Source organism: Haliotis asinina, chromosome 6, assembly GCF_037392515.1.
Source record: "Haliotis asinina isolate JCU_RB_2024 chromosome 6, JCU_Hal_asi_v2, whole genome shotgun sequence".
In the NCBI taxonomy this organism is placed as follows: Eukaryota; Metazoa; Mollusca; class Gastropoda; order Lepetellida; family Haliotidae; genus Haliotis; species Haliotis asinina.
The window spans coordinates 39,544,661-39,616,749 of record NC_090285.1 but is presented as its reverse complement, the minus strand read 5'-3'; the positions used below and the strand labels follow the sequence as shown (position 1 = coordinate 39,616,749).

Here is a 72,089-nt window from a genome sequence, read left to right as displayed (position 1 = left end):
TTGCTATTTGTTGGACCTGTTCGCGGCACAAAAATGCATGTTATCTCTAAATATTTTTTTTTTTAAGTGACAGATACACTCACTCACACACTCACACACTCACACACTCACTCACTCACCCCACCATTCATTCGGCCTTTCACTTACTCACCAATCAACGTCATTCGTCCAAACAGTCTCTAAATATGCCTAACGGTTAATGAACTGGCATGTGTAATAACTGAAGTTCCCAAGTAAACCTTTAAATGCAATATACTTCACAGCCAAACGATGGATGCTTATATTTTGTCCTCATATATACAACCGAGTAAGCATGTTAGCGAATAACATCTCTTTCTAGCGGATACCCCTTTACTGCTTTTTGAAAGAAAGCATGTTTCAATCAAAGTCATATGCTTAAGAAGACACATATCTTTCGGTTCTGAGCAAGAACAAAGTGGTGGAAACTAACTGGAAACAATCAATCGGACGCCCAACCTATGCCCACCCAGATGGCCACCGATTCACCTACTCGCCTTCACAACAGCATATATATCTCGATGAGCAATGTGGCTAACAAACAACTCGAGATTTCCAGACCCTCAAGAGCAAGACTATCAAGCTATAAACCGATCCATTTGTGTGTTCAAGTTCTGTCATTTGGACTCTCCCCTCAGTCTGTCCCTCAGTTACCCGGACTAAGTAGTATCTTTACATATATACAAACGTATATACGCAAGATGTACGTAGATTATTGTTGTTGGTGGTGGGGGTGATGCTGGAGGTGCTGGTATTGTGGATGTGAATGTAGATGTGGACGTGTGGACGTGTGGACGCCGTTATGGAGGTGTATATGTGTTTACGTGTGTCTATCTGTGTTTTTACATGAGTAGGATGTAAAGTGTGTATATGTGTATGAGACGTCCATCTGTTACTCGAGTTCTCTCTGAAAATATGAAAGACGTCCATCTGTTACTCGAGTTCTCTCTGAAAATATGAAAGACGTCCATCTGTTACTCGAGTTCTCTCTGAAAATATGAAAGACGTCCATCTGTTACTCGAGTTCTCTCTGAAAATACGAAAGACGTTCATCTGTTACTCGTGCTAAAGTGCATGTGTGTATATGTGCATATGTGTGTATGTGTATATGAGAAGTCCAATTGTTACTGACTCTAAAGTGTATGTCTAAAACCATCCAGTTACTTGCTCTGCTGTATCTGAAAGAAATCCATCTGTTATTGTTTTTAAAGTGTATGCCTGTGTAGGCAAAGTCAATCAGTTACTAGCCCTTCTGTGTACGAGAGACGTCCACCTGTGTGCTCTAAACTGTGTGTCTGTATGTGCAAAGTCCATCTATTACTGTCTCTAAACTGCGTGTCTGTATGTGCAAAGTCCATCATTTACTGGTTCTAAACTGTGTGTCTGTATGTGCAAAGTCCATCTATTACTGTCTCTAAACTGTGTGTCTGTATGTGCAACGTCCATCAGTTATTGGCTCTAAACTGTGTGTTTGTATGTGCAAAGTCCATCTATTACTGTCTCTAAACTGTGTGTCTGTATGTGCAAAGTCCATCTTTTACTGTCTTTAAACTGTGTGTCTGTATGTGCAAAGTCCATCTTTTACTGTTTCTAAACTGTGTGTCTGTATGTGCAAAGTCCATCAGTTATTGGCTCTAAACTGTGTGTCTGTATGTGCAAAGTCCATCAGTTATTGGCTCTAAACTGTGTGTTTGTATGTGCAAAGTCCATCTATTACTGTCTCTAAACTGTGTGTCTGTATGTGCAAAGTCCATCTTTTACTGTCTTTAAACTGTGTGTCTGTATGTGCAAAGTCCATCTTTTACTGTTTCTAAACTGTGTGTCTGTATGTGCAATGTCCATCTCTTACTGACTCCACAGTATATGATAGAAGTCTGTAACTTACTCGCTCTAAAGTGTGTACCTGTATATGAAATGTCTTTCATTTACTGTCACTGTATCTGTCCAAAGTCCATCGGTTACCCATCCCCTAAAAGTGTCAAATACACATTGAAAGTCAACCAGTTTCGAACGTCCCAAGTGAACATCTATAATTATGTACCTCAGTTATCTCCTCTCATGTATATCTTCCCATCAGCCTAATGGGCTCCAAGACTATACTCCCTCTCCGTGTGTGCGTCTAGAGTTTCCCCACCCCACCGGGGAAGACCCCTGTGTATATGTCTGCTGTCTCCTCCCTCCTGCCAACCCTACCAGCCACGAGGGTCAGGGATTCGTCCGTATTGTTCAAGTCAATGACAGTGACCTTGAGGTCACGACCCTCGCCCTAGGGGTCACGTGGATGCTCTTGTACCTGCTGATTGAACTCATTACCTGTTTTTCACAGTTTACAAAACCTGAAATCAAAATGAAGACTGGTGAAAAGCCTGAGAGCTGACCATTCCCTGGGGTGTTTAGATATTTACTGTTGGGGACCCGGGGTGGACAAATTGACCGTCTAGGGAGACCCTTATCTCACATCACGAGCTCAGGACAATCAATACCCATATAGGGGTCAGCCACGTAAATAGGATGTCCGCCCTGCTTGTCACAAGAGGGTGTTATGTAACACGGTGTCCAAACACCCTGAGTACCGCTATGTGACCTACATATAACGGTCAGCCGTAAAGGGGTACTACGACTGATAGTAGTGGTTGTGGTTGTTGTCCTTATAGTTGCAGTAGAAATGAACCATATACCGACTATATGACGGTGGTCTGAAACAGTCGAGTCTGGACCAGACAATTCAGTGATTGACAGCATGAACATCGATCTATGCGTTTGGGATACGATGACAGGTGTCGACCACGTCACCGAGCCTGACAACCCGATCCCGTTAGTCTCCTCTTACGACAAAGCGTGGACTGCTGAAGGTCAGCTTAACCCGGATCTTCACGGGCTTTACGTGGGAGAAACGTAATCAATGGTAATGGTGATCACAGGCCTCTGTCACTTTGTTGGGACCATGCAGTAGTAGTAGTAATAGCAGCAGCAGCAACAGCAGCAGCAGCAGCAGTAGTAGTAGTAGCAGCAGTAGTAGTAGTTGTTGTAGCAGTATAGACACAACAACAGTACCAGTACTGGTAGTGAAGAAGTGATCGTTGTAGTAGCAGTAGTAGTTGACTCATTACATCTAAAATAATTGGTAAGCTTCATTTATGAAATTATCCTGGTGAATTTTGCTCATGCACAAGAAAAGAAAGAAAAAGCATATAATTCTTTCAGATTTTCTTTTTCAAATTTCACATCTTTAACATAGTAGTAGATGTTGTTGTTGTTGGCGGTGTTGTTGTTGTTGTTGTTGCTGTTGGTGGTGGTGGTGGTGGTGATTGTGTTACTGTTGATGTTGCTGTCGATGGTGATGATGTTTTGTTATGTGAGCTCACAGAAGAACTGAAGCAGAATTACCCGCAGTTGTCTGTCTGTCTAGGTGAAAAAGGACCTGGTGCAGTGTGCACGTATCAGAAGTGGTTGCAACGCCTTCAGCATCTCTGTTACTCTGAAGGCTACTGACCATGCACAGACCGTTTTGATCACGAAAAACATGATGTTCCCACCCAGCGTGGAGCGAAACGTCACACACACCTGCAGGTATCAACTGCCTGACCCATATCTCATGCACAACACCTTTCGGGTGTAACAGTGAAAATTTTCAGAAATTTTATTCAACACAAGCATTGTCGTGAATTCATTCAACGGTAATCCTTCCACCCTGGTCATTTATATCTGATTACAACGTCACCAGACTTTACTGGACTTGAAATATAAATTAAAAACATTGACCAATGACCCAAAGACCCCAACTCGCATTTCTATCAGCATTGAAACTGATGGCGCTATCATCTGACCGATCTGTGTGGACAACAGGGGAATTGTCGGTCAGCGGGTAAAGGTCCGATGCTGCTGGACGGTGACACTGTGGACAGTCCAGTGCTGGTCGTCTCCAATGTGTGTGTGGCTGCAGGTCCGACCTGCAATCTCCCTGACATAGGGCATGTCGCACGGATAAGCTTCTGGTAATGTCCGAATTACTTTAGATGGGGCAGGATAACGAGGGTGTGAGAAGGAATGTCCGTCCGTCACCCACGGGTAAGATGGATGAGGGAAGAAGTGTGGGAAGGCAGGTTACCCCTTGATATTTATGGCAGGAAAAATTCTGTTTTCTCTTTGGAAGTCCTATTATAAACAAACGGTGATTCTGAGTCACATACACGATTAACGCGCTGTCAGGTTCAGCCCTGTGATTGATACAACTTTCTCCGTGAAGTGATTACTGTTATACTGAGAAGACCCCATATCTCCACGTGCGTCCTATTCCTGATTCTTTTGTTTATCTGCATTAATATGTAATAAATCATTTGCATACCTTTGGTCATGACGGTGAGAACAAACCTGAGATATTCATCCCACTCACATTTCGAAGATTGCCTGTGTGGAAGTATGCGCCTGACTATAAACTGTAAGAATTTATAGCTCTTTGAAGGGTGTCTAATAGCTTCAAGGCGAATTTGGTATCTAAACTGACAGGAAAGCGATCGAACTACTGGGCAAAACAGACCAAACACTTCAAAATGGGAACGTAAAAAGTTTACAACTGGAAAAAAAAACGCCTGTTGTTACGAAGATATCTGTATGTTGTGTTATTGCTAACGGCGATTTTGTATCCCTCATAAAACATAGGTGTGTGTCTTCATTTCCGTTTGAAACTGGCACGTCCTAAAAAGGATTAACATTATTTTATGTAAATATCCTTGAAACTCCGTGTTAAAATTGGCCTTCAGTAACCCATGCTTGTGGAAAGAGGCGACTAACGGGATCCGGTGGTCAGGCTCAATGACTTGATTGATGCCTGCACGAACATCGTGGGGTACATCGATGCTCGTGATGTCAGTACCTAGATTGTCTGGTCCAGACAAGATTATTTAGAGACCACCTTCGTCAAGCAGGAATATTACGAAGTGCGGCACTCGACAACATGCAACAACAACCATCATTTGTCGCCGTTTATGTTGTACTGTAATACGATTATTATTAAAACGATTAAATAAGTTTAAAATGCTTCGGAAGAAGCATGCACATTTCCATATAATACCTGTAGAATGGTGTCACGGATACTGTAACCTGTTGTGTTTCTGATATTATACTCTACATATAATTACACATTGATTGTTGCAATATGGCAGCAACGTCCTAAATAATGAGTGAGTGAGTTTAGTTTTACGCCGCTTTTAGCAATATTCCAGCAATATCACGGCGGGGGACACCAGAAAATGGGCTTCACTCATTGTACCCATGTGGGGAATCGAACCAGGGTCTTCGGGGTGACGAGCGAACGCTTTAACCACTAGGCTGCCTTACCGCAGCTGATGGAAGGAATCTCGAGCACCTGCAGCATGGACAGTATTCAAAAGCGGATACGGAGACTAGGGGACAAACATAGACTGGTGTGATCCTACTTCAACCTGATATCTACAGACAACGGCAAACACCTGTCCCGTCACAGATCTGTCTTCCTCCCAGATGTAGCCGACAGCACACCTGTATACGTAGCCTGGTGATTTGATACCTGATTTGTGGACAGTACATGACGATGCTGCTGCTGCTACTATTGCTGCTGCTTCTGATGACGACGATAGTGACAGATGATGATGATCATCACCATTACTGCTTTGTAGCTCGCCATGTCCAAGCCCTACAGCGTGATAATTATGATGATGATGATGATGGGGATTGTGATAACAATGATGATCATTGAGATGATGGCGATCATCATTATAAATATATATTGTCTTTCCTCTTGTCCAAGCCCAAAATCATACCCAAGGCGCTATATAAATATTACCCATCAATTGTGCATTTAAAGCACATTCTCAGCTCCCTGGGAAGTATACCGCCCAAGCTGCGTGATAACTCGGTAGCCAAACACAAATTTCTTGTATTGTTTAGACAAGAACACCGAGACTCGTGTCAGTCTCAAGCTTTACAGCTGGCAAGATCTTATTACTTCGTGTACTCTTAGACATTACACATCTACCATGAGCCACACACGATACACTCCCAACAAGGAAACTCTACCTGTCTAAATTACACAATCAACGATATCAGTATGTCTGCAATCATGTGACACAGTTTACCATATAAGGGAGTAAACACCAGTGACGTCATCCACAATCTCTCACTTCTCATCAATGTACATGTAAAAAGATAAAGCAATTAACAAAACGCATTCAAGCGACATTGAACAGGAATCCTTATGCCCTCTTCCTTCCCGTGGGAGGTGGTAAAGGAATACGTGATAGCGAGCATCTGATGCGATCCCTTGACAGATATGCGCCAACAGGGACCTCCACAAGCACTATGAACACCCGTTAAATACCTCACTTAAACCTAACAAGGGCTTCAAAGGAATTTAATGGAAGGAGAATGATACCAATACCACTACCCGGGGTGATATAACGTCCCAAATAGGAGCCTTGATACGGGTAGTGATACAAGGGGCATCAGTTAATTCAAGATTGGTCCACTTCATTAATGATGGGTCGACGGAGGAAGAAGTCTTTTTGCGAAACACTATACGCGTCGTCTAAGCCTTTCATCTCATTTCACAATTTGGGGGAACAAATTATCCCCTTCCGTCGCCTTGTGTTTCAGCTGTAGTGTAACTTGGATTTCTTTTAATGAGCATGGAGGTTTTCGAGCGGACGGAGTAGAGCGGATTTCATGTGAATCTCTACTCTGACTGACTGTAAACTGAGGTCATGTTACCCAGTGATTTCACAGACACTATTCTAATCAATTTAACCGGAAATATGTTCATCCTTTCTGTGGCATGTTTTGGTCCATGGAGAGAGGTTAGATCCAAATAAAGCCGGCCGGAAGTATACTGAATCGTCACATAATCATGAACGCGTTACCTTAAGTGTATACGTATTTAGTGTATTTTGTTATTTACGTAGTCCACGGGATATAGCTATATATGTTGGACAAGAAAATCATGCTCAGGTCAAACAACGAAGTGAGCATGTGAGTGAGTTTAGTTTTCCGACGATTGTATTAATATTCCAGCATTATAAGACATATTTTCCTTGTGTAAAGAAGACCAATGCAGCGTCGGTGACGTCTTATCTGATTCGCCTAGTCAGCTTGTTTCGTCCTTGCGTCGAGAAGTCTTCATGGTCAGAGAGAGACGATTGTTTTAAAGGAAGTCACGGCGTACTTGGACCTCCCTCCTAGACCTGGCTTAACGGAATGTAGGAACGTAGTAAGTGGAGACAGGATCAAAGGAACTTTGCTGGTGCGTTTACGTACGGATACCCGTAAATTGTGCGAGATTATGATCAAGCTAGACTTGCTGTGATTCTTCCTTGTGCAGGTTGAGTACCGACTGTAGTGAGCGAGTGAGTTGGGTTTTACGCCGTTTCTAGCAATATTCCAGCAATATCATGATGGGGGACACCATAAATGGGGATCACACATTGTACCCCTGGAGGGAATGGAGCCAAGGTCTCCAGCGTTTCTAGGTTACCTCTACTTGATGGTAGTCTGTAAAGTATCGAGTCTGGATCAGACAATCCAATGTTTGACACCATGAGCACCTGGTCTTGTGTGCTGCACGTCAGCACACAAGGACGTGTGGTCTACATATTTACCATACAGAGTTGTGTCGCTTTGGCGTGTCAGGATCTCGGTTGTTCCTTACTCGACTGCCATGGTAACTATGATACCTGTAATGTTTCTTGACGACACTTTAGGTCGTGTTTGAAACCGAGTATTTCCGCTGTTTCAAGTTACAAGGTTTCGTCGATTGACATTTCGAATTAAGAATCAAGCTCATTGTAGCGCTCCAACCTAATAAACATAAAGAATCGAAAGTGCAACGCAAATATGTCGAAATATAGAACTAGAATAGAGTTCAAATTGGCATTTAGCGCCATACCTACTTATCTATGCAGTCATGTCGAAATTATCGTATAATCTGCCACTCGTTTTCTATTTCAATTTACTTCTCTACCTTTTTATTTGACCTACAAAATCAGAGCTGAAGTCGGGCAATGAATACACAAACTGACGTATTGTGCGTACGTATCGTACGTACGTGTGTTACATATGTCCAATAATTCCTCGTATATGTCAATACAGAATTAGGTCATTACATTTACAGGTAGTCGCGTTACAACCCGTCCGTGTTTACTAATCGGTCAATTAATGACATACCTGTCACATTACTTTGGAATGAAAATATGTTGATATAAATATTCAGTGCACCGTGAAGACTGCTTTATGATGAAGTATGGTTCTGTCTCTTTAATATCACGCCTTGTGTTCACAAACCGGTTCACATATGTGCCATATCCTTGCTTTTATACTTGATGTAAGTAAGAGATAGTCAACAAAGTGTAGGAATAGTGTAGCTGACAACACCTGATATTAATAGCCTTGCCAGAGGCTGTACCGTCTCCCCTCCTGTCTCCTATCCTACCCTACCTTGTCTCTTCAACACATATGCATCATAACACGATCTGATTGGTAAATTTAATTAGTTTCCACAAGAACTGGGTCAATACCGCCCAAATAAACATTGCTGCGTCATCGCTATTTATCTGCTGAATTGTTTATATTGTTGTTTATAGACAACTTATTTGGAATGTGGGAACGTTAATGGGTTATATACATCAAAGACCGTGTTTTAAAATTTAGCTTTCATAAACTTTTTAAAATGTTACTTTTTTAAAATACGTACTCTCTGAAAAATGTTTAGAAAAAGAAAACAAAATCACACAGTTTTGCTAACGGAACCCAGTATGTATGGAATCAATGTATTTCTCAATAATTTACGTTTAAGTACTTTTGGGAAATTGTCAACATTTTGTAAAATCAACCATGCCACTGTATAAACCTATGACGTAAACTCTCTCCAAATTGAACGGTACATACATCGTTACCTTACTAAATCTATCTATCTATCTATCTATCTCTCGCCCTCTCTCTCTCTCCCTCTCTCTCTCTGCAAAGTCACGACCCCACGAAGGGCAGACAACTGCTTTAGCATAGTTTTATAACAGCTGGAAGGATAATGAGTTGGCGAAAAGGTAAGTCCATCCACCTTTCATGAGTTTACGTATCTAGTTTACCATTGTCAGAGCATGACTAGGTAAGTACATACTGAGCCCAAGCGAAGACCTTCAAACCACATAAATGTACCGTCAGTGTTCATGGGTACCCGACAGAACTATAAAACAAGGGGAACATGGGAACTGGTGTTAAGGCTGCATTGGCAATAATTCACTAATATCACGCGAATAAGATTCACATGCTGTACAAATGGAAGCGAACCTGACTATAACGAAGGAACACTTTAACCACTGAGCTACCCCTCCGTCCGAAACTTACCCAAATATGCGGCCTCCGGTCACCTACATCATACATCACAAGCGTTCTGTGTTATTTCAACAGTCGCAAACACATTTCTTAAGTAGAGAAAATATTAGCCAAGGGTTAAGTTAACAGGGAACCCGAGGAGATGTAGGTAAACACCTGACACACGTACAGGTGTTGAATCCCCAATGTATATCTCCCTATCTACGGCCCTTCATCAGCCAAGTATACTTACTGATGGCGACTATCAAGTTAGCTACCACAAGTGACAGAAATACCCCGCAAATTGTTTACTGTATCAGTAGGTCACAGACAAGGAATGTAAATGACACCTTGTGTATTATATATGCACTTACATCCTATTCAATAAACCGCAGAACCACACCCGGAACTCTCTGACCCAGAAATATCCACACATCTTCAGTTCATCACATCAACAATGGACTTGGGTCATCAGGCTGGTCCATTAGAGCTAAATGTAGACATTCCATCAGCTGATGTGTTGATGTAGACTACCTTCACATGGGAAGGTGTTTCACCTATATCATGTGTCTACAGAAGACATTACGGTGACCGGTATCCACTCATGTCATCACTCAGCTATGTGTTAATCCGACCTCCAGGTCAAGCCCGGTGAGAAATTCTGCAAAGTAACGAGTCGTTGTGGTTTTATTTCTGACTTGTACTGCTTACTCACACATATTTCAGCTGGAAATAGTCATAGCAGGTTCTTTATGACCCGAATCCTCAACTTGACGTCGCATGATACTGACCTGAAGAAGTTTTGAAACCTTCACTTGTAACTCTTAAACTCTTACTAGAAGCTCAGTCATCATCATCATCATCATCATCATCATCATCATCATCATCATCATCATCATCATCACTGCTATTATATTATTGTATGCTCATTGTATAATGGTAAGGGGCTGCTAACGTATTTTGAAATTAAATTAAATTTGAATAAATGTCACAGCGACAGTGCTTGGTCACTTTGTTTATTGATGTTTAGGGAGTCTTGTCGAAGGTCCGGGCTAGATTTCCCGCATGGGTACAATGTATGAAGCCCATTTGTGGTCTACCCTGCCCTCAGATTGCTTAAATATTGCTAAAAACGACATAACACTTACCTCACTCACTATTGTTGTTTTAACGCTGCACATATTATAGCTATTTGATCGGCGGTCTGTAAATAGTCAGTTCTGAACCAGACGATCCAGGGATCAATATCATGAACATCGATCTAGGCACGGGTGACTAAAGTACATGTCAACGTAACCAGAAGAGACGGGAACATAATTATGATATGCGTTGTCCTGTAATAACGACACAGTTCTGAGCATTCAATGATTACACTTACAATTTCGTTCAAATTTAAGGACAGGTGAATTATTATTGCAAAAGCGATAATGACAAAAACACTATAGATGTTACTTAAACCGGTGTCTCCAGTAAAATGTTATACATGTAGTTATGTAGCCAGTCCCATGCCATCAAACACCCACCTCTTGACACCCACAGTAATACGCAGTCTATGCAAGTCTGTGCGATTTGTCAAAGCTGGATTTATTAGCTCTTTTGTTATACGTTTTTATCAAAGTCAGACAAGATAATGTCTCCATTTCAGTAAGGTATGTTGAGATAAGGTACTCTTAAAATCAGCAAACGGAAAATCATAGAAGGGGATACATATTGTTTTGAGTGTATTTTTTTAAAACGTACAGAACTTTCAAGTATTTTGACATAGGACTCGTCCAACTCGCTAAGCAGGATGTTTCGCAAATCCCCGAAAGAAGCAGAGAGACACACGTAGTGTTTCTGTTTAGAATATGAATTAAAAACATCCTTTTCGCCGTAAATCACCGCAGGCAATGTGCATTGGTCAGAGGTAGCTGTGTTTTCACAGAAGGTGACGTGGTTATTATGATCGCGACAATGTATCATCTGTGTGTTATGTCATCTTTACTTCTCGCGAGGACAGACGTGAAGCTGATCCAGTGAATTTTCCGCCCAGTAACACGACAGCCCTCGACACTGACGGTAACAGAAACAGCCTTAATCTACCACGTCTCTCAAATGAACTAAAACATGGGAAGTTGAAAACACATTGTTCCTGAGTCGGACCGATCCCCATCGACATGTTGCACCGGATGTTACGGGGAGATAATGACATTGTTTACGTCATATGCGACCCGCTAGTGAAACATTATTCTTTACCCACCATGCAAATCTATATGTGATGAGACGGTTGCATATTTAATCGTATCTGTTATGACAGCATCATTGAGTCCCCACCCCATCCTGCAGACCCAACCAGCGGGATACGGCAGGTCACGGGGTGGCATGACGTAAGCGTTCACCACTTCAGAACAAAGACCGCATAATGACGTTTCCGGTTTTTAACTGTACGCCTTCCATTGTCCATGTGTCTTTTACTAATGACTCAGAAAACCGCTCGGGCAAACATGGAAATGCAACGAATTAAGGATGTGAATCAACTTTAAGCAGAGAATATTGTAACTAACATATGCTGCTGCATATATATCAAATTAATCCCCCGTATATTTCCAGGAATATTTGTATGCCAGGAATATTTCCAGGAATATGTAAACAGGTGTAAACGAGACCTGGTGCTTAATAACAGAAAACACCACAAACATTGCCGAGGTTTCGGTTTGACTGAATACGTAATTGATCGTGTGGGTTAGTATGAGGTTTATCCACTTGTTACCTAAATTCCTGCAATAAATGAATTGAAAACAGGAACATGATGTACACAATTTAATGATGAAAAGAATCAATCCCTGTCTTTCAGCATGCTGACACCACGACGCTGATGATGATGATGATGATGATGATGATGATGATGATGATGCAATGGGAACATGGTAGATCGTTAAAAACGAAAAAGGGCAAATGATTTTATTCTTCAACTATTGAATAATTATATTTAATTGCATTTTACTCATTGTGATAACGGCCAAAACGAAACATAGGATGTGTTAGCATTAAACTGAAATGTGACATTCCAGGATATTATGAATGTTAAGACATATTCAGTGTTGTGTTAAGACATATTCAGTGTTGTGTTAAGACATATTCAGTGTTGTGTTAAGACATATTCAGTGTTGTGTTAAGACATATTCAGTGTTGTGTTAAGACATATTCAGTGTTGTGTTAAGACATATTCAGTGTTGTGTTAAGACATATTCAGTGTTGTAGTAAGACTCAACAGTGTATAGGACAACTTAACACAGTTATGCAATAAGGCAACGTGACACAGTGGTGCAATAAGGCAACGTGACACAATGATACAACAAAACACAACGCGGGTGATATCCATCGACACTGAGCGGTAGTGGCTGCCAAACAGTTGAGCGTGTGTGATAAGGAGAATTCTGCATGGTTTGTCATTCTGCCTCTAATCTATTGTCATATTTTCCCTTCTATCCGTTTATACAGCCAATGGTCACATGAAGTATTTCCCACCGACACTAAGACACCCCCATGCGTTCACAACCATCGTGTCACCGATGCCATTTAACATGTCCGGATGTCTGGAGATTAAAAGGTGTAGTGAGCATGTCTCCTCTACGTCACAGAGACACACTTGATCAACAATCCTCCAAAAGTCTTCTTGCTAAGAGCAGACGACATTTGATGTTTTCATCTCAATCGGTCAAGCATCGTGTCACGATCCTCCCTGAAATGCTCAACATACATAAACCCGGACGAGAACATCGCGGGGTTTTGTGACGTCATATTTGCATTGCGTCACTGCAGGTCTGCACGTGTCAGACACAATGGAAGCCAGTGGGTCATTGGTATTTGTTGGATGGACTATTCCTTGTCTAAATGTTTGGTCCTTGACAGTTAAACATGCTCTGGTTGTCTCTGGCTGGAACTGAAGAAGGGTTATACAAGACTTGTGGGCATCGTGTAGAGACAGTGGGAAGAGGGGCTGCTCCATTGTGGTCGGGGATATTAATGAATTTTACAACACAACACACCCGTGAGATTGTCAGCTCGTCAAGGATTTAATCTTTTGAAGTTGTATCAAAGAGTGGAAGCGTCATTTGGACAACGTCCAGTATTTGGCTGACCAACATTATTGGAATTGGCCAGCATGGAAATTACAAAAGTCGGCGAACATCAGCTCCTTTGGTCCTTTTAGATGAAAACAGGTTCCCATTCATCAAACGACCTTCCGCAGGTGTCTAGCATGCTGAACGGAATGCGTTGCTGCTGAAGTAATATCCAAAACAAGAATCCAATGTATCTGCTTTGTCCGCAGTGCAAAAGAATACACATTTACAACAAGAAATCGTTTTCCTCATTCTGTTATATTACACATCAGATGGTATAACTAAATGAGTTGTGAATCAATCAGCTCTTATGTGAGTTGTTACGATTCCTATAACCTACAAATATGACTTCAGTGTCATTTCTAGTGCTTTAATATCTATGAGTAAATGAGTGTGTGAGTTTGGTGTTATGCCTCTTGCAGCAATATCCCAGCAATATCACGGCGGGGGACACAAGAAATGACTTTACACATTGCACCCAGCTTCAGTATCTGTGTTCACAGTAACTGCGAGCGGGATACTTATACCCCTGGCCCTGGGTTCAAAGCCCAGCTCACCATGGATGTTGCACATGGTTCTGTCAGCTCCATATGAGCGTGCTTTTGGGTTTGTAAATATCTAAGATGGAGAGCTGTGTGATTTCTAGCTTATCATCCACATCTAGCTCAAGTCAAAGAAGTGTCCATTTAACATGGTGTTTGTGGACAGACTGAAAATCAATCGAAAAAAGGGCAGTATACATTATGGGTAATTTTCAATCCCGTCAGAAAACTTTTTCATGTCTGTTGATACCCCATGTCAAATGTCAACTGAGTTCCTGTTCATCAGGACCAAAGTGACACATGGACCAAAACCAAAGAGGCTCATATACTGGTAACACAGTGGCACATATATCCGTACCACAGAGGAATAGGGATTAGGGGCACAAGTGTCAGCAATAAGGGGTACGTAGATCACGACCACAGGGGCACATGGATCACGACCAAAAGGGCACAAGGATTGCGCGCACGCACACGATAGAATGAAATGCAGCGACGGGTAACAGAGGGGAGACTTGGATACGGAAAACTGGATACAGCTATTTGGACACTTGGAACTGAACACAAGAAACAACACACTCAGACATGGGGACGTAAAGCCGACACGTAGATTTGGGGACACAGAGATGTGGTCTCAGCCACTCTGTCCATCGGTGGACAGAGATAAGTCACAAACAAATACCACAACATGAATTTGTTGGCATTAATATTACGCCTTAATATTTACCTGTAAGAAGAACAGTTTAAGCGCTCACATTACCCTGCTCAAAACAAAGTTTATGGATGGCAAACTATCAACTTAATTTTAATACTAATCTTCACAATCAGTTAGAAGTAGTGCATTGCGCATGTCTTCGGGCTTCGTCAGCGTAACACTTCCGTGTTGTTATTTTAATCACCGTCTGCCCAAGACGGGTCACAGGTCAAGGCTAAAGCGACCTCTGGTGGCAAGTGTCAGAGGCTACTAGGTCTGTTGTCTCAAAAAATATTGACACTGAGAGAGGTCACCTTTTTCTGCCGCCATTTTGCCCCATGTTTAGCTGATGGTACTTAATTGAAATATAACAGTCGAGTGCTACTGTACGATATGCAGATTCACTAGTGTTTTCAGTTAGTATGTTTTTTCTGAATCTTTTTCTCAACACGATGCCGTCATAATGAAGAGAGAGCTTTAAATAGGCACGGAGCAGATACCGTGCTGTGTTTTTTAAGTAAACACTAACAGCCAGTGTCAATTTAAAATGCAGAGACTTCTTCAAACAATTTGAAACACCAATTTCAGGCATGTTTATAAAATACAGTTTAATTGAGCTATTTTGAATCGAAATAGTAGTCTTATTTGTTTAGACTAAATACCAACAAGAACCGTTTTCCCATTAGCCTCATTCTGTGGTCATGTTCGTCTATATTTCTGCAGCTCTGATTGGCCAGATACACTTACTGACCCCAGCCCGTCTACACTGACCCTCATTCTCTGAATACATATGGTCTTCATAGAAACACATAATTGCATTCTAACTAAAGAACAGACTTAAATGTAATGGAAGGTTCGTGTCTTTCAGTTAGGAACTGCAGACAGGGCTAGGGAAAAGAGAAAATATCGAGGTTGAGGGAATATGAGACAAACTGCAGAAAAACAAGTCTACACTTTTCCTCATTTTCAGAATCTCAAGCCTCACTTAGTCTTCTGTCATTCGAAATGTCCTTTGTGTCTGTTACAAATATGCACATGTACATTCAGAGACTAAAGATAAGTCCATGAGTAACCTCAAATGAACAGATCTTGTAGACTGTTTGGGAGTGATTGTATTCATTAAGCTCTGTCTATCTCTAATGATGACAATGATTAAATGTTTTTCATGAGCAGTCAGCAAGACAGGTCTATTCTGGTAGTTAGGGTTACGTAAATCAGTTGTCGTCGTGCACGATGTCGTGATGCGATGCACGGCGTTGAGACCAGAGGCACAGTGTGACTATCCTCTCCCAATCACGTAGGGCGATTAAGCAAAAGGGCCCTTATTGTCGAAACGTTCGTAGCCCCAAGAATTCTTAACTTTGATCGTAGGCAATGTGTTAAGAATGGGCTTAAGAAGTTCGTAGGGCTACGAACGTTTCGAGAATAGCTAGCCAGGAGCGTACATATGAGATTCACCTTGTACATGCATTAATATGCAAATGAACTTTAGGTCACTTAACTAGACTTACGCATTGTTGGTGGTATGTTGATCTGGTAACGTACGCTGTGCGCTGATCTTGCGACCTACGTAAAGTTGACTTTAAGCTGATCATTTGACCTGCGAAACGCTGTATGCCGATCTTGGACTTTCGCAAATGTACGTTGTAAGCTGATGTGGTGACCTAGGCAACGTACACTACAAGCTGATCTAGTGATCTAGTGATCTACACAAGGTACGCTGTAAGCTGATCTATTGGATCCAGTGATCTAAAAAGTGTACTGATCAAGTAATCTGTACACTGCCCACCGATCTTGGACTTTCCCAAATGTACGCTGATCTTGTGATCAAAGCAGCATATATGTTGATCTTATTACTTTAGCAAATGTTGGCTGTACGCCGACCTTTTCTGTCCACAATGTGGGTGTACTCTGTTCTGCTGACCGCAAACTATGTTCATTTAATGTTTCTTTACATAATGCAAACTGACGGCAGAGGACACCCAGTAATCTTAGTCTCAGTATTATTCGCTACACTCCTAATCTGAGGAGGTCGCGTTGGGTAACCCTTGAGATTACAGAGCTTAAAGAGTGAATAAACGCTGGCTGAAAATAGCGTTTTCGTCAATATTCAAGGATGTCAGTTTGCGGAAATATTGGCTAATGGTAGCCAAGTCATCAGAAAGCCCTCAGCATATATACTGCAGGTCAAATATGCTTGTTTTATGCGGAGTTTCGTTTGTTGGGAGATCAGTGACTGGGGAATTTGTAAGTCCCGCCGAACCCTAAAGAGTAATTACGTTGTCTGATTGGTTAAATCCGCCAGGCCGTCTCACGTTTGATTGGACGGTCTTAGCTCGCCCACAGGATACCAAAGCGCCCTCCTACAGGGGTTTGTTAGACTCAGATTAGGAGTGTAGCGAATAATACTGAGGCTAAGTTTAGTTAGACTGGGTGTCCCGTCAATTTGCTGAAGCAGTACTAAAAGCGGCGTAAAACTTAACTCACTCAATCAGTTTCTACAGTAACGTCGAGCTGACTTTTCTTTGTACTACTGTTCTCTGCGCTGTTGTTCCCGTGTCGTGTTCGTCAGTGCTTTCACCAAGCCCATTCAACAAATGTCACCAGCTCAATAATCAACTACCTTCCTCTCACTCTATCTCTCCCTTACCCCGACTAATGGTGTTTAGTATAGATACCGCAACAACACAGATGGCCACTGTAAGGGTTCACGTTCTCACGCCTCTCCATCACCCGTCACTAGCCACCCACGACATTCCAGCGTTCCTACATGACCGGGTATCTTCCATATACACCCAGATACCTAAGATGCCGAACAGACACCAACTGTCATCGGCTCGATGCTCACTGCAGAAGAAAAATTGTCCCAATTTCCCGTTAACGTAAAGGAGGACATCAAGCGCTACCCAGAGGCTGGAAGACATAGCGAAAGACGTGATCGGATTATTTCACCGTGGTATTCCATTCATCCTTAGAAGATTAGTGCTCCACCTGTCAGTTAGGATTTATGTGTTAAAAGTCTTCGTGTACGTAACGCAACGTGATTCTGTATGTTCTGTTTATGGATTAAACAGTGCTTGAAATGAGCGCTCGATGACTATCCTTCATTAAAGTGAGTGAGTCAATAGGATCTGACACCGTAATCGAAATTCTATTTCGGCTCCGGAGCAGCCTTTCTCTCCGAATGTAGTCTTTAAAAATCATTCTCGACTTGATATTTAGATTTATTTCTAAATATACTCTCTGGGTCCTCGATACAGACTTGCTCTGAGGTCATGTGAAGATCGGGACAGAATTGATCTTCAGTAACCTTTGCTTGTCGTAACAGGAGCAGATCGATGCTCATGCAGTTGATCACTGGGTCAGTCCGCCGCCATGTAGCTGGAATACTGCTGCGTGCGGCGTAAAACAGCAAGACAAAAACACTTCTCCGAATCTGTGCTTTACAAATCATTCTTGACTTGGATTCCTGTCTTAATATATTCTCTGGGTATTTGATACAGAGGAGCCCTGGGCTTGCCAGGCCTGTCGATAGTGAGCAACCATCCATGCAGTTAGAGGCTGAAATACGTGTCATACAGACACACTACTACCACCTGGGTCTGTTCTGTCCAAACACCTAGGGGTAGCCCAGTGGTTAAAGTGCTCGCTCGTCAAGAATAAGGCCCGGCTTAGATTTCCCACACACGTAGAACGTGTGCAGCCCATTTCTGGAGTCCCCGCCATGAATATTGCTACAAAGGGCTTAAAACTAAACTCACTCACTCTACCGGACTCATCTATAACAGACGTGGATGGCCGAATGGTCGGTGTGTTCGCACATCTGCAGAAATTCAAGGTTCGGAACCACGCGTACGCAAACATTTGTGTTTGAAAATAGGAAAACATCATTTAACATTTTTTGTAACATACCACAGGTTATCGATGATCCACATACCAGAGGCTCATCGTAGCGGTATAGATACTGCCGTGCTGATGAACAAACAGGTGTAGGCTAACTATATACATGCACCAGACAATACCTGTCAATGCTGGAGGTGTCACCTGTTGCATGTAATGTCTCTTTACGGGTAGATTAATGGAATTTCCCAGCCCAGAGTTCGGAGTGTATAAGATAAACGCTTCCACGATAACGGCAGTCACAAAGGGGGTGGGTGCGAGGAGGAAATATGCTTCTTGAAGTAGATATTGTCAGGTAAGATAAAAGGTTTTCTTTTAAATACCAGCTCATGTCAGCCAGAAAGGATTAATCCGTATGGTCGTCATTGTTAGTGTTGTAGACACACTGCACTTACATCACCTTTCTGCAAGTATGAATCAGGGAGGTTATCCTGCGGTATTAGACACTGCATTGACCTAAAGCTTGACCAGTCAGCGTCATCCGCTTTTGGCCAAACCCGAGAAAGTACGGGTAAGTGGTCATCAGCAGCCCATGCTTGTCGTAAGAGCCGACTAACAGGATCGGGTGGTCAGGCTTGGTTGACACATCGTGTCCAAATAGCGTAGACTGATGTTCATGCTGTTGATCACTGGATTGACTCGCCCAAACTCAGTTATTGATGAACAACCGCCATATAGCTGGAATGTTGATTGCGGAGTTAAACAACCAACAAAACCAATTTACTACTACTACTACTGCTTCTACTACTATTTTACTACTGCTACTGCTACTGCTGCTGCTGCCGCCGCCATATAGCTGAAATATTGCTGCGTGCGGCGTAAAACTAAACTCACTCGCTTACTACTACTGCTGCAACTGCTGCTGCTACTGCTATTACTACTACTATCAAAATAACAACAAATAAACAAACAAATCATATGGAAGAAAATCCAAACAAACAAACCCCAAATCAGACGCATTCGGTAAACGGTCACAAGTAGACTAATGCTTAGTCTCTGAATATGTAAAAGTTTGATAGGAACAAACTAACCCATAAAAATTGAAAAGGACCTCTAGGAGACCGGAGAAATGTAGATCTAGACTTGCTTTATTTAGAGCCTTAGCAATGCAGGGAGCGAGAGACTGTAGGGAAAACAGTGTGGTTCGGAGACTGAGGCAGGCATGGTCATAAGTTGAGCCTATATTGCTGACCGCTGTGAAATTCCCCTAAATGTTTATCTCAACAAATTACTTGGTGATGGCCGTACCAAATACGCTGATTCTAAGGTACACCGGGATTATTATCATGAAATACTAGAGGAACTGGATGTTGTGTTACCAAAACAAACCATATTGAGGCTAAGAAGGATCTCTGAGCGTTGATCCGCCCGCCCCACGTCTGACTGAACCACTCACAGCTTGCACGAGTTCGGGAGCACCTGGTGGAAGGGAGATAACTCTCTTACACGTGGCTTCGACGACCGTGAAATTGAATGTACTCTATTTGCGGTTCAAGGTTATATGGATGGAATGTTATTAACATGATTCTGTATTATACTTTCAAGGTTATCAAAATGGCGTTTTATGTTAATGTTATTTAATACAGGAATCGGAATCTGAAATTTGGAAAAGATGAATGTCTTGTAGTGTAATATGCACGTTTGTATTTTATCCGACCTGACATATAATTAAAGAAATGTTCAATTACCTGTGAATGTCGCTTCCTAATAGGTAAAAAGAGAACCCGAACTAACGGCACTGTCCCAGCTTCACCCTCCCTCCCCTAATTCCCTCAGCCACTCACTCACTCACTCACTGATTCAAGTCCAAGGACAGACTGATTCTAACATTCGTCGAAGCTGGTCGTCAACTGTTCCAGATATATACGTGACCCCCATCCCCACACCCACCCCACCCAACACCTACGCTTCTCAGACCCCGAGATTAATGATTTGTAGGTGATCTCGATATTATGATATTATGAATCATCGATCACATAACTATTTTTTGTTATCATATAATGAGTGAAAGCTTAAAGGTTTGACTAAATTTTACTTGCTGATCAGTACACCCGTACCAAGTATCATCGACTCCGTAAACCATCTGCCATGGCAACACACGAAGTTAAGACGGAGCCACGAAACAGCTGACCTCGCCCTAATTAAGACATATCCCTCACTCGAGCAGGTACATAGCTCTAACGATAAAAGTCTGACATAAAACAATAACATGTCCCTACTTTTTAATAGAAACGCACACTTAATCCAAAACATGATGTGTCATAAGTGTCTTTGGTGGCGCTTTATACCAGGAGTAGTTTGCAGGTAAATATAACCGACTCGAGTTAAACCATGTTATGTTATGGAAGACTCGAGTTACGTGGATCTGCCTACTATTTCAAGTATGCCACGTGACAATATTTCATGGCGATAAAGACGCCTGATACGAGAGTTATGGTATGTTTATGTCGTCAGATGTCAGTCATCCAGGGGCCTGAGGAAATTATGGACCGAACAGATCCCTATATACGTTAAAGTCCGTAACATATGCGAAAACATGAGCTCCGAGGCAAGGAAGCACTTACTTAGGTACACCTTTAGCTCTGAATTCCGCTAATGTGCTTTGAGGAAATTTGACAGAAGCAGTGATGAGAATTACTCAAGAAGCAGATTACGTTCCTCAGTGAAGACTTTGAGGGAATACGCTATGATAGGTTTTTTATATTCAGTCATAGATTGAATGGCAAAGAAAACAAAGCCCTGTTACCTCGAAGTCTTCGACTATCGGAAACATTGCACTTTCTTTCATTCGGGAAAGGAGAATTTCCAACATTAAGAAACAGAGACGTGTCAAATTAATGAACTATGTAATATAGAATATGTCATTTTATATCAAGCTTCTACTTTTTATTTTAGTTATAAACTAACAAAGTAAAGTATATGTCGTCCTCTTGTTGTTCAACAACGGTGATGTAATTGACATTACATACGTCATATCAGTGAGTATCAAACAGATGACTTCTACATGTTGTATCAAAGAAGATGGGGGTCACATAATACAGTGCCTACTTTCTTTTAAAGACACATATTCGCGTTGACCATAAAAAAAGTAATAGTATATTTCTGAGAAGATGAAGAAAGGGTGAGCATGGTTTCAAGTCACTTTGTGCAATATGCCAGCAATATAAGGGCGGTGGACACCAAAAATGGGCATCACATACTGTATCAACGTTGGGAATCGAACCCGGGTATTCGGCTTGAGGAACGAACGCTTTAACCAGTTGGCTCTCCCACCGATGATGATGATGATGATGATGATGATGATGGATTAACGCCAATTTAAACACAATTTTCTTCTAAGAAGGTGAACATTAGTCATATGTAACTCTGACACTAGCAACAGCGTCAATTTGTCCAACTACTTTCAATATTACTAACCGCTGCCTGGCGGGCAAGTGCACATTTTCAGCATTCCTACTCGTATTGACTATTCGATGGCCCTCTCACCTTTCTGGACACCAACACCACGGGTCATGTACGAACACAAAACAAAAACACGAAAGCAGAAACGTTACTCTCAATGCTAAGAAATCATATTATTTTTTCCAACAGCTCAATTAAAAATGGCCCCGCTTTAAAGTCACCGGAAGTGACATTTGATGTCAAGGTCAAAGGTGACTTTGTGTTCTATTCCCCTTCGTACTAGCTGTGTGTTACTGTTTCTGGGAGAAAGCAAATATTGACACAGATGCGGCCAAGCAGTGTGAAGGTGTTGTCCAGTGGCCGTTCACATGTGAACATGTTTACACCGGAAAGTGTTTCGTATCAGACTGCCCGCGCTTGTCAGGTCACGAATGAGTTGTGGCCATTTGCGAGCAGCATAAAAGGGTTTGGGGTTTTACAAGGTCGCTGAGGCATGAGTTTTGATTTGTTTTTCACTTCGTTATGGGCAAAAGTAATGACTAGTTCATACTTTCAGAATACCTACGGAGTTTCAAAGAAAGTGTGGTTTTACGCTGTGAATGGTTGGCTTTGGAACATTCCGGAGTTCTGGATATATATTTTTAAGGGCTCAGCTCCGGTAGGCGTTAAGTGGTTCAATGTGTTCGACAATAAAATATATGTCTGCAAGTGCCTCATGAGAAGCATGGGACATGCTCTTGTGTGCAAAACATTAATTACATGTGCAGTCTTCGAGAAATACGTTCTCGTAAATAACGTTTTTAATTCAAATCTGTTTGTTTCGACCACGGTTCAGTGGAAGGTGAAAAGTGTATTCGATGTTATCGTCTTGAATATGCAATGCATGGACGTACAATCTGTCTAGCAATGCCTGTAATGTGTGGTCAGGCTAATGGTGGCGATGAACCACCTTGCCTATGTTTGGACAAGTCCGTAAGGTAATAAATAATATGCTGAATTCCAAAACAAAAGCAAATATTATAAACGTTTGAAATTCCATAGAAATAGATATAAAACAAGGTGAAATTGTGTTATTGTGAGAATCAGATAGTCATGCTAGTCATTTGTGTGTTTCCATGATGCCGACGTGATTGCATAGTGAAATGCCATTAAATGCCGTTTCCAATGACACTGAATGGCGTTACCCAAATGGCGTAATCTAACTACGAATTTCTAACATTAGAACAAAACAACTTTTATTATGAATATGATCATTTGTGTGCTGAAGTCGCATTGTTATCTTCACAATCAAACGTCAGTCAGTCAATCAGTCACTTTCTTACCACTATACCACAGTGGTTCGCTGTTATGTTTTATTTTGTTTTGCTTTGTTCTTTGTTTTTGTTTTTGTTTTTTCTTCTCTTTTTTTTGTGTTTTTATTTTTTGGTTTTTTTTTTTTGGGAGGGGTGAGGGGTTCTTGTTGTTGTTGTTGGTGGTGGTGGTGAGCGGGGTGGGGGGTGGCGGTGTAGCAACGGGGACAGCCTCAACCTAAACAAAAACAAATCCATACAAAGAACGCCGTCAGGAAAAAGAGCGCTTAAAAATTCTAAAAACACACTACAGAGGGGCTTATCACATAGATACGCGGCATCAGACGCCTTTAAAACAGTTAAGTCTCACATTTGACAATACGTAGAGAATGTGTCATGAGAACCATATGTGACAACGCTGGCGGTACGTTACCGTCAGTGTCCCATTCGGAGCAATTTGAAGAGTGAGTGAGTATAATTTCACGTCGCTTTCAGCAATATTCCAGCAAAATCACGGCAGATGACACCAGAAATAGGTTTCACACATTGTATCATGTGGGGAATCGAACCCGGGTCTTCGGCGTGACGAGTGAACGCTTTAACCACTAGGCTACCCCTCTAGAGCATTATGACAAGACTCGCTTCAGTAGCGTATCGACTGTACCCTAGATATCGCTACAGTGTCACAATCACCAATAACCAGCGTCCATAAAATGTGGACTTCCATGGAATGATAACACAGCAAAAATAAACTGCTCCTTACAAACATCTCCCAAAACACATTCAATTAAATTTCCCAAACCAGTGTGGCCCGGTCCGATCTCCGCCCCCACTTGCATTGAGTCATACTAAAATTAAATAGAGATTCATTTATGAAAAAGCCCTGACTGAAACTGTTTACCTATGCAATGAAATGATTCACGCCGATGTGTGTTAATGCATGTAGCAATGTCGGAGACGAGCTGTCTGGGGTTTCCTTCCCACGATCTTCACATACTAGTATATATATAGAAAAGGTATATAGAAGGTGACGTATTATTAACTACATATCAGGGGACCTTGTGCTAAATATCTGCTGTAAGACCTCGGGTTTGTTAATACTATCTTCACGACCCAAAAAGCTTGTGACATCACGCCGCATTTTTGTGGTCGGGGGCAGATGCATGGCTTAACCTTGCTGTGCAATTGGGAACCGATGACATGTGTCAATCAAGTCAGCGAGCCTGACCACCCGATCCCGTTAGTCACCTCTTACGACAAGCATAGTCGTCTTGGCCTTGCGGGAAAAAAATGTGGTTAATGTGTTTAAGCCGCCTCCATTGACCATAGCAAACCAAAACTAATTGTAGTGTAGTCAGCAGTTTTACCTTGTTTTGTGGACAGGTGTCACTCATGGATGCATGTGAGTGAGTGAGTATGGTTTTACGCCGCTTTTAAGAATATTCCAGCAATACCATGTCGGGGGACACATTGTACCCATATTGGGGATCGAGCGGACGCTTTAACCACACGGCTACCCCAACGCCCCTATTACGCTAAGATAGAGGAGTGACGTGTATGATGCAGATGGTGTATAAGATGGAGTTACAGCTGCTGTCACAAACGAATTGTGCAATATTCTGTGAATACTCATGGCGTATCTGGAGACCCTCTTCTGTTATGGCATATCTGGAGACCCACTTCTGTTATGGCATATCTGGAGACCCTCTTCTGTTATGGCATATCTGGAGACCCACTTCTGTTATGGCATATCTGGAGACCCTCTTCTGTTAAGGCATATCTGAAGACCCTCTTCTGTTATAGCGTATCTGAAGACCCTCTTCTGTTATGGCGTATCTGAAGACCCACTTCTGTTATGGCATATCTGGAGACCCTCTTCTGTTATGGCATATCTGGAAGCCCTCTTCTGTTATGGCGTATCTGAAGACCCACTTCTGTTATGGCATATCTGGAGACCCTCTTCTGTTATGGCATATCTGGAGACCCTCTTCTGTTATGGCATATCTGGAGACCCACTTCTGTTATGGCATATCTGGAGACCCACTTCTGTTATGGCGTATCTGAAGACTCACTTCTGTTATGGCATATCTGGAGACCCACTTCTGTTATGGCATATCTGGAGACCCTCTTCTGTTATGGCATATCTGGAGACCCACTTCTGTTATGGCGTATCTGAAGACTCACTTCTGTTATGGCATATCTGGAGACCCACTTCTGTTATGGCATATCTGGAGACCCACTTCTGTTATGGCGTATCTGAAGACTCACTTCTGTTATGGCATATCTGGAGACCCACTTCTGTTATTGCATATCTGGAGACCCACTTCTGTTAAGGCATATCTGGAGACCCACTTCTGTTAAATCACCATTTTCTGCTTCAGATTCAAATGTCCGGGTTGGAATGATACACAGACACCTAGCCTTGTAGTGAGAGGCGATTGAAAGTCAGATTCGCTAACTTGGGTAGTGGGTGTCATCGGATCCTACTTCGTGGATCGTTGCTCATAAGATCAATCTCTGAATTGTCTGGTCCAGATACGAATAGCTACACACCGCCGTCATATATAACACATTTCATATATGGGATTACACTGTATCAGGAACGTACGTTTCTAGAACATTTGTTGAATTGAGTCCACGTCCATTGACGACTTCTTATACCTGGGATATTGCTGAGTGCAGCTATACCTGGGATATTGCTGGGTGCAGCTATACCTGGGATATTGTTGGGTGCAGCTATACCTGGACTATTGCTGAGTGCAGCTTTAAACTTTCAGTGGAACAAATTCCCTGTGTGGTTAAGCATATATTTTCATACAAATAGCACTATGATATTCATTCATACCTCACAATGAAATAATGTTCGCGACTTTCTATGCATATGGGTGTATCTCAACTTTTGCTGATTAACTGAAATAGTTTTCTGGATCGTCATACCTGGTTTGTTTTGTTTTGGGCTTTTTCTTCTTTTTGATTTCTCATTTCTTTATTTGTAGGTCAAGTTGAACTTGTTCGGTGTGACCTGCAATCTCAGGTTTGTGTTAAAGAGACTTATGGAGTTTGAAAACAGTTTCAGTGTTGTTGTTTTTTAATGCACTGAGCAGGAAGTATTTGCTTTAACAGAGTGGGTAGGTGCCTGCTCGAAATATTATCGTAAGCTTGCCAACCACAAGTGAAACATTTTCATTTTGATGGGGGACCCAAAATCTTGTGTTGCTTTATTGATTATCATTCTCACACCTGGCAAGCTGGAGCTCCTGAGAACGCTCTAGATCACTGAAACATATCAAAACATATGGTTTAACGTCGCTTTTTGCAATAGATTCCAAAGCGAGGGATACACGAAATGAGTTTCACTCATTGTACACATGCTGAGAATCGAAACCGGGTCTTCGGTGTGACGAGCGAACGCTTTACACACAAGGCTACCCCGACGCCTCTCATGAGAGATCAAGACCAATGATACGACGCAAAATCCTGAAGATCACAATCTTCATCATCATCATCACCATCGTCGTCGTTGTTGTTATTGTTCATAAAACGGGTTCTGTGTCAGCAACTGTCCGTATAAGCGGGATTTCACTTGACATGCACCCTGTAATCTACCTCCATGGCGGGTCGAATATATCGTGCCAGCTTTTCAGAACAAGTCGTTAAGAAAACACTGGCTTGGTCAGTTTATCCCATAATTGAATAATGCGTCCGGACACAAAAGCTGCTGACCACATCCCATGTGCTTTAGGGTCCGGCCAACTTGTTAAAGCGGTCAACAGGCTTAATGTAACGCTACCCGTTTCATTAACCAACTGTTTCCACAGTGTTAGTAAGGTTCGACATGTAGTCAAAAAGCCATTCCGAAAACGATTTTTCCCTTAAAAGGCATTGTTACCAGAAAATGTTTTAGTAATTTAGATCATAAATCCAACGAGTAAACCCATCCATTGTGTCAAAAACAATGTGGGTGAAGTTCTGGCCCATTACGAGGCGGGTCATGCACGGGCAGTCTATGCAGAGACTTGGTCAGTTGATTGATGTCTGTCTAATCATTGCAGGGAGGATTAGGTTTGTAACAGGCTTGTTGAACCATATTCTTGACCCCTCATCGCTAGCTGTTTCGGTCCTCATAATGGCATCACCTCACTCAACTTGCCGACTTGTCATCGACGAAGTCTTTTCTGTATTTTAAGTGCACATGGGTCACGATGATTATTTGCTCATAAAATATTGTCGAGATATTCCAGTGAAGGAATTGTAGCTCTGGGTTTTAAACTAATAACAAGCAACAAGAAACGGGTTTCGTCCAAACTTGATTTTTCTAGAAAGTCAAATGATTAATGAGTCTTGAAGTGCAAAAACATCACGTCAGTGTCAGTCTTAATATGTGTTTTATGAGTTTAGATCGAATGGAACCTAAACATCGTGGGAATAGAACCTCGGTGAGTTGCTTGACCAGCGGACACTCTCATCACAAGGCTAGCTGCCATTCTGGCGTTCTTCAGTCTCAAGTATCCCAAAGTTGTTCTTGTCGACGTCATCATCAACGACATCCCTGTAAAGATCCTTGTCTTCGTTTTCAACGTCACTAATACCGTCACAATCCTCATCATCATCCACATCATTATTGTTGTTGTCGTCATCACGTCATCGTCAACATCACCATCGCTACCAAGCTTTATTGACATCATCATCCCCGTCATCATCATCCCCGTCATCAGCATGATTGCCTGCCAAACCATCTTCAACATGAATATGGTCGAGATAGCCTAGTGGTTACAGCGTTCGCTGTTCATGCCGAAAATCCGGGTTAGGTTCTCCACATTGGTACAATATCTGAAGCACATTTCTGGTGTCCAACGCCGTGATATTGTTGCCAGTGGAATACTGCTGAAAACGGCACAAAACCATACTCGCTTACTTCACTCACTTGCTGACTACTAATTCTCTAGCTCTTCAAGAATAAGAATATATCGTGTCCCCTGCCGTGATATTGCTGGAACAGTGCTGAAAGCGGCGTTAAACTAAATTCACTCACTCGCCCATCAATTGTCACAGATTTGTCAGTCCAACGATTCCACAGCTGTTGCGGTATTTCATTATCGGGTAAATCACGGCTCTGCTGAATAAAATTTATGCCAAATGCCACAGATCATTTCAGAATATTAACCAAGGCGGATTGCTGAAGCATGCTTTATGCAATAGAAATTACAATCCGTTGTCAACGTTGTGACCCCTAAGCAACTGACCATTTGCAACAGATGTCATGAACATTCCGGACAGCAGCCAACTGAGAGAAACGTAAATCAAATAACAGCTTGCGCCCATCAAAACGATGATAAAACGTATCCTTTCTTTAAAAATGTAACTGACATTTTAATGAAACAATACCCTCCATCGGGACCCCACAGCTTTCCTAGTATAAAATGCCGCTCGACCGAAAAGTGTGAACTTTAAGCGTCATTAGTTTAAGGGTTCCACCCCATAAAAAGTCCATCTAAATATTTCGGTTAGTAACCGGTTACTTAATCGTAACATACACTCCGGCTTAAGGATGTCCACTTCATCTGTTCCGTACAAAGCCGGAAGGACTAAGTCAGAATTAAACAACTATATATCCCGCAGATAATGGCTTGTAGTCAAATCGGATACAATGACAGACACTGGTCACGTGACTTCCGGTGTCAGGTAGACAAGGCCGTTGGTGTCAGTGAATGAATTACTTTTGTGTGGGTCAAGTATCTATTGTTGGCAATAAAAAAATACAGTGTCATTTTCAGTTGACAGCATTAAGCTCGGGATATCGTACATAATGTTTCCGCGTGAGCGTTAAAGATTTTCTGAGAAATGATGTATCATAAACCATACGAAACGATGATAATATGTCTCCGTCAAAAGAATATTAACAAGACTTTGCCATTAGCTGTCCATAATCCTATCCTAAGTAAAGCGTATATTGTGGCGACACTGGATTTTTATACAGATGGGATATTAGGATTACCGTCTTCAAAAGTTCCTAATGTCCCTTGTTAATCCTGGCAGTCACCACACACTATTACTACCGTCCGGTGCCATTTCGATAGGATAGCCTCATCCGTCTCTTGCCTGTTCTTAGCTATTAGCATCAGATATAAACATCCCCAGGCATAGTTATTCAGCATACACATCTTATGACTTAAGACTGACGCTAAAAACATTATCGCTACTTTTACAGCTATTTGCTAACATCTGACACACCTGTCTAATGTGTCGTGTTAGATCTGATGCTCGTCACTAGTACCATGTACACTTAATAAGTATGTGTGTTTATCCTAACACATACGCCTAATGTCCCCTTGATAGATCTGATGCTTGTCACAAGTACCATGCACTTTTATGTTAAGTTAGCCTAAGACATTCGTCTAATGTCTTGTTTGATCTGATGCTCGTCACTAGTACCATGTACACTTAGGTTAAGTTATCCTAACACATTCGTCTAATGTCTCTTGTTAGATCAGGTGCTCGTAACTAGTACCATCCACATTTACGTGTGGTTATTCTAACACATTCGTCTAATGTCTCTTGTTAGATCTGATCATGATGCTCGTCACTCGGACCATCCACATTTATGTGTTGTTATCCTAACACATTCGTCTAATGTCCTTTGTTAGATATGATGCTCGCTATTAGCTGTACCAAGTACACTTATTTATGTTAAGTTATCCTACCACATCCATCAAATGGCTTTTGTTAGATCTCATGGTCGCCATTAGAAGTACAAGGTACGCATATGTTGACATATACAGCGACCGCCTAATATCTCCTGTGAAATCTGATGGTTGCTACATTAGCTTTAGAAATTTGTTAAGATTACCTACCACACCCGTGTAGTGTTTCCTGTCACTGTATACAACTGTCTATATGTCACTCATGTCATCTACAAAAACCAATCGACAAACAGATGTCCCTCAAAAGAGTCGTTGCCCCTTTTTGTTGTCGTTAGAGCTCACTCTGGAAACATAGTTTTACTGTGTTTAGTAAGGATCTGAGATTTTCGGCTACTTTTGACATTCTCCCCGGAAGTTCAAACTTGAGATCCTTTAATGGATTACCAAGGCCGTTAAATCGGATTATCTCACTCCTTGAGTTTCTGAAAATACCACATGTCAACGTATGCATGTGTATACACTGAGGAAGGCGGGATGAGAGAGAGAGAGAGAGAGAGAGAGTGGGGATAGAGAGAGAGAATAAATGGAAAGATGGACGGAAGAATTGACTTGGAATGGCTTGGTAGGGTTGAGTGGAAGAAAGAGACAGAATGACAATGTTGGGAGAATTCTAAGGATAGATAGATAGATAGATAGATAGATAGATAGATAGATAGATAGATAGATAGATAGATAGATAGATAGATAGATAGATAGATAGATAGATAGATAGATAGATAGATAGATAGATATGCGCACATGTAGAATAGCAGGACGGTCAACAAAGAAGACACACCGTCATTCGTCACGGTCCACGTCAAGCGATCCCCGTCACTTAAGCGCTAATCAAGTGGAAGATGTCATGGACAATCACAGATTCAACCGCAACAAAACAATTGCAGCACCATTGGATGCCACATCTATCAGATATCGCCAGGGCCGACCTCAGTGGCCAAGGAAAGAATGTACCCTTTTCATAGCATTCACGTATTCAGGACCTGTACCCCCACAGTGATATAGGAGCGAGCCTGTCCAATTACTCAATATTTTCTATACTGCTTCGTTGCCCCTACAAAGACCGTCTCAGCGTTGGCCTACATTCTCTGTCCCAATCTAAGTACTGCTCTTCCTTCTGACAGATTTAAACATCGAGTGACTCTTGTAATCTTCAGTATTGTTAGACTGTAGTTTCAGCAACAATTGAGAGTGTCAGAAAAAATCCCTAAAATACAGGGTGGGTGGAGGTGGGATTAGCTCGTCGGGTAGAGTGGGCTAGATGGTCCGCCCTTATACCCCTGTCAAATCTGACGTCCGCGTTATGCAATAAAAATGACAGAAAGACACAGAAGACGATAACAGAGCTGGCTTTTTGGCATAAAATCTTTCTTCTGACAATGTCCATAAAAACTGCCATGCAGACAAATTAGGGCGTGCTTTATTTATCACTTTCATGTAGTTATATATCATACCCAAATGGAACCTGGCCAAACCCCTGTCAATCCAAAACACGACATCAGCTGTTTGGGCATATCATCATCAGATCAGCCCAATTCATTCATTCATTCATTCATTCATTCATTCATTCATTCATTCATTCATCATCCCCATCATTATCATCGCCACAATCGTTGGCGTCGTCATCATCATTGTTGTCAGCAGCAGCATCGTCACCGGGATCATCATCATCATCATCATCATTATCTTTTTTGCTTGTTTGAGATTGTCGATCAGAGCAATGAGCAGTCACGCTGTATATACAGGAACAACCTATTCGCTCATTGTCTGATTAATATAATTTTCTTTGAAAGTGTACCTCTGAAACCAATACGTACATCACAACGTTCCTCACATCACGGCGAAGTATACGCTTCCACCACACAGTCGTTATCACGTGGATGGCAATGTCGTCAACGCCGTTAGGACTTCGGCAAATCATGTTGACGATATACCATCAAATAATTACGAACGTGATGCGGAGCTTAGCTTGCTGTCAAAGACCACGAGACACGGAAACACTCAAAACATCAGCGTTATGCAGAGGCGGTAACTACAAAGGCAAACCTTGAGTTCACACCTGGTACAGGTAAGCTCAGGTGTGGAGATGGGGAACAGTTAGGTAGGTTGTAATTAGTAGCGTTAATCACGAGATCAAACTATATATGTGGGTATCGCTCGTGGTCGGAACATCAAAGCTTCGTCAGTTGACTTTATTCTCGGACATAGTAGTAGTCTTTTGTGTAGAGTGGACTGACAACTGACGAGGTCAGGGGGAGTATGTGTGGTGTAGATATGATCTATACAGCATCCTTGACGACTCCTAGATTGCCAAACAGACTGTAGCTGTTCGCGTTGTATTTAACGGTATCGAAAACATAGACTACTAGGGCATGCAGTAGAACTTAACGCCATTCTAAAACCCGAAAGTGACAAAGTTGCCCATCCACTAAACCCGTTATTCAAAGGCTACGGGTATTATGACAGACAGGAACAGTAATTACATGTACCTATGTGGCACAACCGTTGTGGTCACACGAGCTAATCGAACTAACACAGGTCGTTGAACTGACCGTTCTGTTTAAGTGGTAAACGTTGTACCAGGGAGCCGCCGATAGGTGTGGATTATCCCTGGTTGTGCGTAGTAGAAGTAGTAGTAGTAGTAGCAGCAGCAGAAGCATTAGTAGTAGTAGCAGTAGTAGTAGTAGCAGCAGCAGCAGCAGCAGTAGTAGTAGTAGTAGCAGCAGCAGTAGCAGCAGCAGTAGTAGTAGTAGTAGTAGCAGCAGCAGCAGCAGCAGCAGTAGTAGTAGTAGTAGAAGTAGTAGCAGTAGTAGCAGCAGCAGCAGCAGCAGTAGTAGTAGTAGTAGTAGAAGTAGCAGTAGCAGCAGCAGCAGCAGCAACGCAAGCAGTAGTCATTGTCTAGACACCTCATCCATTACCAAAACTACATTTTAAAACATCCCTTGCAAATCAACACGCGGGAAGAACAACTCAGTTGTTTATATAATCAGTCCGCGTTCTTTATTTACCCTGAGTCCTCCTGTGTCACCTCTGTCCATACAGTGTCCATACAGTGACCACTGCCCACGGGGATAAACATAGGAGTCAATAGGCGCGTAATTGAGAGTCCCCCTCCCCTCCCCTCCCCACAAGGGGCACGCCCTGTGACACCTAACGTAGCCTCCACTAATATAAGGAGACACCTTCTATTGACCCTCCGATCCTTTCACAGCCTCAAATTGACTAATAACAAGGGCCTGATTGCATCACATCAAGGTTTATTAAGGAAACGTCCGGGACTTAAGCCGTTCCCAGGGGATTCGAATACCCTCAGCTATAGGGTCCCGGTTTTAATACGAAACAAAAGTATTGTTCGGACCTTAAGACTGGGACGAAACCCGATCTTAAAATCCGTGCGTTGAATATTCCGCCATTAGCTTTGGCACTCTGGGCTTTGGCTCAGCTCTGAGGTACTTAACAATAAATATGAAACAAGGCTCTCATGCGAACCAGCTCTACCTTGATGATACAGATAAATACAGACTTTTACCTCAAAGGCTCCGAACTCTGGTTGTCATTAAAGGAGTATGTTTCCACATACATTCCCCTTTCAAGGGTTTCCTTACATTCGGGGAAACTCTCTTTCTACCATTGTTGATAAAAGTATATCCATTTATATTAATTTGGATAATTGGTCAAGGGTGTTGTTGATAAAGTGCTATATTTGCCGTCCAAACACGACCAGGCCGCTAGTATTGTGAACAGGGTAACCGGATAGTGTTTTTTCAGAACGGGAACCAATTATAGAACATAGTTTCTTTTCTCTAGCCCAGCTTTGATCAACATGATAAGTAGGTTTTCGGAATGGAACGTGTGTATTATTTATCGACTTGCCAATTAATGTGAATTTAGTAAACTTTAGTACTTCACCTCGTGGCCGAACTGACCTCGATTCAGAGGACGATTGTATTTGAGGGTGATATTGTGGTGGTGTGGTGGATAACCCTTCTTGTATGGAGAACATACATTCCATCTGTCATCATACTATAAATCCGTGGATTTCTAATGCACTGATATAGTGATTCTTCAACGGCATTTAGAATATCACTGATATTATGTTTGTATGTGAAGAAAGATAAAACGATCAATGACATTTTTCCACTTAAGAAGTTTTGAATGTACATACTGTTCGTAATCAATAACTGCTGCATCACTGAATTGCTGAAGCCAATCAGTTTTAACAGGTCTAGGTTTGAAAATACAAAGGTTTGAACGGTATTTGAAACATTAACAGATATAAGCTCAAAGATGGATTCATAAACATGGTTTGTCTGTGTAATAAAATTAGTGTCATAGACACAGAAAAAAGGAATCAATTAAAACTTGGTTAGTAGCACGGCGCTGGAGTGTTTTGCTTGTTGTTTGTTGTTTACCTCAGCGATATTCCAGCTATATAACGGCGGTTTGTAAATGAAGGACCCTGGAATACATAATCTGGTGATTGGCGTCATGAGCAACAATCTTTGTAAAAGCGGGCGGAGTACTAACCCAGTGGTCAAAGCGTCCGCACGTTATGCCGAAAGATTTTAGTCTATTCCTCACTAGTCTGTCGAATCTGTCAGACAGACAATGAATCAAATATATCCAAGAGAGCCCACGCAAGTGTAGACAATGTGACATGTCTAGATTTCCTTAGCTTCCTCTGAAAATAAAGAAAGCCCATTTCATTATATTTTTTTAACTATGAACATTTTTTCAGTAAAATATGTTCATTTCAGAGACTGCCTGTTAGTGTGATTCTCCATAATTTACGATGTATTGAGCTCATCTGTGTCCCCTGACGTGATATCGCTGGAACATAGCAAGAGCGTTGCGAAGCAATATTCAGTCATTTACTGACTACTATTACCTTACAGGAACTTCAGGGCCACGACAACCCGATCTAGAGAAATATTACTTTCCTCAAAAGAAACAATAACAAACTGGATAGCGCCATCTAGCAGGTCGCTTGAAAGAAAAGCAAACAACAGTTCAATGCTCAGCAGCAGTGTTCGCCATCCGTTACAGCTATGAATCATTAGCAAAACCTGGGTTCGAACCAAGAACCAAATGTCAATGTAACTGGACCCTGTGAATGGACGCATGGTGACTGGTCAGGGAGTGGTGATGGAAACAACATGTCCATCATGGTGGTCGAATTACTGACCGGAGACTCGGCACACTGCAGGGAGCCCGACAGTCGTATCGGTTTACCATGTCGCCTCCCTCGGGGAAGCACTCCAACAAATATCCACAGGAATCGGTACCGTGTTAGAAGCCAGATCACAAAGCCACTTGGAGAACGCGACCAGCAGAAGGAAAAAAAGAGGGTATAAGAATGGTAGAATCTCCACGAATGAGAGAAAATATGCTGTCTAAAAGAAGACATGATAGTGTGCAATCCATACGTCGATGGCTAATGCCTACAAATACACAAATTGTTGTCTCTATATCATCCGCACCACAGCTGGCGGTTTTGTTGTTTAACGCCTCACTCAGAAATAGTACAGGTGAATGGCGGCGATCTGTAAATAATCCAGTCAGGACAAAAAGATCGACAACATGAGCATCGGTCTGCGCAATTGGGAACCGATGACATCAGTAAGTGCCACTCAGGGGCATCGACTGGGATACTGTGAGGGCATGTGTTCATACAGTTATCCATTACCACAAATGTTTCTTCACATGAATGCAAATGCGCTCTGAGTGTTAGAGTCATCATTTTCGTATTGGCATATACAAATATGGCGCCCCTTGCTTCTGAATCGCTGTTATTTGATTAACTTATGTTTGGGTAGTCTTCTCTTATGCATCAATACTAGCTGTCTTTGGTATATCTGACTGTGGTGTAATATGAAGCGATCGAATTATATCTTTTGCTATGCATTCGAGTTTCACGACTTCTGTTCAATGTAAGTTATGTGGGCAGGTCAATGTAATATGGAATTTATTAATTTCTTGTTAAATGGGTATAATGTACAAAGTCCGATGTTATTGGTATCACTCAGTTTCTACTTCAAGTTCACACGAAGTGTGGATCTTCCTTCTGTGGTCGACTTTATACAAGGTATGTCCAAATATATATTTCTTTTCGGTAGCACATTTTCTGACGTTTTTTTAAGAACCCGATGTCTTCACGAGGAGCACATATATTTCTGCACAGTTTTAAAAAGTATGTCATATGTACTCGCACAGCGACAGCGACGCCCGTCTCGCAACCTTGGTAATGATGATGATGATTGTGATGATGATGATTTGGATATTTAACGCGCGCTTTCAGACATGATGCGTATTTCACACTCAGTGGGGCCTTAAATGTTGTTTATTATTGGTAATGTCAGGCCTCCAATCAATGTCGGCCATCATCAGCTGTGCAAGTGTGTTATCATTCGACTCTTTGACTCAGTGTGTATTACATCGTACGGGAATCGTCTTTTCTTTGATCTCGTAAACGACTCTGACAATATCAGACACGTTCGAGATGCCACGACTCCCCGAGAGAGGGCGCCACTTGACCAGAATGTCCAGCACGTGCTCTTCAACACTCGCGTAAATTTCACAAAAATTTCCCTTGGCCAAGGGTCACTCCACGGAATTAAAACATTTTGAATAGGCGAGGAATTCGTGACAAGATGAATCTGTTTACAATACCTCGCCCCCCGTATGTTGCCCGGTGGTCAGACTGACCAGCAGACTCGTCAAAACAGGTGCGTGTTCAGCCCACGCGGGTTATCTCCCATGGTAACCGACGTCGAATAACGGGACTTTTACTATTAGTCTTTAAAAGTACAAGTTAATGTAAAATATAGACATTGACAACTACCCGATGTCTAAATTACAGCATAACTCTCACGAAATGCACTGAAAAGGGTTTTTACTTTATTAGAGGTTATCTGAAATTCAGAATAATGCACAGATTATAGTAATATAAAATATATGCACTTTGGTGGGTACCAGATTAGACACATTACATAATTATTTTGACTAGAGTTACATGCAGTATCTGAAAATATGTTATGAAACAGAATGATTAAATTTTAATATACTTTTATAGGTTAAGTCGTGAGTGTTGAAAAGGCAACATGAAGATTTGATCACCTTTCTAAGCATGGGCTGGGTAAGCGAAGGTGATGGGGGCACAGAGAATTTCGTGAGTGAGATCAGATGATAGGGTGATTATAAATTTATTCGAGAACGGATTTTCTGGTTTCTGTGCGAGACCAGGGCACAAGTGGTGAGGTGTGGACGATTTCAACACTTGACTCTTTTACCCTCTTGAAAACAATAAAATTAGATCAGATGAGTGAGGTTAGTTTTACGTCGCCTTTAGCAATATTCAGTCACAACGGGGAACACTAGAAATGGGCTTCACACACTAGGAATCGAACCCGGGTCTTCTGCGTGGCGACCGAACGCTTTGACGACTAGGCTTTCCCAACACCTCAAAATAGATCGAAAATATTATAGGAATGCAATATTTGGGTATGGTCCACGCAAGGCTATTTGCAGTAGTACACTGCTTCGTCAATATCAAGATGAAGATGTTACTCGGTGCTCGAACTTTATGAGAGGTGGGTGTAAATTATCAACGACAAACCTCGGCCAATATTTCGTCCACAAAGAATTTCAAGGTTGAACGTCCGCCCATTCAATACCAATATCTAAACAAAATAATGTCAGACCACACGCCAATAACACCCAAAGCCTTCAAATAAAAACTTTAATTGATAAATTCATTTATTCTGAAATTCTTTTAAATTCCATTTTCATCGCCCGTTTATACAGGTGTGTGTGTCATTGAAGTACCTATTCCTTTAAAAGACTTGTGAAATAAACTCGGAGATGGTAGACTCAGACAGATTGCTGTAGGGCCTTCCCTTTATCCCCGAGCCATCAAACGTAAAAAACTTAATCGCCCGTGTATGATTCAGGCCAGGGAATTTGATCCCATGAATGAAACCCCACTGTCCAGTCCTGTAGGTCACGGCGATCTCGCGCTACACGAGACTTTACTCACGACATTACGTGGGTGGCGGGTGAGGGTCAAGGTCGAGGGTCATGTGACCCACGGGAATCTGCGAGGATTGCTTCTCGTTCTGTTTACACTGACGAGTCGTGTTAAATGTTCAATCAGCCCGTACAGTGTCTATTGTTACAAGTTCTATTATAAAGCTGTTGGGATTAAATAGAGAGACAAGTGTAATAAGATATGAAACTGTGTGTCAAATCACGCAATCATTGTACAATCTCGCGAGAGATGTTTAATGTATCGTTCACGTCACGCAATAAACACAACACAATGTAACGTCAATGTCCCTGACGCAACTACGTTACGTCATCAGTGTTGAACGACGTGCTTGCTGTTCTGGACGCGGTTGGGATGTTTAATCAAAACCCCGTCTACAACAGAGATCGCAATGAACAACGCATTACCTATTCAAGGTGTGGTCAAGTGTCGATGACCCCTATAATGGACCAGGGTGTCAGGTGGGATTTAACGAGATAAAGATGTGTGTCATCAGACTCTTAATGTTATACGAAGGGCGTGTTTAATGACTTCATGATTTCTGTAACGAAAACCAATTCCGATTTAATCCATCCATTCAGTTCTCATGAATATTTATTTCATTTTATGGCAAAAATGACCTCCCGTATCTATGGCAATATTATATTTGAGTTTGTTGTAATGATAAAGTGTATTAACAAATGATGACTATGCTGTCAGTTTACTATATTGTTCCCTTGTTTGGTTCTAAATAAAACTGAATAGCATTAACATGTGTTTATGACGTGTGCAACTGGTGATGTAAAGAAACATCCCCACTGGACAGTGATGTACAGAAACCTGCCCCTAATCCAGCCGGAATCGTGAAAATCTAGCTGTCATGGAAATGGTTTTATCGTTTTTGACATCAATAATACATTTACCAACACTAAGACATTTCCGTCGCGTTTACTTGAACATGTTACACATTGGAAGATGGAACGGAGTTCTGCAACCAGAGACCGTAGAACAAATTATTATGTATGTGTGGCCTTTGTTATATGTTCTCTGCTGCAGCTACATTACGTGTCCATTAAAATCCTAACACCGTCATCTTGTAAGCCATCAGTAGATTAATTGTCGTCAGCAACAAACCTGTATACACATATCGGTCTACAATCATACATATACATGTGACATATATAACTTATATGTCGATTCACTCCCCAAAAGGTCAGTTTAATCTGTCCACGCTTTTCAGACGTGGAATATGTGTGCTTTTAATGTATGGCTAGGGGATGGTGTAAATCCAGCTGGGGACCACGCAGGAAGCAAATGTACTGGAAGTCACCTTGTTCTCTAGTGTGGTGATCTACCTTCCGTTGTTGGCGATAAATAGCTTTCCAGTCTTCTAGAGTTAAAATAATCTAGATTTCTTTTATGTTTCTGTCTGTGATAATACAGTTATGTTACCGTCGACAGTTTTGTATTTTGATTCCACTTAATATCCGTTTTTACGATATTTTCCGTCACGATATAGCTGAAATATTGCCAATGTTACAAATAATCTTAACTCACTCACCCACTATATGTCGCCTCAGATGCCGAACAACTTTAAAGAGACAGGTACAGCATCACACCCGCTGAACAGATCGAGTTAACTATCAAAACATAAACGAACCTTCAGATGAAATTCAGTTCCTCCTGCACCTATTACCTTTATGAAAGGAATCTACCCCAGCAGCAACAACAAAGACATCGGCGAAGTCAGTTCTACAGGAATGACAGTCAACCCTAGTCAGACACTTCCAAACGTGTTTCTAACATTATTCATGAAAATATGATTTTCATTAGTGCCCCATTAGTGCCTCATTGGTGCCTCATTGGTGCCCCATTAGTGCCCACTATTGTGGCTCAAGTCATAAAACTGCTTTTCATCTACTGTGTGCAGTGACGTAGGTAATGCTAACTTATGTAAATGTGCTATAGATGTATAAGTCTTGTAAAGGGTGTTTCAAGACAACAAATAACTTGAATATTGAATTATTATTATATTATAGTGAATTATTCTTGATCATTGAATAATTACTGAGTATTGAATTATTATTGAATATTCTGTCGCGAACTGACCTAAAGTACTTCGTTCACCCACGGTGTTCTGAGTGGCGTTAAAACAAACCCACTCGCTCAGAGTTCGTGTATGTTTCTCAAAATGGCGACAGAATTCCAGTGTCCAAGAAACCTATCACCTCCAGGCCTCCACTGCGGTACTAGGTGACGCTTGCTCTATCTGGCTTCCTCCTAAAGGTTCGTAAAGACCATTAAAGTAAAAAATGGGTCATCAATCTCTCACCCGTCTGGTATTAATCTCTCCTGTCCAAGAGAGGATGTTTATCCTACTGAAGGACAAAATACAGCTTCAGTGTCTGTGGCAATAACCAATTTTGTAATTAGGAAAAGAGTTAAGATACAGTGATATCGCCCCACTCCTACTGCCTGGGGTCGCATTCCGATATTTTATTTAAAGCTGGGGATTATCTTGTTTTAGAGCTGATGGTTGTTTTTTCAGAAAACCGATGCCACACATATTGAGCCAATAAGTCAATGCCGCCAATTGTTTGGGTGTATTGGTGACAGTTTAATCCAACTTTAATCCACCTTTAATCCAACTGAATGAAAGTTCATATCAAGCTTAATTCGTCTGGATTCGGAAATGAAGTTTGGGCGTGGGACGAGGGCACTCCGCTACTGCTTACCACGTTCTGAAAAGGATTGGTCAGTTCTGGACTGACCTTTAATGTAAGGAGTGACCACTCAGGTCCATACATCGGCCACGCTCTGTGATCAGGGTGGGGAACATGCTCTAAATAAATATCAGAAAATTTCACTCCTACTGGCTATGTCATCTAGTCACGGCGTACAACTGTGGGTCGTAAGCTGGGGGAATCGCATAATTATCCTGCGAATGGACTCAAGGGGTCTGAAGTCGCAACTCGGTCAAGAGGCTTGACCCACGGGCTGATAGAGTGACCCCCGGGCGGCTCGGGTGATCCCTGGGAGAGAACGTATTACTTTGCAACAGCCTGTGAAGAGTGCGGTATCAAAGAAGTGGGTGATGTTGTCTGCAAGACACACGTTCTTTGCACCAGGGCGGTCTGTAGTTCCACCCCAACCCCCAACCCCACACCCCTCCTCCAACCCCTTCCAATGGCTTCCCTCGAAGGTTATATAGTACTGACATTACGTATACCATCAACATATCATTAAGACATCGTTTATTAAATATATCAAACACCTAAATACACATCGTAGAAGGTTCTTACCGTTATCAGATTTTCTTACAGCCCACAGACCATAAACACCTAAACAAAAAGGAATCTTCCCTGAACCACATTATCTTCTCTTCCAAACGAGACCTTTCTGCAACGCCCAAAAGAAAGCAGACCCCGGGTTCCTTATGTTTGTAATCTCCTAACTTTCTGGAACTGTTTTAATTCTAGTTTAAATGGGGTAACTGGGTTTCGTGAAAATTATCTGTAAGTTTTAACCTTAATCATTACCTTCCATTTTCAATCTCTTCTCCTTCTTATCCAAAGCTGCCGAACCCAATTCATTTACGTCTTCCTAAATTAAGATTTTTGACTGATTGAAAATCGTTTACCAAACCTTAGGCCAAATTTATGGCCATGATCATTATACAAATGTTTAACCGTTTGTTTTCTGAACGTTGAGGGGATTGCGTTTTCAATTAATTGCCAGGCAGTCAAGGGGAGACAACTCGACTTACTACTTAACTTTGACACGCTATATCTACGACTGAATATTGATACTCCCCCGGTAACATCAGCTATATCTGCGATCGGTGACCTTTTAATACACGTAAGACTTCACCCGTCAAGCAAACAAACAATCAAACAATACACCGATCCATCCTCTATCCATTGATTAAAACCCTGGTTAGAACTGGTCTCCGAGCACCCATGTTTGTCATAACAGGCGACTTGTGGGATCTGGGCCCTTATTCTCGAAATGTTCGTAGCTCTACGAATTCTTAACTTTGATCGTAGCCAGTGTGTTAAGAATGGGTTTAAGAAGTTCGTACATCTACGAACGTTTCGGGAATAGCTAGCCTGGTGGTCATATATGGCTGACATATATCATATCCAAATTGCGTAGATCGAGACTTATGTTTTACAATATGAAAGATAAAACGTATATCCCTCCGTTCTTCATTCATTCATCATTTGTACGTTTATTCGTTCATTTAACCAATATCGCATACTTTCTCTTGTCGTTTCCTCTTTCATTCAGATTCTCACAGCGCCTGTATTCGAGAGACGCATGTCACACAGTGCTTTACCCTCTGACACATGATCATGCTGATGTCAAGCTTAAATAGCACCCCAAACAGAACAACATCGTATATAACCTATTTCCTTATAAGCACCATCTTTACCTACACCACAGTAAATATTAGTAAACAGAGTGTACTGGCGGCAACGTGACGACCCTGTTGAGAAACGTCTGTTAAATACACGCCAAACCGCATGTCCCTTAATGCAGTCACAACTGGATCCCCCCCAATGTAAAGTGGCGTTAATATATGAACCCCGAGCCTCAGACCCGTGAGTCAATACTCCACATGTGTATAAGTGTGGGGGAATCTAGGGCGGGGCCAACCTCACCCTGACATCGATATATTGACCGTATGGACTTAATTGAGAGTTAAACCAACACACTTGAGTTCGTCGACCCTGTTAGAAAATTTCGAAAGAAAATTCCGTTCAGAGTCAAACTCAGAAATGTGTGAAAAACTCGCAATCCTCTTCCCCTCACCTTTATATTGAGTTCACGCTGACGGTACGACCTTTGTGAAAAAACACTAACTTGTGAAAGGCCTAACTAAACAACATGGGGCGAAAACGGACGGTTTGTGACAAAGAAACATCCACTAAACACACACCTAGGTTTTGTACCTGTAGTAATTAAGAAGACATCAAAGGGCGCCGCAGTTGCCGACTCCGTACCTTGTCACAGCAGCGCGTGTAGTCCCATACAGATTCCAGCATTCTCCGTCTACTGTGACAGCAACGTCATAAACAGCCGACAGCAAGTACACTTCGTCAACCATAAAACGTTTTATTTAACTTAAATGTTCTTCCTGGCCGGTAGAAGAACTTCCATTTCAATCCCGTGCAATAGAAAACGGACCTTTGAAGAATACTTGTAGAAATTTAATACAAGATCTTTCTTGCGTTTCTGTCGATGAAGATCAATCTCTCCTAGAGATCGCACTCCGATGCCATAAAAGTGTCGGAATGATTTTTAATGGTCTTTTAAAACTGAAAAAATAAGAATGTGAATAAATTTACATATTAATCTGAAGCGATGGTAGCTTCTTCAAATAACTATAATTTTCTAAGATTAAGCTGATAAGATTCGAACGTTGTGTGGTGGGATAACTTAGACAACATATGCATATAATTTTTTTAACCTCCTGGGAAACATTTTTTATTGGATATGTATAACGCACATATCCCAGCAACTGGAACATGGTAAAAGCGATGTACCTGTGCCATATCGTATTTATCTGCGATAGTGGAATTGAATAGGTTTCTGTATATGAATCTAGAAATGGAATCATGGAACATTCATGATGGATAACAAGCTCTGTCTGGTACATACTGCTCAGGTCCACTTTTTACCCTTCATCACATGATGAAGAAGAAGGAAGCATCTACAACGGCTCAAGTACACAGAGAAAATTATGTGAACACTCATAACCTAATGAATACTCGTGACAAGGTATATCATGGCTAACAACTGTTACATCACTTAAATGTTGTTACTGGAGTGTCTTAACGCATTTCCTCAAAGGACACGACAACCGAGATATATACAATCTCGGCATGTTTACATGTTACAGATCTTAACCTAGCATGTTTCACTGTCCCTGAACCATATTATTTTCCCTTGGGGCCGAATCTTACTGTAATACAATGCACTAAAGTATGTTTAACTCATATGTGTGGAATGAATCAGAGCAGATATTCCGGCCGCTGTGTATTTATTATTTATATTTTATGAGTTGACGGTTCCGGATCAGCTCTTCATTTGTCCAAAAGCTTAGTCCGCTTTAGTCGACACACATAAATTTCACCATGTGACAAACATGACTTAGTCTTGTTAATGAAATGTTAACTAAATATACAAAAAAATGATCTGCTATAGAAAAATCAAATTATATAAATCGGCTTTATATGAATATAAAAACTTCTTTGTTCTGCAACAAGACTGTTAAGTGTTTGCTCATGCTTTTGAGATAAGATATATCTTTCATACTATATCAACATTCTCATGCTCGTCAAAACATATATAGGATGGTATGCATGTCTTAAATGTGTGTCTGGCTCCATAAAATATACAGATATCTCAGAATGATTACACCATCTATTAGCATGTGGCTGGTAGATTACATAACACAAGACATTCCATCGCTAACCCTTGAAGATGACAACTTTATTGAAATGTGGGTTGTTCAGACAGCCATTGTTGATCCGTCGAGAGCTTCTGGTGTATTGTACAACCGAGTCGGTTGTCTTCCAAGGAATGGATCTTCAAAGTACCTCTCTCGACACTGGATGACACTAAGCTGAAATAAAACCAGACTTGCGTCTTTAATCCGAATGTTGTCGATAAAGTCAACAAATCTTGCCCGTTACTAATCAGTGTCAGTCTTTTCTTCCTCCAAATCCCTACTCAAGTCTTCTCTCAGACGGAAGACCAACCTCCAATAGAGACCAGTGCTGTGGAATAGCTAACCGCGGTTCCAATAAAGCCATTCTGGACATTCGGACAGTGCCATCATGGACATCAATGGTCTTTTCAGGGTCAAATTACATCCCGCAATGACCAATCAGCAGATTAAATGTGTTCTTTGAGTGTGTTGTAAAATCCGATCTTATTGTTTGCTAACACCTCATTGTCCACCTGTGACGTAACTAGAGTCCAGCGGCGACTGACCATTTACCTTATTGGTGGACGCTAGCGTCCAGGGTGCAATGTTGTTTCTTCGGCCAAACAAGGATGTGAATATCCCATTAACCTTGAAAAAGATTTCGTTGGCTCATCCAGGGTGAAAACTCAATCAAATTAGTGGAGTTCCCTCTGGTAGCCAATAAACCTCATCCGCCCCAGTTTGCTTCTTGAATGCAGTCCAGATGTGAGTGTGGCGTAAGAAGGAACAGTGTCCGGCGCCTGACCCCCACGAATCCCCAATCCCAGTTCTGGACTATCCCACTTCCTCCCAGTCAGACCTGAATGCCGACAATGTCAATGGTTCGTGGAGGCCTGTCATACGAGAAGTGCTATGTCTATCCTGTATTGTATTACAACATCCGCACAATAAATCATTGGAAACAACCTTGAAAACAGTAGCAGAAAAACATTTCAACTACACAAGCACAAGACGCTTAGATACCACTACTGCCACAACCACTACCATTACTATGATGCCAATACCTCAACCACCTCTAACACTTACAGCACCACAACTACTATCACTGCCGCATCGATACCTACTTCAGTCACCACCTCCACCCTACTGTATGAGCATAGTACATGGAATACCAAATACAACATTACAAGCAGGACCATACCATTACCTCAACCACCACCACTGACACTAAACAACATCAACAATACTACGCCAGCTACCCGACCTAGGTGTCATTGTCGCCTTCAACCACGCCTTCAACCACCTCTACTACCACTTCTTCAACCACCTCTACTGCCACTCCTTCAACCACCTCTACTACCACTACTACCACGCCTTAAATCGCCTCTACTACGACGCCTTCAACCACCTCTACTACCACTCCTTCAACCACTTCTACTACCAGTACTACCACGCTTTCAATCACCTCTACTACCATTACTACCACGCTTTCAACCACCTCTGCTACCACTACTACCACTACTTCCACTCCTTCAACCACCTCTGCTGCCACTACTACCACTCAATCAACCACCTCTACTACCACTATACCACTCCTTCAATCACCTCTACTACCACTACTACCACTCCTTCAATCACCTCTACTGCCACTACTACCACGCCTTCAACCACCTCTACTACCATTACTACCACTCCCTCAACCACTTCTACTACCACTAGTACCACTCCTTCAATCACCTCTACTGCCACAGCTACCACTCCCTCAACCACCTCTACTACCACTACTACCACTCCTTCAATCACCTCTACTACCACTACTACCACTCCTTCAATCACCTCTACTGCCACTACTACCACTCAATCAACCACCTCTGCTACCACTAGTACCACTCCTTCAATCACCTCTACTGCCACTACTACCACTCCCTCAACCACCTCTACTACCACTACTACCACTCCTTCAATCACCTCTACTGCCATTACTACCACGCCTTCAACCACCTCTATTACAACTACTAACACGCCTTCAGCCACCTCTACTTTCTATTACCATTACTACCACTCCTTCAATCACCTCTACTACCACTACTAACGCTCCTTCAATCACCTCTACTACCACTCCTTCAATCACCTCTACTGTCATTACTACTACTCCTTCAATCACCTCTACTACCACTACTATCATTCCTTCAATCACTTCTACTACCACTACTACCACTCTTTCAATCACCTCTACTGCCACTACTACCACTCAATCAACCACCTCTGCTACCACTACTACCACTCCTACAATCACCTCTACTACCATTACTACCACTCCTTCAACCACCTCTGCTACCACTACTAACACGCCTTCAATCACCTCTACTGCCATTACTACCACTCCTTCAACCACCTCTGCTACCACTACTAACACGCCTTCAGCCACCTCTACTACCATTACTACCACTCCTTCAATCACCTCTACTACCATTACTACCACTCCTTCAATTACCTCTACTACCACTACTACCACTCCTTAAACCACTTCTACTATCATTACTACCACTCCTTCAACCACTTCTACCACCACTAATAACGCTCCCTCAACCACCTCTACTACCATTACTACCATTCCTTCAACCACCTCTACTACCACTACTACCACATCTTCAACCACCACTACTCACTACCCTGTGATTCCACACTAACAGTAAACCATTACACTACTACCGTCCGCATGATATTCCGAGAACAAAACAGGTCAGAAAAATAAGATGTCGTTTTTGTTCCTACGAAGAAATGTTGCCCTTGTCGCGAAGTCGTTAAAGAGTAGTAAGCCCAGTCAGAGAGAACGTGTCAGAGATATACAACGTTCCGTCACGTTCTCCGACAATAACGTCACCTGACGTTCATAGAAGATGGAGAGCATGTCAAGCACTGTTCTGTGACATATTCGGGAAACGTCTTTGTGATGAATGGTAATAAGCATAAAAAGGAAATAAGCAGACTTCAAACGATTCAGTGTAATTGTTAAGTGAGCGATTTATTTCTCCAAGAAATGTTTATGCATCATTTCTGCTGTTCTCATTTTTACAATTAATATGCGCCATTGTGTTTCAGTCGTTAACTTGCAGCGCGCAGAGGCTTGTGAGGGACTGCAAACTCGTATCGTGGATTACGCCGCTTTTAGCTGTATTCCTGCCATATGAAGGCAGGTGACATCAGAAATGAGTTTCACACATTGTACCCATTTGATGTATCGAACCCGGGTCTTCGGCATGACGAAGGAAGTGAGAAGGTGAGGGATAGAGAGTGTGACAGAGAGACACGAGAGAGAGACTCACTTCCATTATTAGGTAGCCTAATTTATATACACATCACACCCCATACCAGTTTGAAGGTGACAACCGAGCGATCATCCTTGCAACCCAGGGAGAAAATGGCGCGACCTAGCTCAGCTCTGGATTTCATGCCAGGCAATACACAAGAACCTAATCCCATGGGCTTACAACTACAGGGTAAAACGGTTTACAATGTAACCCGGGATAAGGTACCACAATGCCACTAGCTTCCTGCCAACAAATCACTCGCTGATGACCATCAAAACCGTCGTTTCTTCACATACGAGATTTAGATTAAAGGGTAAAACGATTACGTAAATCATTCGGTTATCTAACTCTGGATAAATGTGGATTATGTTTATTGCCGAGGCTGACAGCTTCTCATTGAATGTCCAAGACGTCCGGAGCTGCCAGTGTCCAGCTTGGACAGTCATAGTCTCAGATAAATCCCTGTAGAGTGTTACAACATTCAGAAATGGGTCACAAAGTCAGTTTCCCATCCAGAAAGTTAATCACACTATTCGGTCTGATTTAACGCGGATTAAACTGATTGAGAAAGATCTCTTCATCAAGAATGCAATCGTTTTCTTAATCGTCATCCCTCATCAATCGGAGCAGCAGGGGTCGAAGATGTTGTCATCTCGGTTCCGGGATAAATGGTATGGCACTGTGGTTATGTTCGAGGTATTCTGTGGGAACAGGCACCTGGCGCTGTAATGGGGGATAACTTTCCGATTCAGCCACTGATAACTGGATAATTAGTTTATTAAAGAAACAGTGCATTGTGGTCAGCGGCGTGACTAAGTGGTTGGTCAAGTGGAGCAGAAGATTGTGACGTAACGTCGTAATGGCCGGAGACGATGGCTGACTGGTCAAATTAACCACGACGACTGGGACCGTGAGAAGAAATGAGTCTGTTAGAGCTAGTGAGAGAAAGTGCTTCTTCATCCCTTTTAGCGAAATGTATATCACCAAATTGAATTGATGTATATCACGAAAACTAAATTTTACTCACTGGGATAATTTGTCGGGAATCGAACCCGGATTTTCTGCATGAACCACAATGCCACAAAACAATCCCCATCCTGTTTTGCATGAATATATAGAGGTGGTTTGGGGCGGCTTAGGAGGTGTTTCGTAAGTGACAGCCTATCCCTGCTATATTAAAAGAGCCTCTAAACACTGTAATCAGGGTCAAGGAAACCAGTGATTGATAGTATCAACAGTCTTCACACGACTCGAGGACAGACTCATATACGTTCAACACTCTAAGCACCTGAATCTTAGCCCTGGAATAGAACCATTAATAATTACATTCTATATTTCCTATTAAATTCATAACTTTCGTCCAGCACAATCCCAGTACGTTCATTTGCCAAATGTGTAAATATCTGAACTATTTGATTCAGAAAAAGTGACTTGACATGAAAACAGTTGTGAAAATGTGTTTCAATCGGGTTCAGAAACTTTCGGGGTGGTGGGGTAACTGCGGCGTAAAACTAAACACACTCACTCGAAACCTGGCTATCGTTGGGACGATTTCAGACCAGGTTATGAAACAAAAAAGAAATAAAGATATTTTGCAATGGTCATACATGCATTTGGTATAAAACCAGTAGTATTGTCTTAAACTATATTTCATGAAATGTATTACAGCTTGGTAGCTTTTTGATGAGGTTTGTAGTTTTTTTGGACTATTTTGAAGGGTGTGCCTGCTTTCCTGAACTTTTTTACGGTAGTTAGCTTGATACGTACATAAGTCCTTTTGGTTTTCTCAAATACTAATGGGGGCATTCTTCTGGAAATTGTGTTCATTATGTGTGCAACTCTGCTCGGTAGAAGGCGGTAACAAAATACGATGATTATGTCTGAATTTTGGAATTTGGTTGTCTTGGACACAAATTATACCTTCTATACATCCGTTAACGCCATTGCAAGGATCGTTCACATCTATTATAGTGCACATGGAACGAAATTCCGGGTTAAAAGTGATCTTCAGTAACCGATGCTTGTCGTAAGAGGCGACTAATGGGATCGGGTGGTCAGGCTCGCTGACATGGTTGACACATGTCATCGGTTCCCACTTGAGTGGATCGTTGCTCATTTTGAGTACTGTTGAGCACAGAACTGTCTGGTGCAGACCCGATTATATACAGACCGCCGCCATATAGCCTGAATATTGTCGAGTGTGGCGTGAAGGTAATCTCACTCACTCACATGGGAATATATGCCTTATAAGCGTGACTCAGTGAACCCCTCTTGCATCACTGGCATCACTAACATCACTGGTTACCCCACTGTCACTGTTGTGTATGTTAGTGTTGTTCAGGGCCCATTTCACAAAGCAATGTTGTTTAGTTGTTCACTTTCCAAGAAGCAATCTTAGTACTAACATATCGTAAAGTCTCAACGTTTTGACAGTCCTAAGGTGGTCTTGTGTTTGAGTAAGTCGAAGAGTGCGTACGCGATATTCTAGCAATGAACCCCAGACGTTGATGTCAGACATTGTACTTATGTACCTACACTGCCGCCCTTAGTTTGTGGAAAGGAACAATGTTCGGTGCTTCTGTCTATCAAAAACACTGACTGGTCTATTTACGACCATGATTTACAAGAAAAATGTGACAGAAAGAAAAACAGACGGATTGTGCGAACGCCTACACGAACACATGGAACAATAATCATCATAATAATACATTAGCACTAATTTCATAATGACCCTGAAACATCTCTCGGACCATTCAAGCCTAGTCTGTCTCACAATTCCTAAACTGCAGTTTCTTCCGTTCTGCCAAGCCATTACTGCAATGTTTAAGCTCTAAATGAAGCATGCATAGATTTCCTCGGGTTCAAAATTTCCTTTTTCATTGGGAGTCCTTTTCAGCTTGAAAGGAATAATTTGTTTCTATCAAATTACATATATTCAGGGTCTGAGCGTCTAATTCAAATCCTGTCAAATACTGGCTCGGCGACGCTTCTGAAGTATTCGTCTCAGTCCGAAGTTAAATGTGTTTTTGTATCAATGTTGTTTAAAATATGACTTTACAGTTATCCTTTAACAATAGGAATATGGACGAATGAGCTTCAATGGCAAATTCATGATGGATCCAAATTAGATAAGGCCTTATTTTTAGAATATTCCAAAGGTGGCCATCAATAGAAATCAACTCATACAGAAATCTGGGATCCCACGGTTTCGTTCCCAAACGGTAACCATCTTTGTGACGTAATGCATGTCGGCGTCCTTTAATGTACTGAGAGGAATCTCTATGGACAATCATTCCGATAATCTGTCCCTTGTTGCCGATTACCGCACACTCGACTGTCTCATCAGAGCTGATTTACAAACACTCTGGCAAAGATGAGAGCCTGATGGTACAATGTAGAGAGGGGAGGGACGGCGTTCCTGGCGAGGGGTAAACAATAAGACCCCAGGTACGTTTGTACATCGTCAGTAGTATCTTCATCAATGGAGAGGACTTCACATGGGTCAGTTCTATATACATGGAGGGGTCCAGGGATATTACATGCACTATGTACTTGTATAATGTACGTATATGTAAGTATGTGAGAGGCGCAGTTTTACACAGATACCTAAATTAACAGTGCTCTACTGATGATTGTTTTCACATTTAATACAAGGATGTTACTTATCAATATCCGCTCCAACTCCAACTCCAACCCCCGCAATATGAATGGACTGTCCCAGTGTCGGCGAGACACAGGGCGTATTTCACCCTGTGTGCGGCTTGTTTACGGAGATGGGCGGAACAACGAGAGTTAAATAATCTATTGATTGGTTTGTTGATAATCAGATAATTGGCTTCGGGATTAATTCTAAGAATGGAATGAGTCAACATGAATCCTGTCCCCTCCAGACATAATCCCAACCCCGGGGCTGTTATGGCAAGGGGAATCTCTCCACTTGTTATCAATGTTCCGCTTCCTACAGGGCCAGGTAGAAAACGTCTTTGAAGTGATTCATTTACTGTGTTTATGCAGATTTTTAGAATATTTGTCGCTTGATTTATGAAGATTATGGCGCGACTGTTCAAATTACATTCATTAAATATGATGTACTGCAGACCGGGGTGTTTTGTGTATTAATATGTGTATTATGATAGACAACCAGACAGGAATACCTTTGGATGTTGTATACATGCATATAGTTCACTTTAGAATTTCAAATGTAAATGTGTCAGGCATAAGGAATAAACTTCAGCTCATGAATATTTCAGGTAAAACTGCATTTAGAATCTCGGCATGTCGGCCTCACAATGAAGTGCAAGAAAAGTGGTTTGGGTGTGTGTGGCTGAGAGAGAGAGAGAGAGAGAGAGAGAAAGAGAGAGAGAGAAAGAGAGAAAGAAAGAAAAATAGAGAAAGAAAGAGAAAGAGAGAGAAGGAGAAAGAGAGAGAAAGAAAGAGAGAGAACGAAAGAGGGAGAAAACAGTGAACAGGAATACTGCACAACTGTACATAAATGATAGATGGTAATGCACTTTGTTCATCCCCCTCTCTCTCTCTTTCTCTCCTAACTTGTTCCGTGAGCTCCTCGCCTAGTTTACAATTGAAAGGTCGTTATTTACACTTTTTGCCCTGACCCATATAGCAATATAACAACATTATTTCCTCTGAAGCATTTCCCACGAAGTGTAATTCATTCATTAATCCCTAATTGGCGTTTTTGCTCTTAAACTAGCATCATCAGCGTACATCAATCACGGATATTTCCGCATTACATAACAAATGATTGTCACATGCCTGTTTCTCGGTTAAGAGTGATATTGTACTCTCTGGCATGTCACAGTTTGACAGACTTGACTGAGGAGTCTAATACATGGAGTATAGCCAGTATCACCGGCCGCTGTGCTATAGTGTTCAATATCACTACATCGGCGTGACAGTGATGGACGGCTTGAGTGACAGATACAAACACCCTGTAATCCATTTCATCAGAAATGAGCAACTGTTTTCTAATGTATGCTTTTAGAGAAAGCAGAACGTTTGTTGTCAGCGTGAGTGGAACCGTTTATCAGAATTATATTAAAAATGTCGCTGATCAGAACAATCAACATACCACCGAGAATTATACTCATTAACCTTCAAGGAATACAATCGTAAACTACGGTAAACTCGAACTGAAGTACACATGACCACTGCTTTTAGCTCGTTGTAACCATAGTCCGTTACACACATTTCCACTAAATATAGAATATAGGGACAAAACAAAAACCCAGTTCGTTACACCCGTCAGTTCGTTAGAAGCGTGTTCGGTATAAACGCAGTTTACTGTACTGAAAACGAAATCAAATGTTATCTATTTTAACTTCTTCGAAGTTAGTGATGAATGTAACTCCCGTTTAAGTCCACATACATCATCTAACTCAAAATAAACTCAAAAGTGTGTTTCATATAAAATGTTTAGGTTCTATTGTTATGGAAATGTTTGACATCGAGGTAAGTATTGTGAAGGTTCCACGGAAAACATTTATAGAATGCTATATACACCGCCCTGTGCCTATCGGTGAAACGTGCGATCCATCACAACCAACGGCTGTCTGTTCCGATGGTATGTACATTCCCATAGGCGATAATCTATCAGTAGATATCTACGGTACTATCAACTCACGGGTATTTCCTCCCTAATAGATTTGCACTAACACTTCGTTCTGACGTCCCTATGACGTCTCGTCCTGCGTTTGACGTTACGTAACGTCAAATGGTTGTCTGTTCCTCGTGTCTGTTTACAAACACATTACTTACACCCCTATTCCAGGGGATTAGAAACCCTAGGACCACATTCACAATGTTGGGCTATATCTACGTGAAACTAGGCTGCACTATCTTGCACTTTAAGGACTAAGGGGGGTCGAGACACCCTTGATGTACCCCCAGGAGATAAGGCCTGGAGGGCACGGTCAACCCTACAACCTTGGATAAAGATTTTAAACGAATTTCCCGGAAGGAGCAAATCAAAGTGCAAAACATTGTCAAACAAGCACTATACTGGGGTCACGGGTCCACTATATTTGCATGAAGTATAATAGCGGCGTGGCACTGATTCTGAAATATTTTTAAAAGATTATAGCTGGCGAGCAATATATATTTTTTGTTGTATTTGTTAGGGGGTACAATAATGACAGATCGAGGGAACAACGGCTTTGGAAATTATTGCTCGTGATCACTAACAGCTTTTAAGAGATGATGTGTTGTTTAAGAACACTGCGTAAGTTTAACCTGTTGTATCAATACTAGTGTTGGATAATGTATCTTTAACGAGTGAGTCTGTTTTACGCCGCATATAGCTATATTCCAGGAATATCACAGCTGGGGATACCAAAAACAGGCTTCACACATTGTATCCATGTGGTAGTTGAACCTGGGCATTCGGCGTAACAAGCAAACGCTGTAGGCACCCCACAGCCCCCTTGCTAGCTTGTTTCATCTTTCGGATGTATTATGAAAAATACACCGAGGTTTGTTTTGCAGTATGTATGACATGAAATGTTAGATCACGGATTTTTTTTTTTCAGTGCATTCCCTCATTTGGAAGCAATTGTGAATTGTGACCAAACAATCCAGTGATTGATACCATATCATCGATCCGCGCAAATGAAATATTACGAGGACGCATCTAACCAAGCCTGCCTCTTACGACAAGCATGGGTTTGCTGAAAATCAATTCTAACGACAAAATACCGAACAAAAAATGATGACCTAAGGTTATCTCTTCAAAAATAACAGGTACAGTGAACTACCCAAACTCAATTCCTTAGAAAAGACATTCGCGTGGCTCGAATTTTCCGTAGATCGACACTCTATAACACCATTCAAATACTTTCAATTACAGCATACAAACGCAAGTGAACAAGCTTTTGGTTCACGGGACTAAGACCAGACTAACACCTCCCCTTCGACCAAGGACACAGTCTTTCTCCAGGAGAAAATAAATTCTTACGCAAATCCCACGCGTCCAGATCGTGTCACTATAAATTTCATGCACATACCCCGGTGTTTTTTCAACTAACCCGGATAGGCCGACCTCTTTAATACGCGTACATGTATTTAACTCTGGCTCAACAACCTGACACGAAAGAGCTCATTAACTCGCTACAGCGCTGTTTAATCCGAACACTAAACTACAATAGATAGCCAACTGTCTCTACACATTTGATAAGTAAAATTGACTCAACGCTTGTGATGTTGTTAACAATCTCTTTAACTGATGACTCTGTTCCGTGCCTAGGGGGATGGGGAAAATTTGGGGAGGGGATGATTCACAGCATGGAAGGTCATTCCTTCTATACAACGCTACTATTTAATTGAGATATTGCTTGTTACCACATAAGACACTCTCAGTTATCGCATTATGACGTAATACTGACGTAAGTCACTTAGCAGTGACGTAACTCGCAACAAGACGTGCCTCCTCAAACGTGTTAAATATGTTATTGAATGGTGGACGCATGGACAGTAGTTTCATGCATGGGGCTCGTGCACCTGTCTCTGTACATTTTGCACCTGTTGGTGCATAGATCAACACACATCGCCCGCTGTGTCTGTTCGGCGTGTTGATAATGAAATCTTTAACATTTGACCGCTACCTTGTTCCACGTCTCTCGTAACCTTTGTGGTTAATATCAAACAAACTTTATCTGGCTTAACTTAACTGTGTGCTATCGAAACCGATAAAAACCTGTCTATGCTTTAATTGGGGTTATCGGTTGATTCAGAAATTCTGTAATGATTTTAAAAGGAACTGAAGTAACTGAGGGTTTTTTAATGTTTCGTTCACTTTTTCCGTTTTAGTAAATTGTGTTCAGACGCATTACTCTTTATTGTTTATTTGGTTTCTCCTCTTTATGTGATCACTAATGCTAGTGTATTTAGATTATTCGATGTGTTTATATCGAAGCTGATTGAACAGGGTGGAAATTGAAGTGAGTGTGTATGGTTTTACGCCGCTTCAAGCAACAATCCAGCAATATGACGTCGAGGAACATCATACATGGACTCCACACATTGTACCGATTTATAGAATCGATCCGGGTGTCTTTGGTGTGAGGAGCGAACGCTTAACCACTAGACTACCCTACCGCCCTCATAAGCGAAGACACTCGTTTTTCGCGGTCGGGTCCAAGGGAGATAACTCCTGTTTAGTGTAGCGTTTAAACACAAATCATAACGAAAGTTTATATTTTTTTATTTGGGGCAAATTTGTACGTGCTGCGTCTATGTTAAAGCCACTATAATGTTTCTACTGAGTATTACTCGACAGTTTACATACATGCAACATACCCACCTAGTGAGCCGGATGTGTCCCGCCAACAGTCCACATACAAATACACCGTGTCGGCCTGTACTCCATACCAGTGCATCTTGTATTCATCTTCCCTCTGATGTCCGACCTGCGACCCTAACGCTCTCGTGAAAATATGTTTAAAATGTGTCCATGATGCTATCTGCCGCAATGTCGTATAAGAGTGTTTCGGAAACATGAAAACATTAGGCATTTCGCTGCGTCATCACGTCTTCCCCAAAACTGGGACATCCCATGAATATAAGGACGATTTGTGGAGGAGACAATTGAGACCTATACCCATCTCATTGCAGGTTCTCATGAGAATATTTTTAAAACGATCAATGAGTTTTATCTCAGTTTCCTCGGCATATCATTAGAGACCTGACAGTCAATTTATTATGCTCAAGCGTTCCCTGAAATATGTTCAATCATATATGTAATTGTATGTCAGAATTTAGTCTAATCGAGAAGGGTCTCATGGTAAGAAGTCTAGTGGACAGATTGTCCACTGTTGACAAAATGCAGATGGGAATCACATTGGTGTAGTCTTTGTGCGAACAGGGAGCCTATATAGAGATTGTAGATTATCCCTGGTGAGTTCTGTTTTGCACCGCTTTAAGAAGTATTTGACCAAGATCACAGCATGGGGTACAGAAATGGGCTTCACTTTGTCTCAATTAATGTTGGTGTCGGACCTTGGCCTTAACGCAATGACAGCTAAGCTACCTCAGTAAACAATTCCTTGCTATGTTACATCTACTGATGACAGTTACGTTTGATTTTTCTCCATACGGAGATTCAAAATCCTCAGTAAGTTGAAGTGTGACGCATTTAACCACGTGCACGTATTGTATTGTATTTTAATTTTTAAGCGAAGTTATTACCCGGGCAGTTCTATCTTAGCAACTAATGAATCGGAAATCTACCCATTCATGATAATAGCCGCAGTATGTCAACCAATCCCGTTGCTGCATTTGTCCGCAACCAATAAGAGCGCGCCATCTGCGATGGTCTGTTATCAAAGAAGTGTACATTTAGCAGGTGTAAGGTTTTGGAATTCCTTCGAATGCTTTTTTCGAAACAGGGATCTGTTTTATCGCTTCGGGGCGACGCTGTTTTAACGGAGTAATAGGATTGTCTTTGATGTTGAAATCGTAGTTTATCGTCTGCGCAGGGCGGTGCTGATGACGTCACAGACACGTTTGGTGATAGACAGGGGAGATAACTCTAACACATTGCTGTAGCCGATTAACTCATTACGATAGCTTCACACCTTTTCGCCTTGTATGTAAACTGTTGCATGAATGTTTTGTTACTTCCTACGAGTTCATATAAACGCAATAGCAGAATCTGCGTAACTAGGCTCAAAGACTTCTGAATGTAGAAAACCAGACTAACAAAATGGAGTGAGTGAGTTTAGCTTTACACCGCTTTCAGCAATATTCCAGCAATGTCCAACGCAATATCAAAATAACTGCTTTGTAGTCAGCAGTTTCATCTCAAAGGTGTTTCGCGTGTATTCATTACGTTACAACTGAGTGGGTATGGTTTTACGCAGCTTTTAACACCGCAGGGAACACCAGAATGGGCTTTACACTTTGTGCCAATGTGCGGAACTGAACCCGGGTCTTGGCGTGACGAACGAACGCTTTAACCATACGCCTGTCCTACCGTTCTCTGAAACATTGGAAGAAAAAGACAGTACGTTGAATTAGGAAAGTGTTTTGAATGTCGTACATGATTTCTCGCACCAAGTATTTTAGTTAAGTATGTTTGTGTAAGGTCACACGACTGGGGATCCACGTCTGCCCGGGACTGGTATATCGGGTTTGATGAGCAAGATTCGTGTTGAAACCACGACTTAAATTCTACTGCTATATTTATCTATTCGGTGGATAGTGACAGTCTAGTGGTCATTTATTACAGACTTAATTTGCCTCTCAAAAAACGCAGATGTCTTCAGATACAGGCACACGTCAAACATGCTCCACTGTTAAAGGGAGCTAATGAATATGGTTTTACTACGCGTTCAAAAATCTTCCAGCAATATTACGGCAGTGGACACCAGAAATGGGACTCACACACTGTGCCCATTTAGGGGAATCTATGTCTTCAGCGTAACGAACGGACGCTTTAAACAGAAGAGAAGACATCTGTACCTATACAAATACTTACAGGCATGTCACCCCAATTAGGTAAACATTTGTACACTGTATGAATGAGAGGGATTTTGTTTACCCCTGCTTTTAAAATTACATTAGTTCAATGGTACGTATGAAATGGACGTATTTTAACTGAAACTATTCTATAATGATGTCAATGGGGATTGTGGAACCATCAAGTGCACTTGCAATATCTTGCATATTCCTCTTTCAAGTCGCGTGACTCTCTGGATCAATCCCTCGTGACAATTCGCCTTGCCTTCAGAATATCAATATGTTAACAGTGTACAGGTTAAAGGTGAGATTTTTTATGTAAATTGATAAAATAATATGCCGTCAGTCGAATTCTCACAACGAATAGAGGGCTTAGTCTAATTTTCCCCTTACTAAGCAATATTGAGTTATCCGAGAAGCTATGAATGGAGGCCATATTGGGAGACCGGATGTCGTCTGCTCGGGCTATTTAAAAACGCCATTTTGTTTGCCTAACACGCTTTTAAGAGGGTTGTACTAGTGTCCCCCACTCCCACATAGTCGGGTATCTGGGTAAGATAGCGAATAGACAGCTGTTGCCACATTGTACCACCCGTTCATCTCGCGTCGAAAGAATGCCCACATCAGCACATTTAGATACAAGATCTTGCCAATGGCCTTATCTGCATGAACCGTCTTTACAGTTCGTAGTTTCGATCTGACAAAGTATCCATGCAGTTATATGTTTATCGAACAGTTTCCATCTGAAAAAACAGACATACAAAACTGTTCCCCTTGATTTCATGTTATTAAGACTCCGCTAGGTTGTAGGGTTGAACGATAGTATTAAATTTGTACATCTCTACCTTCTCTGACGTGAATACACGAATTGTATCACACTTGTATTTCTAAGCTGATTTAACGGTATTTTGAAAAGTGTGTTTGATGAACGGACATATGTTATACAACGGCAGTAAATTGCACTGTATTCCTTAATATACGGCCATGAGGACAGTTGAAAGCATGCTGGTTTAAATGTTTCCGCATGTCATCTTTGCGCACTAGCATCAAGAAACAGATACATGTAGTTAAACCCTGCAGTCGACACTTAACACATCTCATCTTTTCATTCCAATAAACTTCCAGTATACATAGGCATTGCAGCGTAAATGCGTTCCTATAAACCCCTTTAAAGAAACATCTTCACACCATAGAGATTTTTTTTCCAAATATGTCCTGTGTGTATTTTAATAATACGCAACAAACTCCATTTAAAATCACTGGAATTTGATAATTTGTATTCATATACAGACCTTTTAAAGTGTTTATGCCCTGCATACTGTCCTTTACGCTGCGTCGGATATTTAAATAACAGAAATGTGTCAGTCCCCTGAATGATGGCTCCCGTGCATGGAGAGTTATATAAGAGGTATATGATCCAGGTTTGTGAATAGAAGTGTTGGGCTTGAGGGGTAGTTGTCTCGTGTGTGGGCTGATGTTGTCACTCTGACATTGTAGAACGTGTGAATCTGAACTAATTTTAATTTATTTGTTAAACTAAGTAATGTATTTACAGGAAAAGATTTGACACGTCTTGTGTCTGCGGCATCTTCTACCTGTTAACGTAACTCAATGTCAAACGCTGCATGTGTTACGTCAGTGATGCCACTTACGTCAAGGTATGTCAAACACTGCAGATATAACGGCAATGATGCCAGTTACGCCAGTCTATGTTAAACACTGCAGGCTTAACGGCAATGGTGCCAGTTACATCGGTCTGTGTCAGACAGTGCAGATACAACGGCAATGCGGCCAGACAGTCTATGTCAAACACTGCATATATAACGACAATGATGCCAGTTACGCCAGTCTATGTCAAACACTGCATATATAACGACAATGATGCCAGTTACGTCAGTCTATGTCAAACATTGTATTTATGTAAGCAATACCAACTATCTCCATGTTTCAGCAAAGATGTCCGCCCTCAATGTCAAACATTGGATTTATGTCAGTAATATCAACTATCTCCATGTTACAACAAAGATGCCCGCCCTACACTGCATGTTGCAGCAACAACTGCATCAGCGATGTCAGATGCTACCCGTCATTAAGTAGTCACCTGCACAGCAGGCCGGATGGCGGTCTTGTCAGCTTGTCGTGTTATCGGGTAGGTCAGTACAACACGGGACAACACAATCTGGGCGATGTACAGCTGATACCCTTGGACATGACGCAATAAGAGGGAAGTGGGGTGATGATAGGGAGGGTAAGGCTCACGACTGGAGTGGGTAGGGAGGGGGGACATTTTCAATCAGTATTTGAAGATACTGACGTGTTGTCCGTTACAGTTTAACACCTTAAAACTCTCACTACAGGAAAGTTAAAACCAGCCCCAATAAATGAGGCTTAATCATTATTTTACATTGCACGCAGGATCAAATGCGGTGATAATATTTAATCCATGAGAATCAGACACGCTATACATTCACATCAATGTATGAATGTTTGTACCTTTCTAAACGTGAGCAATAAATACGTGAAATATGTCACGTTAGTATATTTCAAAGACGCCGAGCCCAGTGTTTTGACAGATCTTGACGGCTGCAAGTCGCGGATGTTATGAGTGGGATGTCAAGGTGATAAATTGCTCTTAAATTTTGCGGATAAAACTATTACAAACACAAGTATGCAAATCGTTGTCGGAAGGACAATCATCAAACAAATGTTCGCCCCAGAGACTCAGCTGAAGTCGAGTTTTTCGGGTTTTCAGGTTCCTCAGGTCTTCGACTTATGGTCAAGGGGAGGTAACTCATTGCGACGTGGTCATTTGTTGACCAACCGGACATGGAAGAAGTCTATTTCTGATTGTTTGTGTGAGTAAGGTTATGTAAGCTTATGCCTTTAATTATATGGTATATGGATTCAGCAATGAACATCGCGAAACAGCGTGTAACGAAACACCGACAGAGAACAATGAATGAATGAATGAATGAATGAACGAACGAACGAACGAACGAACTGCATTGTTACTGTGGATGTTTTTGTTTTCAAGAAAGCATGCAAAAATATTCTACTGTCCCATTTTCCCTTGCTCTTACAGTTAAGCTCGCGTTCTTCTCAAACAAGTATTGGGTGGTAGATTTGACGATAGAGACGGTGTAACTATGGCAAATAAAGGGTGTGAAAGGTTGTGTAAGAGTGGAAGAGAGAAGAGTTCGTAAGACAAGGGCTTCTTTCAGTTTACACATTTCGTCTTTCAAACACAATTATTTTCAGACACTAGACTAGTTACACGCTTGCGTCACGTGCCCATTTTTTCTTGGGTGATAACTCTTTCTCGAAACGTCTTTAACTCAAGACTGTCACCGCTGTAAGCTCTGGGTCAGTCATGGAGCAAATTAACTTCAAAAAGACTCATTTTAAAAGAATTATTTTTATCAGTCCGTTACTTAATGACATGTGTACGTATACCTCCAGACTAAGCTTGTATGTGGGCTGTACTAAAATGCAATTGCTCACTAGGCTTAAACTTCCTTCCCACAAAATGCTATTGTATTGTATAATGCTACGGAGTTACACATAAATGTGGTAAAATAGACAAAAGGTGTCCAAATGCACCAACTGTCACAATCCTAAAAAGATGTAAAAAGTGTTTGACTGAATTCTGCTATCCTCCAAAACTACATTTACAGTTTTTAAATATCTTGATCAATAATCCCCTCGATCTGTTTCCCCTTCAACGTGTCATACTGTGACTCTATGTAAACTACAACAGGCATACCCAAGTCCCAGATTTAAACCAGAATGCACTAAAATCGATACTCAAGACCTTTTAAAGAGAATAAGCCCCTAAAGGACCAAACATATCAATAGAATATAATCCAATAATGATAAACGACTATCACAGGATCAGGGATTTCAATAAGCTATGATATTTGATAAGTGCATTTAAACCATGCGGAAAAGTATGTCCTCTCTACATACATGAACCGGGTGGTTGACAGTGTGTCAGAAAGCATTGATAGGGTTTAAAGACATATGATACTATGAACTTATCTTGAGAACGGAAGCCATTGTTGTTTTATTATATATCAGTCTAATGGTGTTAATCATCTGCAAAGGGATTTTACATAGCTTTATGAACTATAATAATCACCCTTACACACATACTGAGGGAAAAAAATAAGGGAACACTTCTTCATGGCAGTGATCGTTTATTTATTCTCAAATTTCCTCCCACAGCGCTATTCAAAGCTGCTGGTGAAACTTGGCCAATATTAAATCAACCCTTGAATTTTCCCATGTCACTTTATTTGTTTTATCTCAGTATATAAAGAGCTGTTTCCGTGTATTAAATTCATAATGTGGGATTTTTCTATTGCCGGAAGCTGTCAATGTTCCTCTTTGAATGGAGATTGCGTTTATTATCTTAAATACAGGTGAATATAATAAAGGTGTCACTATACGGAGGACGCTGTCAGTCAAGATTTGACCAGTGATACAGATGACATGTGTGGTTTTAGCATGCATGAATTGTTGTTATGATATATTGTGAGAGGCGGGTGAAAGAGTACACAAAGGTGGAAGGGGTGTGCGTGCGTGTGTGCGTGTGTGTGTGTGTGTGTGTGTGTGTGTGCGCGCGCGTTTGTGTGTGAGTGTTAGAGAGATAGATGGGTACGTGTGAGGAGTTTTGGGGAGAGAAATAGGGATGGTACATTGGACGAGAGAGACGGTGTAACTGAGGCAAAGAAAGGATGTGAAAGGTTGTGTAAGAGTGGAAGAGCGAGTCAGTGAGTTTCGTTTTACACCGCACTCAGCAATATTCAGGCTATATGGCGGCGGTCTGTAAATAGTCGAGTCTGAACCAGACAATCCAGTGATCAACAACATGAGCATCGATCTGTGCAATGTGTCAACCAAGTCAGCAAGGCTGACCACCCGATCCCGTTAGTCGCCTCTTACGACAAGCATAGTTGCCTTTTATGGCAAGCATGGGTTGCTGAAGGCCTATTCTACCTCGGGACCATCACGGGTCCAAGAGTGGAAGAGAGAAAAGTTCACAAGACAAGGCAAGAAATGAGAGAGACTAAATGAGGTGGGATGAGAGAGAGAAAAAAGTGAGATGTTGCTCCTGCCATCCTCTTCGCCCACTTGCCCCCTTTCTATCTCACCCACCCACCCACTCACTCGATCGCTCACTCACCCGCTCACCCACCCACCGACTCACCCACTCAGTCACTCCCTCAATACATTTCTGTTTTGTTTATTCAGAAACACCCGCTGTCACGCATGTTGACAGTTACGTAACCTTCCAACCCTGGCCTACCTCATTCAAGTGCCAACGTTGAACGGGTAGGTTTTTCCCACCCGTATCGGCCCACTGACACTCAGCCGAACTTGTCAACAAATTCCAACTTTTGTCGCCTGTACCTACCAGAGCGCCTATTCAGCAGAAGGGGAATTCCTCAGGGAGGATTATTTCAAGGGGACATTGATGTGCGGGGATCGTGTGACTGGGGAGGTGCCCCCGCGGGTTCACGGGGGTGTTTTTAGGGTGTAGGTTTTGTTTGCCGCTGTCTCATCAGCTTAAGTGACCATGGTGTAAAGGTTGACCACGAGTCACCAGTGAGATTCTAATAAGGTATGAAACAATGAAGTCCTCTATTAGCATTTTCATATTTTATCAAAGTTAAATACGAAAACAGACGAAAATTACGTTTGGTCAAAATGGTTTTACGGTGCTTTTAGCAGGGTGGGTGGAGGTGAGTGAGAGAGGGTGGTGGGGTGGACAGAAATACACATTACATGTAGGGAATCGAACCCGTTCGTCGACGACGAACGCTGTAACCACTAGGCTACCGCTCAGCCCCTGCTTTTGGCAACCTATTGAATGTATCGTTTATGCCGGGAACACTACCCAGCAAAAGAAACTATACCTATACACCAATATTTGACAATAGCTGAAAATGACCCAAGAAATAAACTGACGGGCAAAAGAAACTTTTCCTTTGTACAATTTGATGGCTTGAAAAAACGACAAGAACAAAGACTAGTGAAATTTGAATGTTGTATTTTGTTAAGCAATGACATATGCACATGTTCAGTACAAAAAATATAAGCTCTAAAAGAAACTTTGACTTAATATACACATTTTAGTGGTCAAAATAGAAATTTCACTGTTAGACGGTCCAAACGTGAAACACAGCAATCTGGGATTTCCACCTCTGGCTTGAATACACGCAAGCACGCGTCTTCTTCACATTGTAGTGGTGAAGCGTCTGATGACGTCAGCTGGTACACACCTCCATTCTTTGACAAGTGCGTGAGCCATTTATTGAATTGTAACTCGTGGGTTCTGTCTCCGTCGAATCTGTTGATCGAGGTGATCAAACAAGTGATCCATGGGAGACATGTCAGGAGAGCGTGCATGCCATGGAAGGACGTTAAATTTGTTGACGTGAAAGGAGTTCTGGACAACTCTAGCAACGCGCGGTCAAGGATTGTCCTATTGGAACAACATGCCCTACCGTTGGTAAAGGAATGGCAGAACTGCCGGTAGATGAACCTGTCCAGTGTATCGCTGGCAGGTCAGATTACCGTTGTTGAGCACCAATTCTGTCATTTGGTCCCCGCAGATGCCACCCCATACCATAACGTTTACTTCGCCATGCGTCTCTGCTTTCTGGACGCAGCAGCGAGCTGTCCTTTCACCTCTTCTCCTGTATACTCGAGCCCTTCCATCGCCTCTAGATATACAGAACCTGCCTTCGGCAGAAAACAGAACTCGGCGCCAGTCACGGAGTTGCAGACGTCTAACTGTTGTCGTTCATTGCACCCACAGATGACGATGTCTATCAGTTACCAGCGTTCCTCGGTGCAGTCGGTAGGCCCCGATATCATGGTCTTCTTGTTAAAGTCCGTCGACTGGCTGGGTGATCGAGAGCCGTTGTTGCTGATGACGTCACCGCTGGGAAGCGGTTGCTCAGGTCCAATAGCCTCAAGTGGCGATCTTCCTGCGCAGTTGTCACCCTTGGCCTGCCTGTCCTGCATCTGTCTGAGGCCTAACCAGCCTGTCGATAACGCCGACTAAGGTTCCTGACGGTAACGACAGTACAGTTGAACGTTCTTGCAACGTCACCCGTAGTGGGGCCCATCTGCAGCATTCCGATAGCCCTATCTCACTCTTCTGGAGTTAACCTTGGCATTGCTCAGTGCTTTTCTGTAGAAGTGCGATCTGCTGGGCACTGTGGGGTGGTTTTATACCGTACATACACTTGCCTTGTACCCTTACATGTACAGCACGTGCATTTTGTTGTTTTTCGTCGAAAGTGGTAAAGAGGTGCGTTTGGGCGCTGTTGTTTGTGGTAATCAAATTCATGTTTGAGGCAAAAACGATGGGGCAATTTGCATTTGATAATGATTTTATTTGTTGAAATTATGATACATGTTGCAACAGAAAGTTTCTTTTGCCCGTCAGTATAGTTAAATGATGGCGATGTGGTTGATCGTAAGTCTGTTATGGACTTTGCACTTAGTCTTTCAATGTTTCGGCGATTGTATTAAACTTTTGGTACTGTTTATATTTATTGGTCAAATATTTATTTCAAGAGATATTTCATTTTTCCTGGTAGTTTAGGTCATTCAATACACAACGATATGAAGAATCGTGAAAAGTTCTCCAAACAATTTTGACTGAAACTATACAAAAGCAGCATTACGAGTACAGTGTGACTGCAGTATGCAGTATACTCAGGTGCAGTAAACTACAGTTATTGAGAACTCAAAGTGGCCAATAATTTTATATCGAGATAACAATAGTGCCTTATACAAAACTTTGTACACATTTAGACTAGATGTACAGAGAGTGCTATGTTGTGATCGCCAGCATTGTTGAAACTGTGGGATTTTTTTTTTGTCTTTCTTTTTTTGTGTGTTTTTTAATCTATGTTATTGTGTAAGGAACAAAGTGAAAAAATAGATTTAAAAAAAATAATTAAAATTAATGCGACATAAAGTGTCGGGCAAACACGAGCGTATCTATTACAACGGATGTCCAATTTCTGTTTGATGCCTTTTTAGCCACAGTGGAACATGGACGTTCTGTCATTTTAGTCTTGAAAGTACATTGGTAACTAATAAATCATTTATGAAAATGAGGCAAGGACCGTTAAAAAAACAAATCATTTCAACTAGTAATTATATGACATTTGGTGATTTGGAGAAACGACAGAAACCTATAGCGTTTCGCTTGTACCCATCAAGGCTGTACTACGCGGTTGAACACTGATGAGTGGTATGATGCGAGTGGTCAGACTGATAGTGGTCAGTGAGTGAGTGAGTTTAGTTTTACGCCGCACTCAGCAATATTCAGGCTATATGGCGGCGGTCTGTAAAATAACCAAATCTGGACCAGACAATCCAGTGATCAGCAGCATGATCATCGATCTGCGCAATTGGGAACCGATGACATGTGTCAACCAAATCAGCGAGTCTGACCACCCGATCCCGTGAGTCACTTCTTACGACAGGCAGAGTCGCTTTTTATGGCAAGCATGGGTTGCTGAAGGCCTATTCTACCCAGAACCTTCACGGGTCTGATAGTGGCCAGTGCGAGTGACCGGTGAACTGAAGGGTGGCAGAAAGGACAGCACTGTGTGTTAATGACACTGAAATGTAAACAAACATGAGTTGGTGGGCGATAAAGATGTTGATATAGGCAAGAGAATAACAAGTGGTCATGTACAGTGTGGGCGTCATTCGTGTAAAACTTGAGAGGAAGTCTTCAGTGCCGGTTTTCACACCCCCGTCTGTGCCTGCCGTGTTTCCTCAGCGTTGTATTCTTCTGTTGTATGATTAGGTTTATCACAAATGTATACTATTAACAGACATATTTTTACCATCAGATATACTTACCAGACATACTTTCAAGACAGACATACTTAAAGGACATATTTATACTACCAGACAGACGTACCAGACAGACTTAAACTTCCCAGACAAACTTATACTTACCAGACATTCTTACATTTACCAGACTTTTACTTACCAGACATTCTTACATTTACCAGACATACTTACCAGGCAGAATACTTACCAGATACATTCAATTTATATTTTATATTTTATTCTACAAATACCCTACCGACTGAAGAAGTATAAACTTTAAAACTGTGTTTGTTTTCATGTCATTATTGAAAAAAGTAGTTGATACACTTAAGCAGATTTATTTCTTGATTTGCTTCTTGCTATTCAGTTGTAACCACTACTAAATATGGGCATATACTTTGTGAGTTCACAATTAAATTGTGACGTGTTATTTTCTTATTGCGCCAAAATTTTAGAAAAGTCAAGAGGGAATTAGGTCAGTCGTCAGACCCAGAGGGCATGAGATTATGGTGGAATCTACATGAACGTATTTATACTCAGTACAAAGTGCACAGAATAATGATTAATTGAAATGCTGGTAAGGCCAGAGACCATATAACATCTCTGGTAGAACTACTTGGTTTTAACAAAACTACGCTGGAAGTAATCGGGTGGGTCCAGGATTGGGCATCTTAGGCGGGTCAGTATCAGGACACACCACTTGAATAGAAACATGGACACTGGACGGGGTAGGGAGGGAGGGGTGGGGAGGGAGGGGAAGGGAGGTCGTAACGGTAAATCAGTTGTGGATGGGGGAGGTACGGGTGATGGTGTGGTATAATCTGGTTTGGAGGATGAGTGAGCGAGTTTCGTTTAGCCACTATTAACAATATTCACGTCAGGGGGACACTAGATAAGGGCTTCACTTATTGTACCCATGCGGGGAATAGAACCCGGGTCTTCAAAGTGACGAGCGAACGCTTTAACCACTTGGCTACCCACAGCCCTTGAGGAGGGAGAGCTGGGTAGTGAGAGGCATCGGTAGGAATAGAGAGACAGGGGCAGAGAGAGACAGTTGTACCACTAAGTATAGGCATTAATCGTGTTTGTTTGTTGTTCAACACCTCACTCAGTGATGCTAAGAATCACCCATGAACAGACCGCAACCAGAGGCAGAGGATGTTATTTCCGGAGAGCAAGTCGGTTTTCGTTGTGGATGAAGTACCACAGAACAGATCTTCAACATCAGTTCTGTGTGAGAAATACGGTCAACACCAGAAAGACATCTACCACCTATTTCTTGATTTTAAAATGGCGTTTTGAGAGGGTATGGAATGGTGCATTATGGACCACGATGAAAATATACAACATGGACCAAAAGGTGTCCAACACTGTCAGACAGCTGTACACAAATGCCAACAGTGCACTACTTGTGCAAGGCACAGATGGTGACTGGTTCCACACATCAATAGGAGTCCGCCAGGGCTATCTCCTCTCACAGGCCTTGTTCAATATGCCCTTGAGCGCATAACGACGGATGCCCTTAAAGAACACCAGGGAACAGGCAGCATATTACAAATCTTCAGTTTGCCGTCGACATTAGTGGGTGAAAAACAAGAACTTGCTAATATCTTGAACTGCCTGGACAAGACATCTGCCGGATACGGCATGGAGGTCAGTGCAGAAAAGACAAAGCTAATGACAAACAGCAATAAGCCCACGGAGAAGAAACTCACAGTCTGAGGACAGGAACTCGAAACTGTGAACCAGTTCAAGTACATTGGAGCGATGGTCAATGAACACGGTGCAAAGACCGAAGTCCTAGCAAGAGCGGGGCAGACTGCAGCAACACTGGTAAAACTGAAATCAATGTGGAGAGACAAAACCATGAGTCTGTCAACTAAACTGAAGCTACTGCATGTATTATTCCTGTCAATTGTTTTATATGCGACATGGACTTTTACAGCACAAGTGCAGAGAAAAATTCAGCAGTGGAAATAAGATGTCTGAGAAGAGTACTCGGTATCTCATATACGGAACAGATCACGAATGAAGCAGTGCGCTCAACTGTCACCAAGCACATGAAACACTATGAAGAGCTGCTGACCACCGTCAAGAAAAGAAACCTTTGATGCTGTGGTCATGTGACAAAAGCCAATGGCCTGTCGAAGGCCATCCTCCAAGGGACAGTTCAAGGTGGAAGAAGAAGAGGCAGGCAGAGAAAGAAATGGACGGACAACATTGCGGAGTGAACTGGGAAGAACATCGCTACGAAGCAAGTCCTTGCCCATGACCGCCAGAGGTGGAGACAGCTAGGGCAGCGTTCAGCAATGCAGAGCCCTCACGACCCCGGGAAGGGTTAAGGAAATCAGCAATATTCCAGCTATTTCCGGGGATAGGGGAGACATGAGGTTGGTGTGGAGAGACATCGGTGTGGGTAGGGAGACATGAGGTTGGTGTGGAGAGACATCGGTATGGATAGGGGAGATATGAGGCTGGTGTGGAGAGACATCGGTATGGGTAGGGAGACATGAGGTTGGTGTGGAGAGACATCGGTATGGATAGGGGAGATATGAGGCTGGTGTGGAGAGACATCGGTATGGATAGGGGAGACATGAGGTTGATGTGGAGAGACATCGGTATGGATAGGGGAGACATGAGGTTGATGTGGAGAGACATCGGTATGGATAGGGGAGACATGGGGTTGGTGTGGAGAGACATCGGTATGGATAGGGGAGACATGAGGTTGGTGTGGAGAGACATCGGTATGGATAGGGGAGATAGGAGGCTGGTGTGGAGAGACATCGGTATGGATAGGGGAGACATGAGGTTGATGTGGAGAGACATCGGTATGGATAGGGGAGATAGGAGGCTGGTGTGGAGAGACATCGGTATGGATAGGGGAGACATGAGGTTGATGTGGAGAGACATCGGTATGGATAGGGGAGACATGGGGTTGGTGTGGAGAGACATCAGTATGGATAGGGGAGACATGAGGTTGGTGTGGAGAGACATCGGTACGGATAGGGGAGACATGAGGTTGGTGTGGAGAGACATCGGTATGGGTAGGGGAGACATGAGGTTGGTGTGGAGAGACATCGGTATGGGTAGGGAGACATGGGGTTGGTGTGGAGAGACATCGGTATGGATAGGGGAGACATTACGTTGATGTGGAGAGACATCGCGAGTAAGGAAATGCCTCAGTTGGGTAGTGATGAACATTAGGAGAATGGGACAGACATCAGCAGAGGCAGGATGAAACATGAGTAGTGAGAGACTTTCGTGGGTAGGGAGAGACATGTATAGGGGCAATGACAGTCATCGGTGGGCAGGGAAACATCAGTAGGGACAGTGTGGGCCACCAGGAGGTGGCAACAGTCATCAGCGGGTAGGGAGAAACAAAAGTAGTGACGGTGAGAGACATCAGGAGGTAGGAAGACATCAGTAGATAAAGAGAGACAACCACAGGGGCCGTGAGAGACAAAGGACTACGTAGACACCGGGTTACGGAGAGACACCACGAGCATTACACATCAGAAATACATTTAGCTTTACATGGACGCACCGAACGGGTAAGAAGAGACATCGGGTGGAGCAGGGACACATATCCACAAGGATGGGGATTAACACCAGGAAGCGAAGTCCTGAGAGGTGACAGGATGTAGGCAGCAGGTTCGGGGGAAGTGGGCTCAACTAAGCCTGGATTGAAGGAGATTAGCTGGATTACTCAGGTATCCCATACCTACTGCCGGCAGGCGACCAACCTCGCCCTTCGCCTCATGCTCTCTCTGCCTGCTACATATTTCTCATGCATGGGGGCAAATATTGACCGTTTTAACGACTTTTCGCACGGGGATTTCCGAGTGTGATCAGTTACCTACTGCTTGTTATCCCGGTCGGCGGATTGCCGGTAATTGAAAATAAATATGGTAACACTCTGCGGATAAATACCCCTGCATGCTATAATTGTAGACCCCCTTCAAATGTCCAGCTTTTCTCAGACTAGCATTTTTCAGATTCCAAAACGATGAAAGTGCAATCGTTGTCATGAGTATACCGTTACAAGGGGTTAGAAATAATGAAATATACATGTTGATACCAAGAGGAAGCACAAAGAAGAGCATTGACGTTTAAAGTTCCAGGCTAGAAAGTTTAAAAGTGGGAAGCGTACTACGTAAACGCATCATACAGTTGTACTTAGTAGCACTACGTGTGTGCGTACAATGTCATTCCTGATTTTACTCATTTACCAAGTTCTGGGTTAGGATTTGTCTTGAGCAAAGAAAAAAACCCCCAAAAAACAGCATTCCTGATTTTGACACTTTCAGGGAAGGTCGTGTAATCTCTATGAAGCATTGTTCCTGTAAATCTAACAAATTGTACTTATCAAGAAAGTTGTGATTTACTTGATTTCATTCATTGAGTGTGTACTTTTGTCGCCCGCTTCTGCAAAGCATTGGGCGTCTCTTGGTATACTGGAAACTGGCTGAAACCATCGTGCTATGGCCAATCCCTTCAATGTGGTAGCCTAGTGGTCCTTTCGTAACACTAAAGCTCCGGGTTCGATTCCCTACATTGGTACAATTTGTGGGACCAATTATTCTTCTGTCTCCTGAGCCGTACCATTGCTGGAATGTTCATAAAGCCGTCAAAAAATCATATCCACTCACTTGAAGACAGAAGCAGACTATAGAACAGAGAACAGGTACACTCCAAATCCACATCGATCCCCGTTCAGGGCGTCCCTAGTGGATACAGGGTCACAATTTTACATCTCACCTACATCGTCTCTCAAGGTCGTCGGCGGTCATGCACATCTGCAGCCATCTCTACTACGAGTGGTGTTCCCAATTAATTCACAGTTGCCGTACAACTATTTCTTTTTTAAGAATATGTATCCTATATCCTGTATGATATCATCATATGGAGTTTAGAAAGTACATATCGTGCGTGGGATCTCACGTTTATGATGCATCAGAATGGTTACACGTATGCGTGGCGTATTATACGGATGATACGGAGTCTT

The 72,089-nt window shown here is 42.1% G+C and overlaps 1 protein-coding gene across 1 annotated transcript; it reads right to left on the bottom strand.

Moving 5' to 3' along the window:
- Positions 1-31,552: 31,552 nt before the first annotated feature.
- On the bottom strand, positions 31,553-65,248 carry LOC137287872 (protein PFC0760c-like). The gene is made up of 2 exons (XM_067820251.1): positions 65,061-65,248; positions 31,553-31,709 (listed from the first exon to the last, which is right to left on the bottom strand). The coding sequence occupies exons 1-2, from the start codon at positions 65,246-65,248 to the stop codon at positions 31,553-31,555; spliced, it is 345 nt and encodes a 114-aa protein (XP_067676352.1).
- Between the last annotated feature and the right edge of the window lie 6,841 nt (positions 65,249-72,089).

Coding starts and splice junctions, on each gene's coding strand:
- LOC137287872 (XM_067820251.1), bottom strand. CDS start 65,248: ATGCAGGACAGGCAGGCCAAGGGTGACAACTGCGCAGGAAGATCGCCA. Junction 31,710..65,060: donor GACTGCACCGAGGAACGCTG/GTAACTGATAGA, acceptor CTGTATATACAG/CGTGACTGCTCATTGCTCTG.